At 42.6% G+C, this 72,089-nt stretch overlaps 2 protein-coding genes and 1 long non-coding RNA gene across 5 annotated transcripts in view; 2 read left to right on the forward strand and 1 right to left on the reverse strand.

Annotated features, from left to right (window-relative positions):
* The first annotated feature begins 11,319 nt into the window (after positions 1-11,319).
* On the forward strand, positions 11,320-55,834 carry ZBTB7C (zinc finger and BTB domain containing 7C). 2 transcript variants are annotated; one of them, XM_053448242.1, is made up of 3 exons: positions 11,320-11,340; positions 50,315-51,484; positions 54,890-55,834. In XM_053448242.1, the coding sequence occupies exons 2-3, from the start codon at positions 50,331-50,333 to the stop codon at positions 55,494-55,496; spliced, it is 1,761 nt and encodes a 586-aa protein (XP_053304217.1). In that variant the 5' UTR covers positions 11,320-11,340; positions 50,315-50,330; the 3' UTR covers positions 55,497-55,834. The 2 variants fall into 2 exon arrangements, with proteins under 2 accessions (XP_053304217.1, XP_053304218.1); XM_053448243.1 differs by lacking the exon at positions 11,320-11,340 and adding an exon at positions 45,478-45,583.
* A 1,526-nt stretch (positions 55,835-57,360) lies between these two features.
* Positions 57,361-61,543, reverse strand: LOC128475969 (uncharacterized). Its single transcript, XR_008347012.1, has 2 exons — positions 61,497-61,543; positions 57,361-57,886 (listed from the first exon to the last, which is right to left on the reverse strand). It is a non-coding gene; the product is annotated as an uncharacterized LOC128475969 (long non-coding RNA).
* A 2,279-nt stretch (positions 61,544-63,822) lies between these two features.
* SMAD2 (SMAD family member 2) overlaps positions 63,823-72,089 on the forward strand; it is a 17,647-nt gene continuing 9,380 nt past the window's right edge. For both annotated transcript variants that reach the window (XM_053448244.1, XM_053448245.1), the window contains exons 1-2: positions 63,823-64,242; positions 69,246-69,521. In XM_053448244.1, the coding sequence (XP_053304219.1) occupies positions 69,286-69,521 (236 nt within the window). In that variant the 5' untranslated portion in view covers positions 63,823-64,242; positions 69,246-69,285. The remainder of the gene's footprint in view (positions 64,243-69,245; positions 69,522-72,089) is intronic.

The following is a 72,089-nucleotide window of genomic DNA, read 5'->3' on the forward strand; positions in this document are numbered from 1 at the left end:
GTGAGCCTCAACAGGTCGCTAATTTTGAAATCCCCATATTGGGACCTACCTGGGAACTTCCCAAGGGAGACTACTCTTCTGGGGAGTGGCTTCATGGGGGACTGGCCCTGACAGCCTTTAGTGGGTGGAGAGTGGGCAGGGAGTAGGTAAGGGTGGGCGTGGCCAAACTCTGTTCCCGTGCCCAGAGAAAGAAGAAACTGACCTGGAGACCCAGAGAAGTAGGGCTTCACGCAGAGACTCCAGGTCAAACCCAGAGATCTCCCAGGTATATGCAGGCTTATTAAAAAGAACCAAGTTCTACATCTTCTGAACGTCAACCCCAGGCCTGACGGTTAACATAAAACCTTTAAAATAGGTCAGAATCATCAGAAGTAGTTCTGCTCCGTGGGATGGTAAGCCAAAAACGTGGACTTGTTCTGAATAGTCTCATTTCTATAAATTAACAGAAGCGTGGTTCACGGTTTCTCCTGCACTCCTATTCCTTACAAACCCTAAAATGATACAATCTTTATTGTGTATGATATGATGCCGTCCACATGTGAATTTTAACATATTTTGTATATGAAACTGGTTAGATGATGGCTGGAAAAATGGTGTAGTTAATGCTTACATATTATTTATTCCTAAAACATATGTATCAATAATAATAATAATAATAACAACAACAACAATAATAATAATTAAAATAATAATATCAGTACCCTACATTTAAGGGTGCTGTGGCACATACCATATTGTAACATTAGACGCACCATTCTTAGTACTGTCTAACACTGTACCATTTTCCCAGAAATAATGTTTAATTCATTCAAATTTTTGCTTTATTTCAAATTAACCATGAAATGTTTATTGTCATGTGACATTTGTTAACATTTGCTAACAAGCTAGAAAGTTCTGGCATTAGCTAATTTTGCCCCAAAAAGTTTAATCTGAGTGATTTACCAAGGTGATTCTGCATGGAAATGCTAATTAAGTCCGTTCTTGCATAGAAGGTCTGGGTGGGTGATTTAGACTGAGCCATTCTAGTGTTTACTACAGGTAGTATAATGAGGGTGTTTTGATACGAGACTAGGAATAACAAGATTTGCTGGGTGTTCCACTTTTTAAGAGGCTCATATAACACATGGGACCCTGATAACTGTATATAAAGGTGGGTGATTTATGGGTTGCGTGGGAGAAAAGGACTGGTCAACACAAATGGAGTATCATGTGTGATACCTCAATGTCATAACAAGGTCAATGACAACACCAGCTCAGGTTTCAGGTGATTGATTGTGTTCCAAAATTGGATACCTAATCTGGTAAAACAGGCGTATAATGTGCAATACGGATACAATGATGTGAATTAACAACGCCACAGCAACGGATGAAATATTATATTACAACGCTGTAAAAAAAAATAATAATAATAAAAGTATATGTCTTGTTGCTGATTACAGTTATTAGGCATTTTTCACTTTGCTGTTACTAATAATGGTGAATTTCTTTATCAATATAAAGCTTTTTAAAAAAATTTCCTTGATCACCACTCAACCCACTCAGGCGAATTACTTCAATTAAAAGCAACCCTAGCTTGACTGTGTGACTCGTCATTGAGGACTCGGTCTGTAGCTGTCAGTATATAAGATTTGGTTAAGAGGAGCGTAACCCTTGGCCTTCTCTCCCAACCATAGTCACCACAGACCATATGTGCAAAGGTGGTGGGATGGGGGTGTTTTGTGGATGGGTTGTGGTGTGACTCTGGGATTACGCACCTTGGGTGAAAAGATACGTTATATTGTGTCATAATTAATTAAGGAATAGTCTTGGCTCCAGTGATTATGGGTGCAGCTCTATGTCTGATCCAGGGCAGCACCCCTAGGAACTTATCAAGATGTGCCTTGATCAGCGGGTCCTCTTCCTTGCATCGGAGGGACATGATGTCCAATCACAGTGTTCTGTCTTAGAAGGTTGCGTAGAACTATGGAGAAATATTTCAGAGGCTGTGACGGTGGAAGAAATCTAACTGGAGCCAAGACTATTCCTTATTTTATTATGACACAATGTAACTTATCTTTTCACCCAAGGTGCGTAATGCCAGAGTCACACCACAATCCAGTTACAAGGATGACCCTACTGGGACACTGAGCTTCAGCCCATCGAAAGTCTGATGGGGCTATATGCCCCTTGTGATCCAACAGAGGAGCTGCCCCCTCTAGAACTGCCACACTAAGTGTGAGCAAAAACTTGGCACTGGTTGGACTCACATTAATCAGATTTGCCCCTGCAAAAGGCTGAGATTGCATATAAGAGCTCGGTTCCTCAGTTCCTCGGGTCTTTGTCTCCTGCTCTACACCAACACACCAGGGGCAGACAGCAACAGACTTTGTGGCAAAAACTTCACAAATTTCTCAAGCATCCATGAAGTCCACCTGCCCTCTTACAGACACTGCTATCCTCGTGCAAACACTTGTCTTACCGATTCATTTGTATTGCCCTAGAGAGTCCCTGTGGGGGCATTTAACGGAGAGCCCAGCCCATTGTTCTGAAAGATATGAAATGGTTAAATTAAATGGTATGAAGCCCCGAATAAATGGCTCAGCGCTGTTTTTCCTAAACATTCGATAGACTGTTCAGTCATTTTTGGTCTCTTGCCAACGTGCCCTTAAAAAAGGAAATGAGTTGGTTTGTAAAATGAAGCCGGTTGTCAGGTTTTTTGGGGTTTCCGCTGAAAACCTGCCCTGGTTTTAGGGATGCTTTGGGAATAATTGTTTTTCTTCTCCAATCCGAGAAAGAACTGAAAAAGAGTTCCTAAAGAAGAGGTTTTCGAGCCACGTTGGCGTATTCTGCCTAGGCACGTACATTGCCATGGAATCTGCTGGCGCTATAGATATATATAAATGTAATGTCCAAGGGGGCCAGCTACTCTGACGCACAGAGCCGGCCTTAAGTGTTCTGGCGCCCTGTGCGGACTACTCCTGTGGCGCCCCCCATCCCAAAAAAGGAAAGGAAAAAAATCTTGTCACAAAACTCCCCTTTCTACCACCTCTGCCCCATCTCACTGCCCCCCCGCCCCATCTCACTGCCCCCCCCTGCCCCTTCTAACTGCCTTCCCCTCACCCCCTCTCCCTACTTCTCATTATCCTTACCTTGTTGAGTCCCGCGGTGGGAGCGGAAGGCGTCCATCTTCTTGCTCTGCCGGTCTGGATGTTAAATAAAGTTAAAACAACAAAAAAACCCCGATGTTTTAATTTAAGTCCCAGGCAGGCGTCTCTGTTGCCATGGCGCCGGTCGCACACCCCTAAGGCCGGCCTTGCTGATGCATAACTGGGGAAAATCACCGTATTAGAGTCCCTCTTTGCCACCACTAGCACCCTAGCGTGCTGTATCTGCCCCGGATATGATGTCATACCCCAGCGTTACCCCAGGGCTGTGTCACGGGAAGGTTAAAGCCCAAGGTCAAGCCTACAGCATCCCCCGACCTAAATACGCCCAATGCGTATATAAAATGAGTGATTAGGATCTATAAATTAACAGTTTTTGAGGCAAGAGACATCTCAAATCACTTTTTATTTGGAATAAAAACATTCACAGCTCATTTTGTTAGCGGCGCCGAGCCTTTTGGTTTTGCATACTAATTGCAATTGTGTCAGACATCTTAAATTTATAAACGTTTCAGCGGGGGAACATGTTGCCAAAAGGTATAATTTTCCAAGCGCTAAATCAAGCATAAATATAGCATAAACTCCCTTGATAATTAGCAACTCAATAATCTTCCATAAAGCTTCCGTGATGGGCTATGATCTTAATTAAGATTATTTTACGAAGAACAAAGAAACTACTGGTCCTGTTTTTATTCTTTCCTTAAGCAAAATCAGAAGTTTGTTCCACGGAATAATCCGCGCTGCCCTTTTTATACAATAAAACATTGTGATCATAATGACGAAGCCCTCGTTTATTATTATATGAAATGACCCCGGCCCTCCATTACCATTGAGACAATGACTTTTTGTTCTTAGGATCTGATATGTTATTGGTGAAGGAGCCGGCCGGCCGACCCTCGTCCACGACAGAGCCGCACAGTTAGTTTGTGTAAGTTTTGGGGGGTCCTTGGAGGTCTTTATTGATATATCCTAGTCCAAGGTTATTCCAAAAATAAAATGACCTTGGCTTCGTTCCACCATCACCTCGTCTGATAAAGAAGTACTTAGACTGGGACTGTTGCCTTCAAAGAGTTTCGCATAATAAAATGACATATAACTTGTATTTTGGCGATATATTTTGTTTAAAAATGATTGCATACTATATTGATGAGATATCTGAGCCCAATCTACTAGACAAACACCCCAACTCCTTATCATACTTCCTATGGGGAACAGTAGAATGGCTCAGTCTTAATCACTTAGTCACTTGTTCTGGCTAATTAAAGCATCAGCTCAGTGTGGTGTTTGAGCTTGAAAGTCACCCAAAATATCACATGACTGACAGCAATGGCCGCCTCCAGGTCTCCAGACAAAGGGAGTTTATTGGGACAAAATGAGATAAAACCAGGTTTTTGTATATTTACAATATATTGGATACATGTAAAAAATCTCTATTGGACTTGGAGTATCCTTGGTTAGATTCGCCATACACATTTGTACTTCTGAAAGTAGAAATATCCAATTTCTAACAATAAAAGTCGTTTATTGATTTCATTGGAGAATGGCAATGAAATGTGAATTATGAGTTAAATACACAGCATCGAACGGTAAGCACAGGGCAGCCTGTTTAATTTCTTAAATACTGTTTCTGGATACAAAATTATATGGTACGTTGTTTACGCGTCCCGTCTTAGTTTAGAAGCATGAAATGCCCTCTTTTTGGGGGGGAGGGAGTCCAAAAAATACGTTTAAGCATTCAAATCTTTGTCAATGATCACAACAAATTGTTATGTTTTCTACCACAATTGTATGTGCTCGGCAAGGAATTTCACGCCATGACATCATCAAACTAGATTAGTATTTCTCCAAAAACAGTTTGTTTAAGGTTAAAAGTTTGTGTCATTGGTGGGTGAGATGTTGTTTTGTGTAGGAAATTCTCAGTCGTACCGGAATAGTCATATCTGGAATCTGTGATTGAGCGTGAAGACAGATCCATTTTGGGGAGCTGCAGAAAGCATAGATATCTCTGGTAAGATCACCTTTACACGAATAATACAAAATTAAAATGTCACCTCCTAGTTAATTAGGAAAGGGTTTACTGGTTGGGCTGGGGAAACACTTTCTTTGAAGAATGTATGGATGGACACGTCTAATATCCCAGTTATTGTCATGTGAAGATGTAGACTCATCTCTCAATAATAACAGCTGAAGGTTTTATTCAGTTAATTGTGTGTCAAGGTATTTATCAATATATGTATATGCTTGTTTCTAAATCACCGGGCCAGCTACTCTATTTAGAATTCTATTTGATATCTGATGAAAAAAATAAAATATCTGAATTTATCTTACCATATCAGCCATTCCAACCCCTGTTAGGTTTCTAGATAAATATATTAAAATACGCAAAGGGATAAAAAAGTATATTTTAGGAGTTATTTTATCTTCTATCAGGTTGTATGTACTAGGCAATCACAGAGCACAATTACGTTATATCGGCTAAAAATCTTGTCTAAAAAAGTGCAACTCCGAAAATCTAATAGGTGTACTCCTGTGACTCTGAAATGGCTGTTTATAGAAAGAAAAAAAAAATTATATTGTAATATTTAGTGTTTTTATCTTCTAAATAGCCTAAAGAAATTGATATTATATGCATAGCTAGGGGTGGGGGATTTTGCAAGTTTTGGGCGAGGACATGAGATGCTGTAAAGACCTTGCATGTTCTCGTCTGAAAGCCACAAAAGTGGTAGACTCTCACAAACAACTTGCTTTATAGGAAATTTGCGAATTGTTTTGTGAGTGTTAGCATAGGAGGGTATACGATGATTCTGGTCAATGGAGTTAATGCTTAAGAGTGGTGGAGCTAATAGCCAGATAAATATGGGTGTCCCTCAATCGCAAAAGAGGGGTACAGAGGGTTCACTAAAAAATATACTAAGAGAAAAAACTAAGAGGAAACAAAGCCATTTAAATCTGCACTTTGAGCTGAAAAGCACCCAATTGACTAAATTAGGTATTAATAAATACTGATTGACAGCACACAAAACACAAATAATCTAAATAATTATATACAGAATACTCAGCGTATAAATTAATTATTTAAATATTATTTATTATATTTATTTTATAGAGCTGTCCATCTTTAACCATACACAGTGCCTTTTGTGTCTTTGTTCATTTGCTCCTTCATGGACACAAAGCCTCCGTACGCACCCTCTCCCCGGTCGGCGGAACAGAGGCCAAAATAATGCAGATAGATTTGTGGAGGAAGAGAGTTGTAGAAACATTTCTTTCTCGGCGAATCTGTCTTCGTTATTCTGGCCTCCCGAGGAACTTCTGCAAAAGGATGGAGCCTCGGTGCGCTCCCTCTCCCCGTTACTCCAATCGGGGGGGTAGAGAGGGTGTCCGGAAGCTCCACCATTTTGCAGAGGTTCATCGGGAAGGCAGAGAGAGAGTGTGAGTGAAAGTGAAAGAACCAACGAAATTCCAGTGAAAATTCAGAGCTCTTTGCTTCGTTTTCGCTTGTGTCGTTGGGGGTCCGTCCTTGTTTTCAGAGATTCATACGAATTGACGCTCTAGTCTACCAGCAACCATTCTAGAGTCTCTCTCTTTATAACAAAATGGCCTTCGATCATGAATATCTAAACAGAGACATCTGCTTCATCCGGTCCGTTGTGGAGGCACAGTGAACATTAACCTGATTTAAACGGCATTGCAGTAAGCCAGCTTCTATTTAAATACACGCTGCGCTAGGGCAAAACCGCCAAGCTCCTAGTTTCTAATTATAACCATGCTGAATATGAAATATAAATGATAGACACAATTAATTTCCTCTCCGACGATGCCATAGAATATTATGTGACTTACATAAGGTCACCCACAAAACACAGAAATGGGAAAAAGACTACGTTTGTGTGTTTGTTGGTGTGTGTCTGTGTCTGGTGTGGTAGTGTGTGTCTGTTGTGGTAGTGTGTGTCTGGGTATGTTAGTGTGTGTTTCTGGCTGTGAATGGCTGGTAGTGTTAGTATGAGTCTCTGGATGAGTGTATTAGCATGAGTTTCTGTGTGTGTTAGTGTGTGTCACATAATGGATGTGGCCGTGGTGTCCAGGGGCAGCATGAGCCTCTAGAACTTGAAATAGTTTACAGAGGATTTAAGAGGTTATAAATAATTATAATTACAGTGCTGCCAAAGGAAACCACACATGCACTTGTTATGCTGTGCACAGGATGACTTTTCTCCAGATTAGAATGCTGGCGGGATCAGCTGGACGTACCAATGGGCAGGCTACGCAGAGCTCTCCCTCTGCTCCGGGAGTGCTGCCTGTGGAGGTGGGGTTATCTACACGTAGGGGGTGGGGCTATCTCCTGGCAGAGACTCCGGGTGAACACATATGATCATATTCCTCTTGCCCCACGCTTTCAATATATCACAGTTAGATATACCCCGTGTACACTACTCCCTTATTACTTGGCATATTTAAATAACTATTTAATAATAATAATTTTATTAATAATAATAATAATAATAATAAACATGTTGGTGGAGTTAGTTCATAAAGAAATGACAGAATCACTGTTGAAGCCAGAGCCAGGCGCACTCCTCATTACGCACTATGGCTTTGTGGAAAGTTTACAGTCGTGCGCAGGTTTTTATTCAACCTTAGGGCCACCCCGGGCTCTTGTTAGTAATTGGAATTTGATTTGTGTTTGCAAGGTTCAGCAGCTGCAACTGAGCAATCACAAGGCATGTCAGCCTCAAGGCAAAGTATAAATGAAGGTGGTCACATCTAATTGGCTGACATTACAAGAAAAATAAAAGAAGAGATATATTCTGAATGCGCAATAAGGCTCCGAGACGGCTGGGTTGCCAGGGAACACTGTAGTGATTTGGGGGCACAATGCTAAATTTGGAGCAAAACAGACATATAGTCATCTAGCTTCAGGAGCGTAGGGGACTATTTGGCGTTCGCTGATTCTAGACGGACGCACCGGTTTAATTTTTGCTGGGTAACTTTATATGTTATGCTATAAAGGTGCTGTTCCGCCTACTTTGCTGAATCTAATATTTTTATAGCTAAACGCAGCATTAGAAACATTTTTTTTGCTGCCCTCACATTCTCTCTCTCTCTCTATGACGGTAGTAGGAGGGGAGGAAGAAGAAGCCAGTACAGGTCAGTAACAAACGGGCGACATCAAAATCAACTTGTGGCGTTAAATCGGAATAGTAGACAAGCTGGGTCATCAAACAGAATCGGGAACCAATAGCAGAGTCGAATGGGAAGCCCGGTCAATAGCAAAGTATAATATAGTAAGGCATTCAGGCATACGTCAACTATGGGTAATGATTTAGCAGAATGCTCAGTGCTTTATAGGCTTCTTCCATGTTCATTCGTGGCCAACCAGGAGGTGGCATCGCATAATGGGCCTTAATTACCTCATACACGCGCATACCTCTTGCGTGCACACAAGATCCTAGGATCACATGGACATGCGCACTATTGGTAAAAGGAACGTCAAATGCAGCGGTGCACCGCAGAACCTCGTGGTTATGGAGATAAGTCCTGACGCTCTCAATCTCTCTCAGAGAGAAGCGTTTCTGCACCTCTAGTTTCTCGGCGAATCCAGCTGCAGTATTCTGGACTCTTGGAGTACTTCCGCTAAAGGGCGGAGCCACGGAGCATCTCACAGGGACAGCCTCTCCCCTTTCCTCCAATCAGACGAGAGGGTGTGTTCAGAGGCAGGGACACAAAGTGCTTGGTGGAGAAGGTAGGGAGACATTGAGAGAGACCGCGAGAGAGCGTGAATGAGAGTGCCAGAGAGAATAAGAGAGTGTAAGAGAGGGCAAGTAAAGGTGAGAGAGCATTAAAGAGTTAGTGAGAGTGAGTGACACTGGCAAAATCCATCAGACCATGGAGAAGGACAGTGACTGCAGCTGCAGGGCTACAGTTTCATCAGGGAGTGTTTTATTTATTATTATATTTTCTCTTTTGGAAGAGCGTATGTTGAAGTACTCACAGAATAATATGCATTCTTCTTTAGAAGGGTGTCAGACATTAGGCTGTCCAAGTTATTCAGTGCTGTGTTCGCCGGCTATCGCGTAATCGTCTGGAACTTCCTTCAAATCAGTTTTATGTTGTTTTTGTGTATCTAAATACTTTTCTTCCTAGAAAATCTAAAGTTGTTTTGACGATTGCGTACGGGCGGTTTTGTACCATTAGGTCTGAACAGAAACGTAACCTTAAAACACCCTTGCCTTCAGTTCTATTTCTGTGCGGATTGCGATAGCCTTGTGGTTTAGCCACTAACCTCTAAAGTGGAGAGATGTTTGTATCAAACCAAGAAAAAGTTTGGAATAACCTTGAAATGGTTTGACTGTCCAGGACAGCACTGCTAAGAAAAATACTTAGAGGTTTTTATACTATACATACTAGGCAGGTCCAGGGGCCGAAAAACAGGGAGCCAATCACACTCTTGGGCTGCCAGGCTACATATAGCACCAATGGGCCAGTTAAAAGGGAGATCACTGATTTTCTAACAGCCCCATTAGCATAATGGAGGACATTGATGGTGAAAGAGGTCACGTTGTTCTTAACATCCACAAGAATACCAAGATCCTCTAGATAGACTCCATTGGCAATGACCCAGTCACACTGAATGGAAGCCCCCTGGAAGAAGTGCCATCCTTTACCCACCTGGGCAGCATCATCGACCAGCAGGGAGGCAATGATGTAGACATTAAGGCAAGGAATGGCAAAGCAAGAGCGGCCTTCTTACAGCTCAAGAACATCTGGAGCTCCAGAGAGCTGTTTTTGGCAGCAAAGACTCAACTGTTCAACTCCAAGGTGAAGTCAGTCCTACTGTATGGAGCTGAAAGCAGGAGTCCAGACCTTTATCAACATCTGCCTCTGAAGAATACTCCAGATCCACTGGCCAGACACTATCAGCAACACCAATCTTTGGGAGGGAGCTTGCCAACTCCCAGCATAGGAAAAATCAGAAAGAGAAGATGTGGGTGGACAGGGCAAATTCTACACAAGCAGCCGGCCAACTACACCAGACAGGCGCTGAGGTGGAACCTCCAAGGGAAGCGGGAAAGAGGCTGTGCAAGAAAAACCTGGCAACGCGACCTCAAGGCTACACCTGAAACCAGAGAGAGAGATTATGGCCCAGGACAGAGGACTGAGAGCTGTAGTTGGTGGCCCATATCCTGTCAGGGGTGACTTGCATAAGTAAATAAGTAGCGACGCGTCCTTAAAAGGTGGAGAATCGAGATATGAAGTCATATCCACAGCAGTAAGGACAGCGACGCAGAGAAGATGACTGGTGGTGCTGCCCTGGGTTAGGCCTAGGGCTGCGACAGAGGTATATATACACACATGCATGTATAAAGCTATATAGAGTATATATATATATATATATATATATATATTTACTTGTACGAGTGTCTAAATAACCCTTTATTTTTTCTAATCTTATATGATGTTTTCTTTATAAATCATAAAAGATGCACATCTAAAGACAAGTCACGGCTTTAATTGTATAAAGGGGTGTTTTTAGTTATTAAGCAAGATTTGCTGCGTTCATCCCAAACAGGAAAATATTATCAGCGCTGACAATAGCCACTTAAGAATGTATCAAGAATAAGAATAAGCATTTGCCCATAGAACTGACATACTCCCTGTCACAGGAAGCACTCCCTGCTCACACTTCCCAGACAGGAAGTGTCTGTGGAACCAACCTCCTGATAAAAGGTGAAGTTTTGCCTTTTTGAAGGATATTTGTCTATTCAGGGGTTAACCAATTAGTGGGTAAAGGAGCATTGGCCCTGTTTGGGCCCCGGCCAGCTGAACAATCAGTAGCTTGGCTAGCACATGATATGGATGAAATGTTAGCCTCTACAAAGTGCTATCATTATGTGTGTTTAAGATACTTTTAACGTTCTGGGCAAACCTTTTTGAAAATTACAATTAAAGATAATGTTGGTTATGATCATGTGACACATGGAAGGGCATTGGATAGACTTGGTGTAGAATTTTTGGAAGTAGGTGGGGGGATATTGCCCAATTTCAATAGTGCGTTATGAGAAATCCAGTACTATTTTACATGTATTTATTGATATGTTTCTACATTTTTAAGGGTAATCTTTAAGGAAAACTAGAGTCGAAGCTGAGGATTTCCAGGGTGGGAGGAACTCGTCAGCTTCTGCGTTCCTGGGATAAGGTAAGGAGAATATTTATCCCGTAAAAAAACCCAAGTGGAATAGTAAAATGTTTCGCATAACAATATTCACTTAATAAAACTACCTATAACTTTTTTTGTAATCATTTTTGTCAAGCAGCGTAATGAATGTGGAAATTTTACTTAAGTTTGCGTTTTTAATATGTAAATTATTACATAGAATTATTTCCTGTATGGAACCTTAAAATGTAAATGTATTCACTGCTGCAGACATTCTTTACTCGTTGGAGTTAGAAAATGAGACTTCTGTCTAAAGAAGCTCCTCCTCTGGCTACCTAAACTACAACCAGGAAGTGGAAGCAGGAAGCATACTTCTGTACATACTCAGTACATTACATTATATTACATTTATTTATAAAGCCCCGGCAGATTCTCAGAAGCCCGGGTGGTTTGCCTCAGTACAGTTTAGCATTCCACCCAGAATTATCCCGTACTGACAGGTCGCCAGGCCCTTCAACCGGCAGGCAGGCTGCCACCAGCCAGCACTTTGGTCCCAGGCGACAAACACTCACCAGAAGGAGAGAGGCGCACTCTCGGCGGCCAACTCCATCCACAGCGACCCCCACCTTTACCTGCCTACACCTGAGCCTCCACACTGTTGGGATCTTCTGAGTCCCTGTCCACTCAGCTTGGGGCTCAACCTCTCGTTAGGTGGTTCACGGCTGAAGGACGTCTGCAGTGAGTGCTCGTCTCCAGCACTCTGGCACTGCGTCAGAAGATATATAGACACTGAATTTAAAGAAAAATCAAGATTTAGCAATAATCTGAGCTCCCAAAGACCACTGGGGTGAATGCCATCAGGACCTCGTGGCTTATCTTAAGTCTCTTCGCTCGGTTTTTGAGTTAGTCACTTACCTAGTACCATGTCATTTTTTTTGTGAAGGCGTCATTGTCGGCCCTTCATTTACACCACGATAGTCAATTCAGGTCCTCATACGCAGACTGACTCCCGAGTCCTCGACCACAGTTTATAGACAATCATTATATATATAAATCAAAAAAAGCATTACAATTTTAGGGCGAAATGCTCCGTTTTTCATGCTTGCATTATTCCCATGTCTAGTATCTCTGTTTTGAAGTTCCCATTTAATATTGTGACTAATGTGCGTTTAATGCGTGTCTTTTCCGGAGAGAAGTCAGTCTGTTTTATCTTGTTTATAGCTTGTTTAAGGATATTCCCCCGTTTTCTCATGGCTTGACCTGCGCGCCGCGATGTGTTGGAGTATTTTTCTCATAGCCTTTATATTTTCCAGTCCTACGCGTTACGCCCGGTGCACGCGATGTGTTTGGAACTCGTATGTGTGGTAAAATTGGATTACTTCCATTTGTGGCTATGTATTCTCTTTCACGCTATACATGATCAGGCGATAGATTATCGGATTAAGGATAATTGTCGCAGAAAAGAATCCTGCAGACCCTGGTAATTAAACAAAAGGACCCCAGGAGTCTGGGTAGAATCTTCCGCACCAGTGAATGAATTCCTCTTAGGATAAGACTACTTAAACATTGGCTGTTGACAGAGGAGAGATCGAGCTCAAATATGGGATATGTCTATCTGCTCCCCGATCTACTAAACTCCTCAACTCCTTATCATACTGCCTGTGGGAAACAAAGGAATGGCTCTGTCTCCATTACCCAGCCAGACTCTCTGACTAATGAAAGTCTATGGAGGAACAGACTTCATTAGCATTGCCATAAAGCATCAGCTCAGTGTGGTGTTTGAGCCGGGAAAGTCACCCAAAATATCACATGACTGACAGCAACGGCGCCTCCAGGTCTGCAGATAAAGGGAGTTTATTTTAACTAAATGAAATATTTATTTTTTCTCAGGCCCACTGACATTTCTGTTTACAGCGCTGGGGTTATATTTCTGTATACAGCGCTGGGGGTTATATTACTGTATACAGCGCTGGGGGTTATATTTCTGTATACAGCGCTGGGGGTTATTACTGTATACAGCGCTGGGGGTTATATTTCTGTATACAGCGCTGGGGGTTATATTACTGTATACAGCGCTGGGGGTTATATTACTGTATACAGCGCTGGGGGTTATATTACTGTATACAGGGCTGGGGGTTATTACTGTATACAGCACTGGGGGGTTATTACTGTATACAGCACGGGGGGTTATATTACTGTATACAGCGCTGGGGGTTATATTACTGTATACAGCGCTGGGGGTTATATTTCTGTATACAGCGCTAGGGGTTATATTACTGTATACAGCACTGGGGTTATATTACTGTATACAGCGCTGGGGGTTATATTACTGTATACAGGGCTGGGGGTTATTACTGTATACAGCACTGGGGGTTATTACTGTATACAGCACGGGGGGTTATATTACTGTATACAGCGCTGGGGGTTATATTACTGTATACAGCGCTGGGGGTTATATTTCTGTATACAGCGCGGGGGGTTATATTACTGTATACAGCGCGGGGGGTTATATTACTGTATACAGCGCTGGGGGTTATATTACTGTATACAGCGCTGGGGGTTATATTACTGTATACAGCACTGGGGGGTTATATTACTGTATACAGCGCTGGGGGTTATATTACTGTATACAGCGCTGGGGGGTTCTTTTACTGTATACAGCACTGGGGGGGTTATATTACTGTATACAGCGCTGGGGGTTATTACTGTATACAGCACTGGGGTATATTTTTTCTATGTCATCATCCCTAATACTGTATAATAATTCGGCCTGGTATATGAATATCGGTGAAACGGGTTTGTCAACGGAATGAAATAATGCGGTTTACTCTGCCTTGGGGGTTTTACGCGTCACAAGTTCTGTTTTTGGGGAATAAGAAAACGAGCTGCTCCTGACTCTCGTTACGGCAGCAGGGTCATAAATAATGTAACAGAGGTGCCTCGGACAGAAAGGAGTCTTAAGGAACACATCGCAGGACTCAGGACTTCGGATCTTCATTGAAATGTACACACAAGGTCACAGGCTGCTCCAGTCAATTCCACCTGTCACCCAGAATAGGGATTTATCCCTTGAGCTAAAATAGAGAGATTTATATACCTTATAGTCCTCGGGGAATTTTTTTGCTGACAAAGTCAGCATTTTTTGAAACATTGCTTAAAGTGTCTTTGAGAACTTTTTTATTTTTGAAATGATAAAAATAACCTTTTCTCCAGCATATCTTTTTACATAAATTCTAAAAAGAAATATAGAACACAAATATTCCATCATCCAGAACTGGATTAAAATTAATATGGGCTCATAGCAGAAGATGTTGGGTGATTAAGACTGAGCCATTCTATTTTTTCCCCCACAGGCAGTATGATAAGGAGTCTGGGTGTTTGTCTAGTAGATTGGGACTCATACAAATGGCTGATATGCAGCAGCCTGAAAACAGTATAGTATTGGGCAAAAACTGGAACTAGTTTAAAAAAAAAAGCTCAATATTTTTAAAAATATATTTTTATTCTGAAGCTAGTAAAAAAAAAATTATTCTGAGCTCACCTTTTAAACCACAAAACATAGATGAACACTATTGAACAGACTGGGCATGGCACGTTAAGGCGGTGGCTGCAGCGCATGACTTTCTTTCTGCTCACGAAGACAGAATGGCCGATTGGGTGAGTATGTAATGATGTTGGTCAGCGGCCCACCAGGGATTACGCCTCCATCTTTAAAATCCCCTTACTGTATAAGCCTCTACCACTTCTGATGGGAGGCTGTTCTACTTATCAACCAACATCTTGGAGACGTTAGACCTTCTTACATACTTTTCATGTTTTATCAGCATCTTAGCAACAATTTAACAAGCCTAGTTTTTAAAAAGGGTCTCTAACTTCACATTTTATGAGATCTACTTTTGATTAATGAACAATTTCAAGAGCCACTATAAAGTCTGCATTTTTTAGATTAAGGATACATTTTATTCATTTTTATTTTTTGTTTTATTAGTTATGCTTTTAAATTGAGTTGGTTATATTTCCTAGTGAAGGTTAGTCGTGCAAGAACAGACACACATATGCATGTAATGTGCACTTTTCAGACCGGCCACTAGGAGCGCTGTAGTCACATCTATTTCACCAATAGACAAAAGTTATTATTTGTGATGAGATGGAACATTATGTATTATATGAGAAAATCATGTTTCCTATTTGAAACCAGCCCTGCCTCTACTGGGCCCCAGAGCTGAATAACAACCCCATGGCCCCCTATATAGGACATCAGACTAAGGGGGGCGCCGTCCCTGCACGCATGCAGTAAAAGGAAGCTCCTGTGGGCATTTGTGGCTCTTCTGCCAAAGACAAAACAGTCTTTAGATCAGAATCACGAGAAACAATTCATAAAAGTATCACATTAATGTTTCAAATGTATCATCTTTTTAAGGGTTTGAGTCGGATCATAATTGCAAATTATAATTATAATTGCAAAATATTTTAGCAAAAATTGCGCCTTTTTTTAATAGTTAAAAATATTTTTTTTTAAACGAACTGGCTGAGGTTGAGAATATATCCTGAAAAGGCAGAGAAAATGCATATTTTATGTTATGTTGATAAATGTTCGAGTCCCTTTAGGCAAAGCACCTCCCTTTTCTAGGTAAACCAATGTTATACTGCACAGGGGGGGGGGAAGACATAAATTAGATGATTTCAGACCCTTTTATTTTATAGGGAGCCTGCATTTCTTAATCCAAACATTTGATTACAGGGGGTGGTTAGCATCTTCAGATCCGGGAGTAAGTAAAAAGCTAACATACACATTGTGATACATACTTAAACGCAAGCTAACACACACACACACACGCACATCCTAACACATTCTCTCACACACATTCATTCTAACACCCTCACCTTGGCCAGGCTGCCTCTGTTAGCCTTAACAGCTGATTGGCAGGCTTCTAGCCAATGCTCTGAACCCAGTCATTCTACTTCCCACCCCTTATAAAGGGTATTCTCTGTCTTGTTTCCATTGTGTTATTGTCTATTCCATTAAATTATCATTGTCATGAATACAAGACAGGTAAAAAGGGCAGGCTAAATGGGCTGAATGGTTGGCTAGGGAAGGGTCATATCAGATGATGATTTAGTTCCTTTTAAATTTGTAGAAGTAAATGAAGGACATCACCCTCTTTCCATAATTCCACGCTTCGGCAGGCCCCGGACACCGTTTTTTTTGTTGTGTAATAGGAAACAGGTCTACACAACATTGCTACACTAAAGCGATCTTCTTCTTTAGAAACGTGGTTTGACAGCTCCATCGGCGCTATAAACCCTTAACTGGGGTTTTCATACGTAACTAAATAAAACGCGCTCAAAACTTATTTCAGATCATCTCTTTAGTGTTGTAGGTTGGTTTTTGTTGTTGTTTTTTTTTTTTTAAACATAAAAGGCTATACGTGAATGTTTTGCGCCATACCTGACTTTTGTACCAAATTCAAGTCATTTATGCACCTGGTGTTGTGAAAATGAAGATAATGTTCTCATAAATCAGAAACAGCTGACAAAAAAGAGTCCTAAACACAGGACTCAATGCCAACGAGATACGCCCAACGGCAAATTAATGCCCTATCGATCACAGCTAATTACGAAGTTTGTTATCTTACAGAAGCAGTAAAGTCAAAGTTTTGTGACTTTGTGACCTACTAATCAATTTATAAAGCCGTTCCCTGCTGTTTTATTATACATTATTGGGGCTTTTAGGGCTGTAGAACCCTGCGATCCCCTCATACCCAGCAAACATTCTGAGCGCCTAGAAAAGAGGGGCTCCAGGGGAGGAAAAAGGGGCATCAGGGATTTGGACTCAAATAGGGCCGGACCGGCGATGGCATGAGTGCGGCTGACGCCTGGATATGCGCAGTTGCGTGCTATGTTTTTATGCTTATCGGTATATCACTTTGTGAGCTTGTGGCGCTGTTGCCTAGTGGCCCACCAGTTGGCCAGTCCGGGCCTGGACCTAAAGTCGGACTGGCCCTCCAAATTAAAGCCCGGGGGCCCTGTAGCCTTAAGGGCCCTCTTTCTCCATGCGCTCTATCTTTGTAGCTAGCAGCTGCTTCAAAGGGCCACCTTGTGCCCGAGAAGCCTTGAGGCCCCCTTTAAAACCCAGTAGCCCCGCACAGACCTACTTGCTAAAACTTGATTTTGAATTCCTTTTTACCTACATCGCGTCCGTCCTCCTTTTTCGTGCAAATTGAATTTTTTTTTCTTTTTCTTAAAAAATTTGTAAATATGCAAATTAAATGCCCGCCGCGGTAAAATATGATATAATTGGACGGGGTCTGATTCCTGAAGTGACTGCTGAATAAAATCCAAGAGGTGCAGCTGGCCCTATCACCCCAACCCCCCCCACCCTCGATATCCTGGGTGGGTTACGATGTCAAAGATCTTACTGTGTGAAAATGTGTAGGAGAGGTTCAGATAAACATTCCAGCCTGGGGAGAAAGATTGGGACGGAGGAAGAGCGAGGGGGAGGAAGGACATGGAGTTTTTATATATATATATATTATTTTTTTTCCTAAAATAAGGGTGGTCGTGGTTACCAAACGTTCCAAATTCCGTCCGCCTTTGACGTTGGGTACGATTTAACAAAAAGTTGATACCATCCAGAAAAAAGTTGCCGGCACTTAAAGGGTGTTTTCTTAGTAAGCCATGATCGTAATACTATTTATATAAAAGTATTAATAATACCTACAGCTTTTTTTCTTCTTTATGTACTTACTAAGCTTGGTGCACCTACCGAAGGAGGAGGTGTCTTGTATGTTTTGGTGTTGATTCTATGAATTTTGGGTTTATGAGAACTTTGAGTAAGGATTAATACTTTTGTAGTATTGTTGAGCGTCTAAACCCTTTTCCAGAAATATATTTTTGTAATCAAGTAAAATTTTGGCCCACTCGTATTTTTTAATTATTTTATCTTAATTGTCATGTGACACAAAAATAGACAGGTCGTTGTCATGGAAACCAAAACACATCTTAAAGCGGTTCCGTGTTTAAACCTTCAGACGAAGCAATAAAATAGCTGACCTGCTTCAGGCTTATTAGCTGAAGATATTATAGAGTTGGTATTTTGTCTAATTGAGACAGCATCCTTATTTTGTTGGTATGGTGACAAAGCCTTTAAGCCTATCAGTGCCATTCCTTATTGTCACGTGACTAGGATAGAAATCTGCATTCCCTGAGAAAGTAGGATTGGGGCAGATTTGGGGATAATTAAAGGATTATTTCTGGGCCAGGACAGGACAATACACCTACTTTATCCCCTGCGATGAAGTCAAATGCTGTTATATGACATCAAACTGATGTGCTTCATTACATCACAAACCAATACATTATTCTGGAAATCCATTAAAACGTTGTAAACCCATTGGTAATGAACACAGCTCTCTAAGACCACCAGACATAAATGATTTCGGAGCAAAGGGTGAAAGGTGGTCTAATCGCCATAACAACCAGTCAGGAGGATTGCTGTTTGGACAATTCCATTGGTTCCTATGGTGATAAGACCACCTTTCCAGGCCCTATTGAGTGTTACTTAGTGGCTACCTAGGCAGGCACATGGAAACCACAAGGTTTTAAACTGAAGGTGAATATTTAGAGGTCTAGGCTTAACACTGGTATTAATATTATTAGTGGATATTTTCAAGAAAAATTTAATATTTTAGCCATTATCTTATTAATTTAGGTTTGTAAATGTAGTTGTCATGGTAATTGCTAGTAAACACTATTGCAAGTCTTTTAGCCACAAAGTGAGTATCATCGGCAAACCTAGGGACTTTCTGGCATCGGCTGCCCGGTGCCCCTCCTTGTGGGATGCGAGTAGGAGGTCCCAATGATGTCGTTGGGTGACCCCCGTTGATGTCGTTGGGTGGCCCCGTTGATGTCGTTGGGTGACCCCGTTGACTTTGTTGGGTGGCCCCATTGACATCGTTGGGTGGCCCCGTTGACTTCGTTGGGTGACCCCGTTGACTTTGTTGGGTGGCCCCATTGACATCGTTGGGTGGCCCCGTTGACTTCGTTGGGTGGCCCCGTTGACTTTATTGGGTGGCTCTGTTGACTTTGTTGGGTGGCCCCATTGACGTCGCTGGACACTATTGATGGGGAAGTGGATGGGGAGGGTGCGGAGTTTCCCAGTAGTGATCCAGAGACCCGGAGAAGCCGGAAAGAGTTCCCAGGTATGAGCGTGTGTGCACTGCTTCAATGGCCTAAAATAATTACGGCTCACAAACGTAATACTTAACCTGATGTTGGAAGGTTCTGTAACTCATTGATCTTCCAGAGCAGAGCAAGTTATTATTTCTCAGAATGACGGCACAACTTCACAGCTGGCTGCTCATTATTACTCAGTTAACAGTGGGCTGCAATGACAACATTTTATCATTTAGGAAATAAACACAACAGCCGAGTGGGATACTTTAATGTCGCTTTATTAGTACGTTAGATCGGTGTCCAAGGTCACGTCGGTCTTTATTTTTTTTTTATAGCTGCTTCGGATAAAAGTTGGGATTCCATAAATACAAATAAAGATGGGAGTGGAACACAATGTTATAAATTAACCCAAAGCAAACATTACGATTTTAGTGACTTCATAGCCAAGTATCTCCCTTTTATCCGACGGTAAAAATGCCCATTCTTCCCCGGTTCCTAGTCCTTAAGAAGCCTCTTTTTGTCTCATTTAAAAATTAAAGGTCCCAACACTTACTTTGGAAGTCATTTTAAAAAACAACTCTTTTTTAGAGTAACCCTGGGCCAATTTGAAGGCGTTCCCTATAATTGAATTTTTCTACTTAATTTGCTTTGTTATAGCACTTTATACTCTTTCCAATTCCATGATGCAGTATTTTTGTGAACTTGTGCCCAGAAAGCGACTCTCCGTTCCAGGTGAGGTCTAACTAAAGATTTATATAACTGGCAGCGGACATCACCTCCTGCTGGAACAATATCGACATTTTAACAAACTGTTACATTCAACTCCATCAATAATATCTGTAAACTTGGGCCATGACTTTAATTCTTGGCATGTTCCTGCCTGCCATTTTTACAACTAAATCAGTCTCTGGGAACAAAACACAAAACTCTGCAGTTTTTTTTATTCCTAGTATCGGATTAAAAATAGGTTTTCAAAAATATTCCTCTGTTTTCTTTTTTTTTTTAAAGTTGTAGTTTTTGCATAATATGTTTTCAGGCAGCTCCATATCAGCCATTTGTATGAGATCTCACTCTGTAATCTGAGCCGAATCCACTAGACAAACACCCCGACTCCTTATCATACTTCCTGTGGGAAATAATAGAATGGCTCAGTCCTAATCACATGGCTGGACACTCAGACTAATAAAAGTCTATGTGGGAGCGGACTTCATTAGCATTGCCATAAAGCTCAGTGTGGTGTCTGACCCGGGAAAGTCACCCAAAATATCACATGACTGACTGGGGGGTTATATTACTGTATACAGCGCTGGGGGGGTTGTATTACTGTATACAGCGCTGGGGGGTTATATTACTGTATACAGCGCTGGGGGGGTTATATTGCTATATACAGAGCTGGGGGTTATATTACCGTATACAGCGCTGGGGAGTTATATTACTGTATAAAGCGCTGGGGGTTATATTACTGTATACAGTGCTGGGGGTTATATTACTGTATACAGCGCTGGGGGTTATATTACTGTATACAGCGCTGGGGGTTATATTACTGTATACAGTGCTGGGGGTTATATTACTGTATACAGCGCTGGGGGGGTTATATTACTGTATACAGCGCTGGAGGTTATATTACTGTATACAGCGCTGGGGGGTTATATTACTGTATACAGCGCTGGGGGGTTATATTACTGTATACAGCGCTGGGGGTTATATTACTGTATACAGCGCTGGGGGGGTTATATTACTGTATACAGTGCTGGGGAGTTATATTACTGTATACAGTGCTGGGGGTTATATTACTGTATACAGTGCTGGGGTTATATTACTGTATACAGCGCTGGGGGGTTATCTTACTGTATACAGCGCTGGAGGTTATATTACTGTATACAGCGCTGGGGGTTATATTACTGTATACAGTGCTGGGGGTTATATTACTGTATACAGCGCTGGGGGTTATATTACTGTATACAGCGCTGGGGTTATATTACTGTATACAGTGCTGGGGGTTATATTACTGTATACAGTGCTGGGGGTTATATTACTGTATACAGCGATGGGGGTTATATTACTGTATACAGTGCTGGGGGTTATATTACTGTATACAGTGCTGGGGGTTATATTACTGTATACAGCGCTGGGGGTGTTATATTGCTGTATACAGTGCTGGGGGCTTATATTACTGTATACAGCGCTGGGGGTTATATTACTGTATACAGTGCTGGGGGTTATATTACTGTATACAGAGCTGGGGGTTATATTACTGTATACAGCGCTGGGGGTTATATTACTGTATACAGCACTGGGGGGTTATATTACTGTATACAGCGCTGGGGGTTATATTACTGTATACAGCACTGGGGGGTTATATTACTGTATACAGCGCTGGGGGTTATATTACTGTATACAGCACTGGGGGGTTATATTACTGTATACAGCGCCGGGGGTTATATTACTGTATACAGCACTGGGGGGTTATATTACTGTATACAGCGCTGGGGGTTATATTACTGTATACAGCGCTGGGGGGTTATATTACTGTATACAGCGCTGGGGGGTTATATTACTGTATACAGCGCTGGGGGTTATATAACTGTATACAGCCCTGGGGGTTATATTATTGTATACAGCGCTGGGGGTTATATTATTGTATACAGCGCTGGGGGTTATATTACTGTATACAGTGCTGGGGGTTATATTACTGTATACAGCGCTGGGGGTTATATTACTGTATACAGTGCTGGGGGTTATATTACTGTATACAGCGCTGGGGGGTTATATTACCGTATACAGCCCTGGGGGTTATATTATTGTATACAGCGCTGGGGGTTATATTATTGTATACAGCGCTGGGGTTTGCTGTATTGTGAAGAAAATGAATGTTTTTAGCCCATCTCCTTGTTCTTTACCGAGGAAGTAACTGAGGTTTGTTAATTGAAATGCAGAGATAGATGCTTCTCAGAATGATTAGAGTTGGGCTGGGAGAGCGAGAGGTGAACAATTTGCTGATAGCAGTGATTCCGGTCGCCCGCTGATCCCCGGGGTTTAATTGTACAGGTGGACTAGCGAGGCCTCGTGCCAAATATTTTTGGTTTAGCGAGGGAGTGGAAGGAGTGAATTCTTCTAACCACTCCCAGGAAAGATCTGCTTCACTCACACAAATCAATGACGGTTTCCAGTCGGCTTCACACACCCTACAGCCGCTTCACTGCTATTTTTTCCCACTTTTAGTAAAAAAAAAATAAAAAAAAAAAATAGCAGCTTCAGAAAGTCGATTCGCTGGAAGCAGAGCAGCCGGACTCTTAAAGGTCAGTCTTCACCTCCACTGAGTCTGTAATTTAGAATATTGATGAATATTAATGGGTAAATTAGATTAATAGAGATTTATTGATCATGCTTAGAATAATGGATACTCTGGTTTGGGAACTTGAAATGAGATTCATCAACAAGTAGGATCTGCTTAGTCTTATTGTCGATTCTGTGTTTGTGTGTGTCTGTGTAGGTGTGTCTGCTGGTGTGTGTATGTGTATGTGTATGTTGGTGTGTGTGTGTGTGTTCATGTGTGTGTTGGTGTGTCTCTGTAGGTGTATTGGTGTGTGTATGTTTGTGTGTTCATGTGTGTGTGTTGGTGTGTCTGTAGGTGTAATGGTGTGTGTATGTGTGTGTGTGTTCATGTGTGTTGGTGTGTCTGTAGGTGTATTGGTGTGTGTATGTCTGTGTGTTCATGTGTGTGTTGGTGTGTCTCTGTAGGTGTATTGGTGTGTGTATGTTTGTGTGTTCATGTGTGTGTGTTGGTGTGTCTCTGTAGGTGTATTGGTGTGTGTATGTGTGTGTGTTCATGCGTGTGTTGGTGTGCATTTGTATACGGATCCCTAAGTGGCAAACACACAGCTGAACAAAGCACTCAATTACAACTTATTTATTCCTACTTTTGCACCATTTGTGTTTGCTATATAGAGGATGGATTGGAAATTCTACCCCAATTCCGCATTTCATCACATTCTGACACTTGGATACATCTGAATTTTGCAATAAGACATTCCACGCCGTGATTGAGATGCACTTAAGTGGCTGATCTGTAGCACTTTTACCTCTTTTGTAATCTAACCCCTAGATTGTAAGCTCTATGAGCACGGCTTTCCTTACTTTTTGCCGGCTGTTGTGTGATGCGCTACTTGTTGAGTGTTTTTTATCCATTGTACAGCGCTGCAGAATAGGAGGGCGCTATATACATTATTAGATAATAATAATGAGCTGCATTGGTTGGGATCAGCGTGCCTTATCATCAGTCAGCGGCTGGAGGAGCGAGATGAAGGTTTGGATGGGAGTTCTGGGTAGATCGTTGATACATTGTAACTGATGATGGTGATAACAGTAATGATGATGACTGCAGCAGGGGGACTAATGCTTTGGGTTTGCCCCCGAGTGTCAGGAGTATTAACCTCACAGTTGGGGTGAAGGGGTAGATTCTTGGGTAGATTCATGCGTTCTGTAGCCACCTTCTTCTTATTCTGCTGTTATTTAATGTATCACAGCTGAAACCCCTACTTGAATACAGGTGACGTAATTCACTGTTCACCTCCTGACAATCAAGAAGTTATGGTTTTCATAAGGACATTTCACCAACAGTGAGGCTCCACAATGTAGAACCCTGCGATACCTTCATACCTAACAATCATTCTGAGCTCCTAGAAAAAGAGGGGCATCAGGGGAGGAAAAAAAGCATCAGGGAAGGGGCACCGAGATTTGGGGCTTATGAGAGACTGGCCCTCTTCTCTTGGGAATTATGGGATCTTCATACCTCCCAGCTGGAGGGTTGGGAATTAGAAGTGAAGAATGTTTCCTAAAGGAATATCAATGATTAAAGATAGATGAAAGATATTACCCCGGAGAACGGGCAATAAGTTGATAAATCTGTGACCCCTGTGGCTATATGTTAATAATAATTATAGTCCGGTGTATCCTATTTACATAAGTCAACAAAAGTAACATTTATTTAGTGGAATATATAACATTTTATATTTATTGTTTCAAAACTCCCTGTTTTTGCACTTTGGGTGTGTACCTCCCTGATGGCAACCTTTTTTTGGGCCCTAAATCCTCTTTCCTCCCCTGACCTTTATAGGAAAGTCAGTGAGCTCGGCAGGAATAATGCTCGGGGTCAGGATAAACCAGAGCTTTGGGGGCTGGTTTGGTTTGGAGCCTTATATCTGGCTTGGTATGGATTATCAGGGAGGGAGGAGAGCAGGTTGGAGGTGAGCTGTCAGATGGAAGCGGAGAGGACGTTGCTTCGCCCTACGTCTGTTGATATTACGGTTGACCCAAGTTGACCCAATTTGAATCCTCATTGGGAACTAAACTGATGAGCTGAACCTGATCTGACAAAGCTCCAGATGTGGTTTCAATGAGCTTCACCTATGGCTGTGAGTGACCCAACACCAGACTGGGACATTTTGAGGCTGGTGGCCCTTGGGTGCAGCTACTTGTATCCAGAAGACAGACATAGAAGCGTGTATCGAGCAGGAGCGCGTCCTGCATTATAATGAGTGGCAGTAATGGCGGGTGGCAGAGCTCATTGGCACCGACCCATTTGAGATTCTCGGTATGGATCTGCTCCACGGGGCTTCTGGTTTAGACCCTTTAGTTTTCCCGATGATCCCGTTGTGCGGATGACCGTATTTACGATTGAGTCCAGCACGCCGTTTCCTTGTGTTGAGTTTGGAGGAGGTTCAGGCAGCTGCTTTTGGGTTCAGTAATGTCAAACCACAAAAAATACAAGCTGTGCCTCCCCTTGGCTCTGGGGGGAGCGGACAGCTCCAGAGACAGCGTAGCAGTCTTTTTAACCTCTGAATTGCCAGTGGCACACTGCCGGCGGTAGGCAGACAAAGGCAAAAAGCAAGCTTTGTACTAGAAAGTTGTCTGAATACGCTAATATCGACCTTGTGTTTCCGGTAAACCCCTATCATACTCATCCAGCTTTATGTCTTTCCCAGCCTTTTAGCATAGAGTCTGCAACATAACGCCCTGGGGCGAGGAATCTCTAGTACGTGTTGTGCCCTCATTTGCTCTGGCGTCAGGTATGGCGCTTTTGGTGACAGCTCAGGCTACTGCTATCCCTTTTTTGTCCAAAATCTGGCTAGGAAAGGTGACGCTTACCTGTAGTGAACACCGGATTGCAGGTAAATCACACGCGAAAACGGGGCAGCCTGCAAAACTTTATGGAAGATTCTTGGTTCTTCTGCTTCAAGTAACACAAACCTGCTTGGCGCACATTGCTAAGTGCCCACTGACCATATGAATATAACATGGGGGGGGGACATCATTAAAGATACCCGGCTCTTCCGCTTCAAGTAACAAAAACTTGCTTGGCGCGCATTGCCTAGTGCCTACTGACACTAGGCAGATCGGGGGAAGGGAGGGTGTTGGAAAACTTTATGGATGATTCCCTGTTCTTCTGCTTGAAGTAACACAAACCTGCTTGGTGCACATTGCTGAGTGCCTACTGACCATATACTGTAAAAATAACATAAGTATCATCCTTACTGCAAACTATGGGGGCACTGGGTCAAAAAGATAAATAAGATTATTTTAGATTTCGGAGCCATATACCTATCCCTTACTGTATTCATTTTTACCACTTCTACTGGGAGGCCGTTCTGCTTATCTACCACCCTCTTGGCGTCGTAAAGTTAAAAAAAAAAGGTCTATTTCTTTTTCTACTTTTTTATGATGTGGGACAGGGACAGACATTGTTCCAACTTGCATCATCAATGTGACCGTAAAGCATCCTCACAGGGGTTAAAGGTAATTGAAGCTGCAGCTTCTTATAATTCAACAGAAACTGATCGTCAACTTAGATAAATATTAAGTTGAATATTAGGTAGAAAATCCCAATTTGCATATTAAGTACAATAATATACAAACCAGGCATTTATTAGAACTCATTAATTATTCTTTTAGTGAATTAACCCTTAAACTTGCACATTAATTAAATTTGCATAAACATTGACTTGCCGTTTGTAGTTTTTCATTGGTATTCACTTACATACACATATAAGACTATATTTACAACTAGTATGATCACATTGGTTTAATTTTCATTTCTGATGAAGAGACTTCTGAGGTTTTAAAAAGTTATGTGATTCTTTATCTTGTCCAATGATAATGTCTGCTTACAAAGATCCACAGAGCTTCTGTTCTCTCTTCTCACATCGCAGTTTGTTCTGTACACCTAATGCCGCAGTAGACTTACAGAGAGCTAAGGATTTGGAAAGTGGAGCCCGTTCCTCACGTGGATTCAGTATTCGAGGAGCCTCCTAAAATGTTTTTAGAGCTCATCTCAAGTGGGCAGTAAATGCATTGATGTCATCAGACTTAAGACTAGCGCCTAATTGGGGCCTTATTAAGTCTTAATGAATGTGCACGGGGGCAGGAGTGTTTCTAAAATCATTAACGGGGAAAGTCCAAGATGTTTAAAAAATAATAATATTTTGAAATCATTTATTAAATATTTCTTTTTTAACCCCTTAATGACAAACCCCGTACATGTACGGGCTCAAAATGCATTGTTTTCAATGGGTTTAGGGACCGCCCATTGTCCTTAATTGCATATCAGCCATTTGTATGATTCTCGCTCTGTTATCTGATCCCCGATCTACTAAACCCCCCGACTCCTCATCATACTGCCTGCGGGAAACAATAGAATGGCTCGGTCTTAATTACCCAGCCGGACACTTTGACTAATAAAAGTCTATGGAGAACGGACTTCATTAGCATTGCCATAAAGCATCAGCTCAGTGCGGTGTTTCAGCAGGAAAGTCACCAAAAATATCACATGACCGACAACAATGGCGGCTCCAGGTCTGCAGATAAAGGGAGATTAAGGCTCAACGAAACATATGTATTTGTCTATTGGGCTTTCCTTTTAAGATCCATATAAGCCTCAACTTCAACACAACTATTATACAACTATATCTATACCTTTCATACTATATCTGCAGAATCCCCACAAGCATCTTCAAAAGGGACACCGCATTCATTTAAAGGGACCGCATAGCTGTCATATGCAATAAAGTGCATAACACGGCGGGATTGTCCCTTTAACTAACAGTGGACCAGTCCTACGTTAGACTAGAAAAGACTGGCAATCCCTGGTAAGTGCAGGATGACCTAAGTACCCCTGGGCAATACTAAAAGGTAATTGTCATTCGGGGGTTAATATGTGTCACCCTTCTTTGTCACAGTATTTACAATTTATACTCCTCTTATGGGTCATCTGTAGTATTTGGACCTAGCAGTGTCTGGGATCAGCCTGATACTGGATGATGATGGAGATTCCTATTCTCTAAGGGCAGAAAAGAGCCAGACCTCGAGATGCTCCCAACTTGGGAGTCCCGAGCGAGGACGCACCGTAGGACACGCTATGAAGCAGCCTACGGCCCCGATGGATGCCGTTTGTAGTCCCCGTATTTACACAACGGCGTTAGGTGCTACTTGGGCGCAATAATTGTCTTCATTCCGAGCTTCATGAGGCTTCCAGGTCAGGAGCAGAAGACAGAAGACTTCTAGATGTTCAGGGGTAGGAGAGTTACTCAAATAATATTGGGTATAGCGGTGGCCGGTGGGGGTTCCCCTTTCAATAGTTAAAAGTTTATGTGGGATGATCGCAATTATTCTGCTTTACTATTTAGCAGAAACTTTACCAGTTTTGATCAGATTTCCCCCAATAAGCAGATATGCAGTGAGTGTCTCGTGAGGCACGGCAAAAAATTCCCCTGCGTTTCTGGCTAAATAATTAAATTCTGCTCCCATAGAAACATTTTTTTATTTTTTATTAATTAAATAATGCATTTCAAGCTATTCCAACTTATATTACAAACAATATTGGGGTGGGGGGGGTCACAGAATTAAACCAATCCCAATAAAACTCCAGGAACAAATAACTGGGCAAACAGTGAGGGTATTAAACATGCATGGGATAGACATACGGCTCCTGAATCTAAGACGAGACCAACGACTGATTAAGGTTTGAGTCGTTACAGCAGGAGAAACAGCGACTAGACGGGGGCCGGATGGGGCCGATCTGCTGGCAGATTCTATGTTTCCACTAGCTGATTGGCCCACACTATCTCTTTAAATCCCCCCCCCTTTCTCCTCTCTCCCCTCATCCCTGGGCAGGTAGGGATAGAAGCCACAAATAATCCTCCTTCCTAAATTCCTATCCAGGTGATTTTGTCTTAAATCGACACTTTTTCGCCGAGTCTGCAAATATGGAGAAACCTTACAGAGAAACAGCACCATGTTGTTTTTTATTTATTTTTTAAAATGCCAATTATTGGATTATTTTGGCATCAATTATTGGCAAGAATGATTTCTTTAATATGACCGATCTCACAGTAGTTTTAGTACTTTGGGAAAAAAATCATAGATTTTTTGTAGGACCCGGGACGCCGGACAGATTTGCGCGTTGTTTATGGTGCGGCTCGCGCAGGTGTCTCCGTATTCTGTTTCTTGGGGATTTGTTCGGCTAGCCGTGCCACCGCGCAGGTTCGCTCAGAGGTAGAGCTGCGGATTATTATCCTCGGGCTGGGAGCTGTAAATATGAATAGAGGGAGAGGTCGCCGGGGAGGGCTGGATGTGCCAAGTGCCAAACTCCTCCAGATAAGTCAAAGGGATTTTCTGGGTTTTTTACAAGCAGCTGAACAGAACGACAAGAAAAAAGTCGCTTGGTTTCTGGAAGAAGAGAAAAAAAAAATATACATATATTTTTTATTAATTTCTGGGCTCCCGAAATTCTTTTACTCTGCAAATAAGGCATGAAATGTAATTTAAAATATTCTATCGTGGAGCCGGCCCTTTAAAATGCCCAACCTAGAAAAAGTAAAAGAGGGCGGAAGATTCACATTTTTTTACATTATCGATATTTGATTGTTTTGCGGTGAAACGAGTGGCTGACTTTGGTAGCCAAAGGGGCCGAGCGCTGATCTAGAAGCTTCCGCTTGTCAGGTTATGTAATATACTAAGAGGGATCTCTCAACATCTTTTATTATTTCTGGTATCAGATTAAAAATATGTTTTGAAAAATATTAAGCTGTTTTTCCTTTTTTTTTTAATCGGTTGTAGTTTTTGCCCCCATAATATGATGTTTTCAGGCAGCTGCATATCAGCCATTTCTATGATTCTCGCTCTGTTATCTGACCCCCGATCTACTAAACCCCCCCAACTCCTTATCATACTGCCTGTGGGGGACAATAGAACGGCTCAGTCTTAATCACCCAGCTTGACTCTCTAACTAATGAAATTCTATAGAGGAACGGACTTCATTAGCATCGCCATAAAGCATCAGCTCAGTGTGGTGTTTGAGCCGGGAAAGTCACCCAAAATATCACATGACTGACAGCAACGGCGGCTCCAGGTCTGCAGATAAAGGGAGTTTATTCGGGGAAAATGAGATAAAAGCAGGTTTTTGCCACATTACGTTATACAGCACTGGGGGTAAATGACTATATAACAGAGCCGGGGGGGGTTGTTAGTGATGCCCACTGGGACTGGGATGCTGAGTTGGGCCAGGCCTGACGGCATTTTTTTGAGTTTTGGGAGGTTATTTAAGGGCAGGTGTCATTCGGATAGGGGGTATTTTGTGTGTCACCCTACCACAGTCGGGGCGGAAGTTTACCAGGCATATAGGGGGTGAACGGTCTGGGGGAGAGCATTTGGTGGCATTTCGGTGCAGAGGTTCCTGGCTGGTGGAGCTCGGAGCCTCGGGTCGGGGGTTGGGTATCCGGGTTTGCCCTGCGTTGGAGGTATCTGGTGAGCTTAGGGCTATTTTAGTTTTTTTGTTATTTATTAATTTTAATTATTTATGTTTATAATTTATTATTTAGCTATTCTCTTCAGTTTGGTAGCCGTTGCCCTGGTAACGCGCCTAGTTTTGATTGAGGCCGCGTGGCAATGGCTCGGTTGAATAAATATATCGGCTGTGGTCTTTTCAACCCCACTTTTGGACATCGAGGGTACATCGTAAATACACAACACTGGGGTTTATGCTCAAGGAGAAAAATATGTTTTTCCCTTCTAAATAGATCACCTGTACTCAAGCAGGAATATTAAAAACACCACTATGAATGGTGTTAAGGCACAATTATCAAATGAATTTTGTCGGTTCTGGTTTTGTCTTTGAATGTATTTACTGTAAGAAGCGCTGCGTAAATATAATAATATATATACGGTATACATTAAGAGCATTGTCATGTAAATATACGGAATATTTTAATGTTTTTTAAAAATCTTTTTAATACGAACAATTTAATTGACCTACAATTATGAAAATTGAATTATTATTCATGTTTTTTTAATAATATTTTTTATTCTAATTATTAATTATTATAGTTTTTATAACCGCATTTTGTTTATCTTGTACCGACCCATCTGCTGAGAATGGGAAAGAGTTGGTTTACCCTAAAAACCGCACAATGGTCCAAATCACCGTGGCGATGATTCTAGGGGTAGGATCTTGGTATTTCGTTACAACAGGAAAATGGGAAGAGTCCTACAGCCCTAAAAGCCCGATAATGTGTATAGAAACAGCAGGAAATGGTTTAATAAAGTAAATTGTTCAAATAAAACACATTATTCTACTTTATGGAAAGCCAGAAATTGGTCCCAATGGGATCTAAAAAGGCTTGTAAATATGATGTCATAAGTGATGTCATTGAAACACAGATTATGCCAGCGGATTGACCTCGTCCGGCCCATCTAGTTTTACTGCTGTAAAGACTCAAACCCTAATCACTGTATTAGTCTCTACCACCTTTGCTGGGAAGCTGTTCCACTTAACTACCACTAAAAACTTCCTTCTGTTACAAGAAATACAAAGTCCTTTATCGTTTAAAAAAACGAAGTGGCATGCAGCCACCATTTCCATTTCCCTGCGTTTGGCTGAGTGTAATGAGAGCTGTGATCCAATCTCCGCCGTGAAACCAATTATCCCATCCTCTGGCTCCCCACCCGATAAATCCACGGCGGGTTTCCGGGCGGCCCCCGCCTGCACGCGGCTCTGTGCTGTCTCGCTCCTCGTACAGGTGTGTTTTGAGTACAGAAGGGCCGTGTTGATTGTTTTGATGCGGTTCTGCTCACCACCGGAGGGAAGGGCCGCCGATAAATCACCCGCAGAGCCTCACATGAACTCAGCAGCCGGCGATGAACGCGCAGGACCTGCCTTATTGTTCACTTCGGAAGACGGTTAACAAACGAGACATTGTGGGGTCCGATTCCATCGTGAAATCTTAGAAGAGAGGCGGACGGGGAAAGGGTTCCGGGGCCGCGGCTTTAATGTGCCACGCCGGGCGGATACGGAGAGTCAGCTCCTGGATCTAAAGCTATCGTGCACTCCAACTCCCATCAAGCTTCGTCACAAAGGCTGATTCCATAAACTGAAATCCTGAAGTCTTACAGGAGAAGCCGATATCTCCAGCAAGCTTTACACTGCAATGCCCTCAAACGTCGGCCCCATTCGGCCCCCGTCTAGTCGCCTGTTTCTCCTGCTGTAAAGACTCAAACCTTAACCAGTCGTTGGTCTTGTTTACGTGTTAACGCCAGTAAAATAATGGCAAATACCCCCTAAACCTGCTTGTTTTGGCACGACCTACTGAACTGCAATTACTTTGCATTAAATACTCTACGGATTCCTCCCAAGTGTCCTGTTTTTCACGGGGCAGTCATGATTTTTGGGCCCTATCTTACTGCCCCAGTTTAGCAGTCATTGGGGATCATGGGGTGGTTGGGGGGGTCCTCTGCTGCCATTGCAGCCCCCACCTTCTTTGCGACGCTCTGTAGATGAGCACCATTTGGCTCTTTGAGTAAGGTGGGCGGGTGATCTTGCCCTGACTCCGCCCTGCCTGGCCCTGGCCCCGCCCCTCATATAACATAAAATACAAATATTTTTGCCTGATTTATAGCACGTATTTATCATTGGATAGAATCAGTACAATCCTGATGGTTTTCGGGATGCCTCGGGGTATCCTTTAGGTTCTGCCGCCCATGAGCCGGAATTAGGGTTAATAAGACACGTCGCGCATGCCTTATCCGCAAGGAAGAGATAAACTATAACCCTTCCTGCTTCACGACTTATCTCAAATCTTAAATAAAGTCTTATTATCACACCTTAGGGTGGACCTGCCATCCATAAAAGGCGCTTTAACCATAGCTTGACTTCTAATCCTAAAACTTCCAGCCCTCTTTCCATACCCTGAGTCCTGCACCAGTTGTAAAAGAACTCTTTTATAAAGAAAAATGCAACTGGGCAGCCAATCAGGGACGGGAAATATATTATATACATATTATATTATATATGAGAGAAAGAGAGGGAAAAATAGAGATACAGAGAGAGAGAGGGGGAAAAGAGAGATAGAGAAAGAGAGGAGAGAAAAAAGAGAGATAATTAGAGAGGAGAAAAGAGATATAGAGAGAGAGGAGAAAAAAGAGATAAAGAGAGAGGAGAGAAAAGAGAGATAGAGAGGAGAGGAAAGATAGAGAGGGAGATGCAGAAGACTCGTAAGGACATGCGCAAGCAGTGCAGCCATTCCTGATCTCCACCAAGCCGATGGGAAAAGCAAACAAAAGATCCCGAAAACAAATCCAACTTTTCTTAGGAGGAAAATAATAATTCACACATACATCGCAGTGTGTTTTAAAGTAATTATTTAAATCTTAAAACCTTCGGTTCGTTTAAATCCGTTGGTTACCTGTTAAACGATAATGTAAGGAACGCTGATGTAAGTCTGAGTCTGCAGCGATGTAACTTGAGATCGGGTCAAACTTTTTGGAGTGACGTGAGATTGAATTTGTGAATCAAGGCCTAAAGAGACCAAAGCGGATATTCCTAATAATTCTTGTGGGTCACACTTTTTTGGGGGGTTCCAATAAACATTTTATTGAATTATGATTGTTTATAGCCGTCCCTAAAGTGGGACATCTGGCGAGACGCAGACGCGGTTACCTGCGCAGGTGCTGGGGATTAACGCAATTTGTTAAACGGGTTTGGAATGAAATCCGTGTTTAGGATCGCGTGTCACTCCCCGGGCTCGGGATGAAGCGGGGGCCGTTCGTTCTATCAGAGGCTTATCTGGCCCGGATTAGACACCCTGGCCCACCCTGGGCTGGCTCCTCGCAGCTGGGAGAGGCGACTTCGGCCAGGGAAATGAATCACGGCGCAGCAAACATAATCCTGCTACTTATCTGGCCCTTTTAACCCTTTGGGTTCCAGAGAGGAGACTAACGCAGATTAAAAAAAAAACAACCAGACTCTGGATTCAGACTTTTGTTCCCTTAAATGTCAGAAAATATTTGAATTGAATTAATACCTTTACCCTGATAACCCCTTTAAATTATATATCAGCGATACAGAATGACATCAGACTGAAATGTATATGTAACTATAAAGACCTTATTAGCCCCAGATCGGCCCCCGTCTAGTCGCCGTTTCTCCTGCTGTAAAGACTCAAACCTTAATCAGTCGTTGGTCTCGTCTTAGATTCAGGAGCCGTATGTCTATCCCATGCATGTTTAATCCCCTCACTGTATTACCCTCTACCACTTCTGCTAGAAAGCTGTTCTACTTATCTACCACCCTCTCAGTAAGCAAAACTACTTTACATTACATCTAGTTTTAGATTATGACCTGTTCTTGTAACATTTCTCCTCCTTTGCTGTAATTGGATGAATCCCCTTTATGTATTTAAATGTCTCTCTCCCATCCCCCTCTCTCCTCTCCCCCAAGCTGGACATATTGAAATCCTTAAATCTTCCTTGACAATTTTTTGCTTTGTATGGTGTCTTTTTACGTCTTTTCATTCTTCCTCCCCATGGTTTAATTCATGCACAAAATGTCACATACATGCATTCTATATCTACAGAACATGTATCGGGGAAGGGGGGGTAAATAAATAATAATAATGATAATGATAATAATAAATAATGAATAATAATGAAAGCCATCAGACTGGATTCAGCGCTACATAAATACCTTAAGAATATTTTTGGTATCAGCGGTGCAATCACTATAGCAACCGACAGAATGTTAATGCTAATTCCTCCATGAACATTCCGTTTGTTGCCGAGTCGCTCTCCGTACATAACATCCAGTGTTTTGAGTTGTTTTTTGTGTCTGTTGCTTTTAATGTATCTAGCATGTGAAAGGTTTTGGTTTATAATACAGTTTAACCCATGAAATATTCCCCTGGCAGCGTCATGCTTTATAACACCGAATTAAAGCGCGGGGGGGGTGGGGGTTATTGGTGGTTAGTTCTCTTTTCTTCCTCTTTAGAAACGCGGATTATTTATTCGGCTTGGGTTATCTTGGCTGTCGCATCAAAGGTGGCGTCCGGGGGCTTGGCTAGCCTGGTACATTTCACGGGATGCCCACTTATCTTGGTTGCGATTGAACATGTTTTGCACCGAGACGTCCACACGTAGCGTACGCATCCAACGGTGAAAAACATCTCATACATCTATACTTCATAAAATCACGTGTGTATTTTTTCTCTTAAGTCAATATTAATAATCACACGTTTTTTCTTCCAATACATTTTAACCACTAAAGTGAGATCTATGTTTTGGATTATTTTTTATTATTAATTATTATTATTTTTATTCTATTTATGAATAATAATGATAATAATAATAATAATAATTATTATTATTATTATATAAGTAAATCCAGATGTAAAGTTCCAATGCTGGCTCATATCAGTCGTTGGTCTCGTCAGGAGCCATATGCCGATCCCCCTCACTGTATTACCCTCTACCACTTCTGCTGAGAGTCTGTTCCACTTATCCACCACCCACTGACCAGAAGCTTTGAATACCCGCTCAAAGACATTGCCAAGGCACTTGAGAAATGTATTGAGGCTTCCTGAGATGTTGCATGCCTCGCTTGAAGTAAAGTGATATGATGAAAGTGACGCGAGTGGCTGCCGACACCTCGAGTGGAAAAGTTTCAGCGCGGAGAACAATAGAAATTTCCACCGTTTAGAAAACATGGGCAAAGCTTTTCACCCCCGCTCTACATTTTAATAACTAAACTGATCAGACAGCGTTGATGTTAATGTTAAGCGGTACGTTGGGTTGGGGATCGCATGGTTCCTATTCCTAGCACCCTGGGCAGACTACGCCTCTGGGACCCTCGTCTGCGTGCATTCACTTAAATGTGGCCCCCCTTTTATTTTTCTATATGGGGAGGTCTTCCACTCTTATGATGTTTTCATCGTATACTACATTCTAGAAATACCTTGGCATGTTCCAACCAGAACAGAAGCCTTCGTATTCCCCCCACTGTGATCATATATAAGACTCCAGTTCTTGCTTTTGCTCCCAGTATGTTATGGCCGATATCCCTGCTTGAATACAGGTGACTCAAGTGTATCTTTAAATAATGACAAGTCAAGGTTTCCCTGAGGACCGGTATTAGAGCCATTTGGGTAACATATTCGCCTCTTAAAGGTTACATTTTATGTTATTTCAAGAGTTTTATGATCAGCTCATTTAGAAAGTTCCCAGGTCTTAAATTAGAAAACAAAACCCGCATTTCCTTATAGATTTTCGGGATGCCTGTTTGGAACAAACATGTTCTGCCTGACTCCATGCAGCGTCTCATAGAGGTTATTGGTTCTGTTCGTTTCCCTTGAGACGTCTGCAGAGGGTTCCGCTCGGAACGTTGAGAAATCTCTGTTCTTTAATTGTTCTTTACATTCACAGAACGCTGTTATTTCTAGCTTTCAAACCAAGTCCGCCGGCCAGCCCAGCTCTGCCGTGTCTTTGGGAAGCTTGCCAACACAGATCTCCAGCGAGCATACATCGTCCCCCCGGACGCTTGCCAAGAGCGCCCAATCCGCACACCCATCCCGAAAATCCTCCTCCCCGCTTTTGCGCTGGATTCTGAGCCCAGCCTGTCTGTACCTGCTACGCGCTCACCCTGATCAAACATTATGACAGTTTGTGTTTGCTCTGTTGTGTACACCCTTCTCCCCCACACCCAACGCTAAGAATAAACCTATCTTTTGCCCGGCCGTCCGCACCCATTCTGCGAGTGACTCAGTAGCAGAGACTGCCCAGGATTTCCAAGAGCATCTGGTTCTCGTTTTATTTGCAAAGTACCAGGCTCTTCTTTTTAACTCCTGGGTTCGTGTTTTCGTTTGGCACGGATGACCCGTAGATTGGAAACATTTTTTTTTTAGCACAGCTGCTGTTGTGGACAGCAACTCTCAAGACGCTCAGCCAATGCCAGGTTAGACGCGTCTCCACCAGGCTCTTTGAAGCAGTTCTAGAAGTAGAATACTTTTTTTGGGGGTATAAAATGTGTTTTAAATGTAACACGCTTGGCATTTATCTATTTTCCTGCCCGGCTTTAGATCCCGCAGATCTGTAGCAGATCAGATGTTTGGCTGGGCGAATATCTCCACTTATTTCTGATTTCAGACAGGAAACGTTCCACCCAACGTAGGCCGAGCCCCGTAACTCTATCCATTCATTCTATTTTACTTTCCTCTGGTTTATTTTAAGGGGTAGGAGGGATGCTTCCTGGATCCACCTGAACAGAAAGTTCGAAAGGAATAAAAATATTGCATTTTATTTTTTCACTTACATTTCCTGGAGAACGTTATTCGCGTTTGGTGCCCTGTTTCATGGCAGAGACGTCACAACGATATCCTAAATTCTGGTTCAAAACCATCCCATCCCCCAAAGCTTAAAGACGTTGCATCGGAGACGTTGGAGATCCTGTGGTTTGGGGGGGATTTAAATGCAGGAGGAACCCAATGAGGTTCTGGTGGAAAGAGGTGAAAGTAGCGGGGGCCGTAGGGTCATTCCGTCGGTGGTCCACAAGGCGCCGGTGTTCGGTATGAACTTGCGCTTGGGGGTTGAGGAGCCTCTGCCTCCAGCGATCTTACCTCAAACATTTAAATTACGAGAGGAGCAGAGTGCGGTGGTGTCACCGCAAGAGTGATGGTAATCATAGGGACAGTGTTCCCGGTAGGAGATATTCGCCAACAATGACTGCCAGCTGATGGTTAAGCCCCAAGCTGGACTTGTGATGTATGGAAGTTCTACTTTACTAAGAGAGTGCTAGATAAGTGGAACAGCCTCCCAGCAGGAGTGGTAGAGGGTAATACAGTGAGTGAATTTAATTGTCTCAATCTAAGACAAGACAAAAGATTGATTTGAGTCTTTAGAGCAGGCGACTAGATGGGGGCCGAATGGGGCCGATCTGCCAATAAATTCTATGTTTCTACGATTGAGGAATAAACGTGTACCTGAAGGCCGGTAACTGTATAAAAATATCATGGCGCAGAAGTTTCGAAAGTTGTTTGTAGTGAGGGGGCTCTCAAAACAGTTACATTGGTATAAATTACAGAGAAGTCCAGAAACCCCCCCTCTCTCTCCATTATATTGTTAAAAGTAATAAATGAGTATTAATGTTTTGGTATTAATCATTAAATTCAACTGTCTTTAAACTACAAATGATTTATTCTGCACTGCAGCTGTTCACCTGCAGATGGCGCCACATGGTAACGTGCATTGCCCACCCATTAATAGCAAACCGATTTTCCCTTTATTTTCCTTAAAATAGACCTCCCAAATTCTACATTTTACTTAATAAACTTATTTAACTGTAACATAAGACGGATAAATGTATTAGAACCCCACCTTTTGAATATAGCACTGGCAGGATTTGTATATCACGGGTTCATTAAAGTTGATAATCAATTCTCTGCAGAATCCAATGATGCCAAAAGCTTTAAATAAAGTGCTTTTTCACTTATATAAAACGTAATAAAAATTAATTGCACGCCCGTGTTAAGCAAATGTACCAGAAACACCTAACATTTTATTCCTTCCTCCGAAGCTTTAATCACATAAATATAACTCAGATATAACTTTTATGAAACTACCTACAAACTACTTTTGTGTCACATGGCGTTCCTCTCGAAAGCTGCGAATAAGACACAATGTTTCAGGATTAAAGATTAATTTCTGAGAAGTTTTTAGGTTTTTAACAGTACCCAGAATGCTGTTTTTTTTTTTAATTCTGCATTTAGTTACAAAAGTGTTAAATTCTGCAGAGTAAGTGGAACTGCATCTAAAATCCCAGCACAGAATCCAGAAAAGATTTATTAATACATGTTAATAATGTTACGATGACATTTCCATAATGAAAGGGCCCTTGAAGAAGAGCTCTTGTAAGCTAATGGCGATGTAATCATTAATTAAAGCCATTTGATAACATTAGTCAGGTCTGGCGGCATTTTCCGGAAACAATTTCAGAAGCTTTTTTGATGTTTTTTTTTTTACATTTCTACAAATGTTACACAATAAGTGTTACAGTGTGACCCTACACATTTTTTAACAATGTCTTCCCATAGGATTCCACATTTCTGAAATTTTGTTTCTTTTCAGTTATTTTATTTAGTTATTTAATTAATTATTTTTTTTTAATTGCGATTCTCTTCTCTAGAATAGATTTGATATTTTAAGTCAAAACACTTTTTTTATTTTTACATAAAATATGTAAATTTTGGTCTAAATTGGTCCGGAAGAAGACAAATTTTAAGGGACTATCATGACGCATGCTCCTTCTATCATTTTCTGTGTATTTCCATGGGAAACACTCTGCAGGGCACTTAAAGCCCCTCGTCTTTTCTATAACGGCACATTAATCTGTCTAGCGTGTCAATGACATGGAGAGGTTGTGACGAGATTCCATCCTACACCTCTCAGCTTGGGCAGAATGCATTGATGCACCCAACGCTGCGCATGCATATGTACAATACCCAGTGGAACTGAAACACGACTTATTTAGCAGCACACATCATCCCTGTCCCTTTACCATCTTTATCAAGATGTAAAATCTCATAAACCTCCCAAGACTCAGAGTTCAGACTACATCTGTAGAAGAGACCACTGAGGTCTTGAGTCTACTTTCTGTTCTATAAACAAATGCTAAAACCTTGACTCTTATTTTAATAAGGAATGTTATATTTTAATGTGCCCAATTTTTACATGCATGCGAGTATTTTTTAGTACAACGTTCTTTTAACTGTATGAGTACCAGAGTTACATTCTACACTATTGGCTTTTTTTATAGTAAGACTTTATAGTATACGATAATGGAAGGGCTACGGTATGTGCTGGCGCTATACAGTATAAATAAACATAATGTAATATATAATGGAAGGGCTACGGTATGTGCTGGCGCTATACAGTATAAATAAACATAATGTAATATATAATGGAAGGGCTACGGTATGTGCTGGCGCTATACGGTATAAATAAACATAATGTAATATATAATGGAAGGGCTACGGTATGTGCTGGCGCTATACAGTATAAATAAACATAATGTAATATATAATGGAAGGGCTACGGTATGTGCTGGCGCTATACAGTATAAATAAACATAATGTAATATATAATGGAAGGGCTACGGTATGTGCTGGCGCTATACAGTATAAATAAACATAATGTAATATATAATGGAAGGGCTACGGTATGTGCTGGCGCTATACGGTATAAATAAACATAATGTAATATATAATGGAAGGGCTACGGTATATGCAGGCGCTATACAGTATAAATAAACGTAATGTAATATATAATGGAAGGGCTACGGTATCTGCTGGCGCTATACAGTATAAATAAACATAATGTAATATATAATGGAAGGGCTACGGTATATGCTGGCGCTATACAGTATAAATAAACATAATGTAATATATAATGGAAGGGCTACAGTATATGCTGGCGCTATACAGTATGAATAAACATAATGTAATATATAATGGAAGGGCTACGGTATGTGCTGGCGCTATACAGTATAAATAAACATAATGTAATATATAATGGAAGGGCTACGGTATGTGCTGGCGCTATACAGAATAAATAATCATAATGTAATATATAATGGAAGGGCTACGGTATGTGCTGGCGCTATACAGTATAAATAAACATAATGGAATATATAATGGAAGGGTGCAGATAAGTATAAATTATTATTCTATTAGAATTTTTTTTTTTTTCCTGGTCACAAATATAACTTTTTCGCTGACGTTTTCATTGTCGGTGTCTGAATTTGTTGTTGAAATATTTCTGGTGCCTTTCTTAACGCTTTGTGGCACAGATGGTCTTAAGTTTTGGACAGTGGATGAATGAAAGGCTGAATGAATGAATGATGGATGAATGCAAGGTCATGTGATTAGGCGCCCATGTAAAATGTTATTCTCTAGATCCTGTAACATGACTATAAACAGTTCTGGAGGAATTTATCAACGTTTGGGTTGGGTTTCCCTTACTGTCAGTGTTAGCGTGTGATGTCAGGGTATGCGGAGCTGGGACTGTGTTCACATTCACACCCATTCACACACAACTCCCAAAATAAACGACACATTCAGTATGACATCCTGGGCAGAGTGAGTTATCACAGTTACCAGCTGTCTCTGTTTTTAGAGAACAGTCCCCTGCCCTGATTTGCGACTTATGTCACCGGAGACGATCCCTAAAAACCCTCTAAAGGTAAATTAGATTTTTTTTTTGTTACTGCCATAGAATATATTTGCCATATTTAATGTAGATAAAAAAAACCCCAAATATTTTAATTATTAAGGATGATCCCTAAACAATATTTTAGGGTTTGAGAAAATGGGGGCAAAACCTCTTTTTTGGGCTGCTGCATCATCTGCCACTTAAAGAGTTAAATTTGTTCTGACAGTAAATTAAAAATTTTCTGAATAATACATTATGTGTCACATACTTTACATATATATTTTTTTCTCTTCAAAGCATTTCTTGAAAGGGCGAGACGTTGCTGACCTTAAAGGAACCTTAACAGCCAATAACTCGGTACCGGTGCCGCTTATCTTCCAACTTTATCTTTGCCTGTGTATATTCGGTACAGATAGGTCTTATAATAAAATAATATAGTAATATAGTATATATATATAATATACTCAACTATACAAAGGAGGAGAAAAAAATCAGGGAGTCCATAAAGCTCTGGCGTGGATTTGTATTTATTTTTTACATTTATTTTTATTTTTTATTTTTTTAAGTCTTTAGTAATTTAAGATGCATTCTTCTTTGGGATGTCACGGACATCAGACTGTCCCTTTAAATTCGCAGCTATTTTTCAGCTGCATGAAGCATGTAGCGATATAGCGCTGTACAAACGATTACCCGTGTATCTGATGTCAGGTGCCTGATTTGTATGTAATATGTTTCTGCTTGTCGTGATTTGGGTGTATATGAGGTTTGAAGCAGCGGATCTCCGTTATATTCTAATCTGCGTCTCCCCTGTAATCTTCTCTGATAAAGAACACATGTTATGTAGCAACAACTGGGAAACCGCCGTTGGGTGACCGCATTCAGCCATTCTTCCGGGACACATGTACATTTCACATGGTTGCTGACCAGAACATGTAAAGTTCTGCCGCTTGCAGTATGTGGGATGTATAATATAAACTTATAGAATGGCTTAAATTAATGTCAGCCCTATACATGTGTGGGTTTGCAACATGTGAAATGCATACATGTCCTAAAAAAAATGGCTGATGATGGTCACCTGGTTTTGGGAGACACTGGCATACCTGGGATCCTCGAGGGTGGGCTATAAGGTGCTTTCCTGCTTCTGTGGGGGTGGGTACTTAATGCGGAGGGCTAGCTACATACAGCCATTATTGGGCTGGGAGGGAAGTGGGTGGAGAGCAAGTAGAGAGTGGGTGTGGCCAAATACTGCTTACCTGACCAAGGAAAGAATAAACTGACCCGGAGACTGGAGGAAGCAGGGCTTCACCCAGAGACCCCATGTCCAGCCCAGGGTGTTCCCCACGTGTGGATACTGGCCTAATATATCGCAAGGTCTTCAGAGTGGCGTAGAATTAGATTGTAAGCTCTGTTTAATCATTTTAGTTTTCCTTAAGAAACCTGTTATAAGAGTGTAGACCCTGCAGGTAACATTCCTAGAAAAGAAGGGCATCAGGGGAGGAAAAAGGGAAAGGGGGATTTGGTATTCAAAAGGCGGCTGTCCCTCTTAAAAATAGACGCTTGGGAGGTATGTTACTTGACTACAGTTCCCATAATGGATCATGGAGGAAAACAATATCAATTATAGAGCGTTAGCTTTAATATTTCTGTGGCCCTGTCCCTTGGATAAGCTACATAGACAGATGCACAAGGGCCCTCAAACTATGATGTCATAACCCAGTGCCCAGGCTTCATTTGGGGGCTGGAGAAGACGGGAAGCTATAAGCTTCCCTGCTACTCAGTAGACCACCGGGATTGTGGTCCGTAGCGAATGCGGTGTCTGGTATACCTCTCAACGAAATCCCCCGATGCCCCCTGTGGTTACGCGAGTGTCTAAGGATAAAAGGAGCTACCCAAATATAATGAATGTTAAATTATACAGCACCTCTGTCTGTCCAACAGGTGCCTCCCCAAATATTATTAATCAATAACTCCCACAATGCTCAGCCTTCAAATAGCTAAGCAAGCACCAATGAAGAGGTTCTGCGCATGCCGGAGCGCTACCCGTTGTCATTCCTTGTCTATCATTTCTTTTCTCTGCGATGTATATTCGTGTTTTTATAGGCTTCCAAGACCTACATGGACCTGTCAATATTTGAAGACACAGGTGGCGCGTTTTAAAGAAATATGCCCTAATTAGACATTTCAGAAACGTAATTTGTGCATTTAATGTCAAATGTAACTATCATTGTCTTGACGTTAGACGATTGGTTGGATTGACAATAGTGAATACGGCTGATCTTATGAAAGCTGAGACTTTAATTGCAAATCAACACCCAAGTGAACGGCTCGGTCTGGTTGGGCTCTAAAATCCAGACCTTCTCGTGATTAAGTAAAAAAATGGGACTTATTATTAGTAACGTTATTATTACCATTTCATATATTTTATATATTACATTTAAGAAAAATTCTAAAAATAAATGTAATTATAAATACAATTATTTAATAGAAAGAAGAATGAAAAATAACTTTATTGCTAAAATAATAAAAAATAATATTTTTAAAAGAAAAAAAATATTTTGTTTCTTGATTTTCTATTATTATTATTATTATTTCTATTACTAGACCTACTACTATTATTATTATTTGTATTATTATTCCATTAATTCTATCCTTTGACAGGTGCTTGCGAGGTCCAATCCTAGTAGATCCGATGACACTTTATTGAGCATATTGATGAAATGTTATATCTTCCACCGTTTTGGAAGCATGCGTTTGCAGTGTCTTTAATACTTTATATCATATGGGAATTTTCCCAAGAAAGCTTCTGATGTCTGCAGGACCAGACTGAGACATGAATAAAAAATGAACGCCGGCTTCGTACTGCATCAAACCGGCATAATGAGCAGAAGTCTTTCTGTAAGAGTGCTCTGGCATCGTAAGGAATACATGGCCGGACATGTACGCTCTCTGCGAATATATAATACAGAAAGAACCTTACGTGCCCGCTGGCGGGTTCCGTGTTTCCCATCAATCTGTCAGCCGGCCTGGACTTGTATATTGAGTCCCTCTAAAAAAATATAATTTTTCTCCTAAAACCCAGAGCTGTATACAGGAGGCGGCCATTGCTGTCGGTCATGTGATATTTTGGGTGACTTCCCCTTCTCTAATACCACACTGAGATGATGCTTTACGGCAATGCTAATGAAGTCCGTTCTCCATAGACTTTCATTAGTCAGAGTGTCCGTCTGGGTAACTAAGACTGAGCCATTCTATTGTTCCCCACGGGCAGTATGATAAGGAGTCAGGGTGTTTGTCTAGTAAATTGGGGCTCAGATAATAGAGCGAGGGCCCTGAAAACATTATGTTGTGGGGCAAAAACGATACTATTTTTTTAAAGCAACAATATTTTGGAAACATATTTTTAAAATGTTTCCATGGCCATTATTATTATTTATTGTTTTATTTAGCGCCATCATATTCTGTAGCGCTGCACAATGGGGTATCATAAAAAAAGTTTAAGTGAGTTAACAGGCATTAGTGTTCATGAGAAGCCACAAGCTATTCACTAATCTACCCTGTGTCTGGACAGCTGGTCCACGGGGGCCAAATGGTTCTTATCTACCTTCTAATTCTACGTTTCTGCATCACGTCGGCCAGGTGACCGGCGATGACCATGGTGGCCAATTGGGCATTAGCCCGGGCGTCCGATCCTTGCCCGTGTGTCACGTTTATTACTCATTCCCTACGTAATCCAATGTCAGGCGGGGGCTTGCGAGGGGCTTATCCAATACGACCAGTAAGCACTGTCTATGTTCCAGTAACCTGCAGCGAGGATCCTGTTGACATTCTCGCTGGTTTGAGGGTTTTCTGGACATGGAATGTTGAGTAAATCTGGGTTCTTTCCAAGAACTTCTCTGTTTTAAAGGATCACGTATTTCCAGATATAAAGAGTCGGGGCTGCAGCGCCCATAGGCGAGGAGCCCTTATGGAGCCCAGCAGCCGCTCCTGCTGCAGAACCTCTTTCTTTCCTACAAGGCTCAGCTCCGGCCGTAGGAGAATCGCATTGACCTCGGTTTAAATTCATACCAGGCTGAGTTGGCACCATGCCCCTCACCATTAACCTGTTGAGTACCATGAGAACGTTTCCAATCCCCAGCGTTAACCCTAAAAGTGTCGGCTGATTGTTAAGTGTTTTGAAGGGTTAATAAGTTGAAGGGAAGAGGAATTTTTTGGAGGCGAGGGCCGGGGTTTGGCTGCGGCTCCGTGAATATCGTCTCGGGCGCGGTTATTAGGGCAGGTTTATAATGACAGTCTTGGCCCGCGTTCCGTGTGCTGAATGAAGACACAAGGGTTGGTCTTTACCTTGTGAACCGACGTGCCGATGTTGTATGCCGCGGGGCGAGGGGAGGGGGCGGCCGCGGTAAAATATTACAGTAGGTGGTGCGACGAGACTGCAAGCCAAAAACACTCGGCCGTCTCTGGAACACAAGCTAACCCTCGGGTGTCTTGGCAGCTGTGGTCTAGGTTAGACGTCTCACGCAGAAGACGCGGAAAGCAAGGAGCTCCACAATCCGCTCTGATGGGGCCAGCGACTTCCTAGGCATTTAACGTAAGTCTATTGGGCCTCTTGGCTCAGAGTAGTGTGAGTGGTGAGTAAAAAAAAAACAACCTTACAACAGGGTTAACCCTTAATCACTGCTGCCCTGTATGATGCATTTTCTATAAGCGTAGGCAGGGGACATCTGGTTGCCTTAGTGTATGGGGGCGTTAAATGCTCCTAAATTTTATTTTTATTAACTTATTATTATTATTTTAACTCCCCGAGTGCCAGAGGACTGCGCATCATACTCGTCAGCAGCTTTTTCTGTGTAATTCTAACTGGTTTTATATTATATTTTCTATTAGCTGTGGTGATAATGCATCTACGAAAACGCACGAGGCAAATATTTTTTGTGGGTTTTTTTTTTATATAAAATTATATCTCTAGAGTGTAAGCTTGTGAGCCGAGCCTTCTTTACCTAATGTATCGGCTCATCTCAGTCTGTGCTATTTTTGTCAGACCCTTTTTAATGTAGGGTCTGTAAGAAGCGCTGCGGATATTATTGGCGCTATATAAATAATAATTATAAAATATTATTATTATTATTATTATTAATATTATTATTGTTATTAACATATAATAACATTTTAGTATTTTTATTTAATACTGAAGGGGATCTGTTGGCGAGAAGCCTCATCTTATTAAATCAAGCTTATTAGAGAAGATTTCAGATGAAAATATATTTTTTTTATATATAAATATGATTTTGTGCATCTTTTTAAGAGTAAGAGGCCGTACTATACAAGAATAATATTTTCGCACTTGATCTGTCCATGATGCTTTATATGATATGAAATGTTAGAACAGGAGGCTATAATCTAAAACTAGAGGGTCAGAAGCTTAGATGGAAAGTAAAGTTTTACTTTACCGAGAGGGTGGTAGATAAGTGGAACAGCCTCCCAGCAGAAGTGGTAGAGGGTAATACGGTGAGGGGATTTAAACATGCCTGGGATAGACATACGGCTCCTGAATCTAAGACGAGACCAACTACTGAGTAAGGTTTGAGTCTTTACAGCAAGAAAAACGGGCGACTAGACGGGGGCCGAACGGGGCCAATTTGCTGGCAGCTTCTATGTTTCTATGTTAGATTTTTCTCTACAATAATTTTCCTTTTATAATAAAGCCTTTGCTTTAATATCATACCGAGTGCGATACAGCGACATCCAGAGGCATCCTTATGCACTAAGCTGTTGAATAGATTTTATTTATTTATTTATTTTAATGTTTTTCGGTTAAAGAAGAATTAAGCATTTTTTTTAGCTGGAATGTCTGCTAATGTTATTGTCTCATCCTTTGTGTTCTTCTCAAATTAATTGGTGATGACATTGGGGGTTAAGAAAGGATGGCGTGAACAGTTCCATATTGTAAACAAAGAATGCGAACAATATAATTAATAATAATAAAAGTGATTAATTGATGTGAACAAAAGGAGGCGGCCGCTCCTCCTAACGGCGCTAAGCCCTCCTGAATGTATTGTATTCCATTCTAAACAGATTTGGGGAAATAATGGATGTTGTTGCCCTGTCTATCAGGTGAGGAGTAGCTGCAGCTCTGCCCCCTAGTGTTCGGTTCTGGGTACTGACAATGCGAAGGGATCTCCTGCCGATAGTTTTATTATTACTTTATATTTATCAGATTCAATTACATTTTCTAAATATTGAGCAGTTTTTTTCTTTTTTAGAACAGCTATAGTTTTTGCCCCTTAATATAAAGTTTTCAGGCAGTTGCATATCAGCCATTTGTATCATTCTCGCTCTGACCCCCGATCTACTGAACAAACACTGCGACTCCTTATCATTATTACTGTATACAGCGCTGGGGGGTTATATTACTGTATACAGCGCTGGGGGTGTTATATTACTGTATACAGCGCTGGGGGTTATATTACTGTATACAGCGCTGGGGGGTTATATTACTGTATACAGCGCTGGGGGGTTATATTACTGCATACAGTGCTGGGGGTTATATTACTGTATACAGTGCTGGGGGTTATATTACTGTATACAGTGCTGGGGGTTATATTACTGTATACAGCGCTGGGGGTTATATTACTGTATACAGTGCTGGGGGTTATATTACTGTATACAGCGCTGGGGGTGTTATATTACTGTATACAGTGCTGGGGGGTTATATTACTGTATACAGAGCTGGGGGGTTATATTACTGTATACAGCGCTGGGGGGTTATATTACTGTATACAGCGCTGGGGGTTATATTACTGTATACAGCGCTGGGGGTTATATTACTGTATACAGCGCAGGGGGTTATATTACTGTATACAGCGCTGGGGGTTATATTACTGTATACAGCACTGGGGTTATATTACTGTATACAGTGCTGGGGGTTATATTACTGTATACAGCGCTGGGGGTTATATTACTGTATACAGCGCTGGGGGTTATATTACTGCATACAGTGCTGGGGGTTATATTACTGTATACAGTGCTGGGGGTTATATTGCTGTATACAGCGCTGGGGGGTTATATTACTGTATACAGCGCTGGGGGGGTTATATTACTGTATACAGTGCTGGGGGTTCTTACTGTATACAGCTCTGGGGGTTATATTACTGCATACAGTGCTGGGGGTTATATTACTGTATACAGCGCTGGGGGGTTATATTACTGTATACAGCGCTGGGGGGTTATATTACTGTATACAGCGCTGGGGGTTATATTACTGTATACAGTGCTGGGGGTTATATTACTGTATACAGTGCTGGGGGGTCCTTACTGTATACAGCGCTGGGGGTTATCACTTTATACAGCGTTGGGGGTTATTTCTGTATTTCTGTATACAGCGCTAGGGTTTATGGTCAAACTAATTGAATAAAGTTATTGGTTCTCCTTGCTTTACTGCAGACACGGAATATCTGAAATGATGGAAAGGGAGTAAATAGAAAAGGGTTATTCAGGGTGAAGTGATATTTTTTTCAGGTCCATGCCCTCTTATTTAAACATTACCTCATCACAGATAAAATATTTTAAAATAGCCATATATGTTAATAAAAATAAATATGAATTTCTCTATTCTACATTCTATAGTATTCATACACAAAAGTTTTCATAAAAATTCTCTTTCAAGGGGCAGTCTAATCCTTCTGTTTTATTTATGCATATTGTTTCCATTTTCCCTGGACAGGAAGTGTATTGACAGGAAGTGTACTCATGTACTCTTCCTGCTGTCATCAGAAGCAGCTGGGGGAGGAGTCAAACGAGGCTGAGGCCTCATTTTCTAACTCCAATAACTAAAGAATGCCTGCACCGATCTGCATGCAGTAAAATGCATGCTAAATGGTCTCTAGTATGCGGTTTACTCAAATATACAAAATAAATGTTAATTTAAGCATGGTATCTTCACATAAGTCATTGTAAGTAGCTCTGAGATTGTAGCGGAAAGTAAGGCTTTCTTTTTAAATCATATTCGTCTATATAATCCATCATTTAATATGAAAAAAAATATTAAAAATTTTAAAAATATATTGCTTTACAGTTTTATGTGCAGTTTTACAGCTGGTGCACATTTATTTGAAATATACCCTCCATTATTGTGTTTAAATCCTTTATATATTTTGGTTGTTACAATCCCCCTGTCTCTCCTTGTTCATTTTAGCTCTAAACTATAGACAGTGTTGCTCACTGAATTTTCCCCTTGTCGGCCATTTTCCTTGATTTGGCGCCACCCACTCCTCAGCACAGGAAATTAGCGCTATTTGGAAATAAGTCTGGAAATCAATTGTTGCCACATGGGTAAGCGGTAACACTGAGATACGTTGGTTGGCAGTGGGTTTTGGACCTGCTGGGTACAATATAGGTCCGTCTCAATAAAAGAACGACAATGAAAAATGGAATTATTATATGGTATTTTGGGTCAGTTGGTTTGGTTCTTTAACGTGTGAGTCTACTAAAAAAAGAAGCGTTTTTTTAGTCACATGACAATTAAGTATTCCTGGCAAAAAATGTGAATAAGGCAAAATATTACATCATTAAAGAATTATTCCTCGGAAGGGTTTGGACATTCAGCGGTACGAGGAATTACGTTTCTTATAATGCATTTAGTTTTAGGGTTAAGGATGTGGACCGTCATCTTTAAAAGGTCTGCGCATGATTAGAACCCAAAACAAGCAATGGAACTGAGATGAGGGAAGGTTGACGAGATAACGGGAGAAGCGCTTTAAAGTCCTTGTGATGTAGGTGGTCCCGTGGCAGCTGGAGCGCTGCGGTATGTACAGATGTCTCTTTTCCCATGGCCCTAGACCTTCTCCGCCAACACGCTGATCATTCTAGTATTGCCGTTCTGCTGTGTGGGTGGAAGAGGCGGGCAGCGTCACCGGCTTGGTCTTCCATGGACTGATCTCTTCCTGGTCTAAAGGAAGCCATCTCAGCATGAACTTATTTTTTTTTTACTTGAATGCTTAACCCCTAAACCGCCAGAATATCTGAAGTCTTCTGTGAAAGCTCTCCCAGACAGAGAATAAGCTCTTGTTCTAACCAAGGCAGCGCTACCCCCTTGTGTCTTGTTAAACGCATCGGACGTATAAAATACAAAATTCGGACATTTCTGCCACATTCCGAGATATTAAAAAATAGACTTCAGACTTCCTGCCATAACTTCCGTAATTCATTAAAAAGAACCATGCACAATCTTAATAGTTGTATTGATATTCTTCGATCTATGACAAAAAGCCATCGTTTCCTTTGCTTCATTAATTCATTTTCTTTCCATCGTCTTCGTTTCCAGGTCTATACATGAGAATATGGCCAGTGGAGATGACGATCTGATTGGCATTCCGTTCCCGAACCACAGCAGCGACGTTCTTTGCGGACTCAACGAGCAAAGACACGATGGTCTGCTCTGCGATGTTATCCTCATTGTGCAGGACCAGGAATACAGGACTCACAAATCCGTACTGGCCGCCTGCAGCAAATATTTCAAAAAGCTTTTCACCGCCGGCTCGTTAGTGGAGCAGCCTTACATTTACGAGATTGACTTTGTCAAGCCCGACGCGTTCTCCGCCATACTGGAATTTGCCTACACGTCGACTCTCACCATAACGACGTCCAACGTGAAGCACATCCTGGATGCAGCGGAGATGCTGGAGATCCAGTGTATTATTAATGTATGCCTCGAGATCCTGGAGACACCTCGAGACGGAGAAGACGATGACAAAGAGGAGGAGGAGGAGGACGATGATGATGACGGAGACGATGAAGCAAAAGATTTCATGACCCAGGAAAACCAAATGAACATTCAGGAAAGCAGCTGCCACCAAAGTCCTACTAATTCAGATCATGCAGAAGACTCCTACCACGAAACACGAAAGGACTTTTCAACTCATTGCTCAACCACCTCCCATTCTTCTGGCCACCAAAGCGCCATAAAGGATTTCTCAATAGAGTCGTTACTAAGCGAAAACCTGTATCCCAAAAATAACGTCGCTGACCGGAGGCCGGCCATTTCACATTTTATACCCGGTTATTTTCCCCATCTTTGGAACGGAGACCTGGGGGCTTTCTCCCAACTCAAAGACCAGCAAGCGGACAATGTCCCCCTAGACCTTGTGATAAAGAACAGGAAAATTAAGGTGGAGGAACACGATGACTTAGCAGCCATCCCCTTCCCCAACGACTTTTTCAAGGAAACATTTCTCAACCATTCACCCGATCACTTTGGACCCATTAAGGCAGAGATGGACTACAGCGCTTATCTCAGCTTTCTTAGCGCGGCTCACTTGGGTATGTTTCCTCCATGGCCTTTGGAAGAAGAGCGAAAGATCAAACCAAAGGCTTCTCAACAATGTCCCATCTGCCATAAAGTGATCATGGGGGCCGGGAAACTTCCAAGACACATGAGGACTCATACGGGAGAAAAGCCATACATGTGTAACATCTGCGAGGTCCGATTCACCAGGTCAGTGTCTGAAATTAAATCTTTGTATATTTGCAATGGTTTCTATCAGAAAATATAATAACTAATAATAATATATAATGCTATATAATAATAATAATAATAATAAATATCTTCTTTCCAAGTGACACCAGAAAATAAACTCTAGCTTAACGACTAATGGGCGGTAATCTAATCCTACACTTAGAAGCACTTATCAAACGGGGCAATTATTATAACTCACATGAAACAATTGTTATAGAATGTTGCATACTCTCTTTAGAGAGAAAGGGCTAAAGTAGTGGCAGCTCTTGGGCCCCTTTCGGACCCCAAATCCCTGCACCTCTGTTTCTGGCCCTGCTCAGAATGTTTTGTGTGTATGAATGCATCACAGCGTTCTACAGCCTTAAACAAATCGCAAAAATGTCAGATAAGACAATGTGTTTATAAACAAAATTTGGTAAACACACAATAATTATTTATAAACATAATGCTAATCTAGCATCTAAAATGGGGGGAAAACCCCATGGAGGGAAGGGCTCGAAACAATATTCTTGCCGCGGGTGCCATTTGGTCTAGGGCTGGCCCTGCTCCACCGGGTACTCGGAATATCCTGTTTTAAGTGGGACATTCCTTATTTTAGGGCACTGTCCAGCTGAACTGCCTCAACAGCTTCAAAATTCAGCAACACCGAGCATTTTACATATATCTGTGAAATGAAACGCGTCGCATCGAGTACAGGGTCCTGTCATCGACATATTATATATAATAACACTCCATTTTCATATATAACCGTATATAATATATATATATTATATAAATATGAAAATGGAGTGTTATTGTGTATTCCTGGTAAACGCATTATTCACTATTAATTCAAAAATGTGAAAAAATACCATCTGATGAGTACTTAGACATCTCAGAACCAAGTAAAATATTTATATTTACAATCATTTATACTTCAAAATATTATATTTACTAACACTGCAAGCAAGCGGAAAAAAATAAACTTGCTGCCATCTGGTGGCTAAAATAGGCAGTGCTCCCTAATAAAAAGTAAAAGGTAATGCCTCATTTGTATCAGATTTGGTGAAGATGATACCATTACCAGTGAAGCAATCTATTATATTTCAGTTACCCAATAAAAGTATTGTCTTTACCAAATTTGCTTACTTTCATTTCAAGGCTGCAATTTTATATTAATACTGTATGCTTTTTTTTTTTTTTTCAATAGAAATACTTCTTCACATTAATGCAAATTCGGGTCATTTCTGTAAATCTCTTTAAAGGGGAGCCGCTACAAAAAAAACAAAACTATTTGGATATAGTTTTACCAAAACATTCTAACATCTCTGCTAATAACTCATCCCCTTCTCATATCATACCCCATATGTTAAAGACGTTATATTATAATAATGGAGCTTTCTGGAGTCAGGCAGCTGGTAATCGGGGGCGACATTGCTTGGGGACACCAAGGATTTAAGATATTAGAAAGACGAACGGACAAAAGAAAGGCCAACGTGACAACTGAGAAGATGTTGGGGGGGGGACTTATTACATCATTTTGTCACTCGGCACTCAGGATCTCCCAGCGAACAGCAGGCTGTAAAGTGAGACCTGCTATTGGAATTGTGAAAATGCAGCATCATGGGAAACAACCCTACGACACAATTAGAGGGAATAAATATATATATATTAAATAAATTTAAATTTTAAACAACAGTAAATTAATTCAGTCTTTATTTAGCTTGTAGTAATTATCCCTTAATTAGTGAATGGGATGTGTTATGTTCTAAGAGACAAAAAAAAAGTATTTTTTTCAAACACATTTTAAGGCATAAATCTGAAATTAAAAAAATACCCTATTCAAGAACGTTTAAGAAATATGAAATATATATATATATACTTCTTTAAAAAAAAGTTAAAAAAAATATCAAATACACATTTTATAAATTGAAAAAAAAATAAGGATTAAAAATTATGAAAGAAATATACACTATGTAAAAAAGCTTAACATTTCTGGAGCCTCAGTAACTTTTTTATCTTTAAAAACAAAATCTAATTACGATATTATAAACAAACAGTAATGCCAAACGCTACCATCTACTAGATTTGTTTAACTTTTGCTCTGCGTCCCTGCCCAATATTTAAAGTAATAAATAAATAAATAGTGCACACCACTGCTTAGTAGTTATGGTCCCAAAAATGTAAAGTGTAAAGAATAGACTCTTATATGATAAGCAACTTATATGAAAAACGACAATGATCACTTTCCGAAGTGAGAACGGTCCCAGGAGACTATAATATATATATATATACACATTTACATACTGTATATATACTGTGTACATTAGATATATATATAGATAGATAGATAGATAGATAGATAGATAGATAGATAGATAGTAAGCTTGTGAGCCGAGTCTCTCCACCTACATGTTTTGTAAGAAGCGCTGCGTAAATTGTTGGCGCTATAAACCGTATTGGCTCGGATATAGGCCGCCCCCGTATATAGGCCGCCCCCTAAAAGTTTGGTGCTTTTTTAAAGAAAAAGTTTTTTTCTTTAAAAAAGCACCAGAAAACATGCTGCCACTCTGTCCTCCCCCCCCCCGAGATATGCTGCCACTCTGTCCCCCCCCGAGATATGCTGCCACTCTGTTCTCCCCCTCCGAGATATGCTGCCACTCTGTCCTCCCCCCCGAGATACGCTGCCACTCTGTCCTCCCCCCCAAGATCCGCTGCCACTCTGTCCCCCCCCCCAGATACGCTGCCACTCTGTCCTCCCCCCCCTCGAGATACGCTGCCACTCTGTCCTCCCCCCCCCTCGAGATACGCTGCCACTCTGCCCCCCCCCTCGAGATACGCTGCCACTCTGTCCTCCCCCCCCCCCGACTTACCAGAGCAGACTCCCGGGTGTCTTACGGGGCCGGAGGGGGACATCTATGCACATCTTGTATACAACTCCCGGTGCCGACACTCAGCGGAAGTGCCGGCACCGGAAGTTGTATACGCGTATTGCGTAGATGTCTTCCGCCGGCCCTGCAAGACACCCGGGAGTCTGCCTTGGTAAGTCGGGGGGGGGGTTGTTAGAATGCATCGTACGCACGTTCACCGGCAACGGCGCATCGCCGCTGCCGGTGAACCTCCGTGCGATGCGCTTAGACAACCTCCCGTGCCGGTACTCCCAATACGGTAAATAAAAGATAATATTTATAATATATGTATATATATTGGATACAAATGTATCTAATCGAAGCTGTTGTGAGACAATCGATGAAGATTCCACCTAAGTGTAAACATGTAAGCAACTCGCCATAATCACAAAGGATGTACGGAGTCGAGTGATTATTGCGATCAACCAATATATGACATCATTCCCCAAAAAATCACAAATGCTTAAATTAACCATTTTTGTACATTTTTTTTTAGGCAGGACAAGCTGAAGATTCACATGCGGAAGCACACCGGAGAGAGGCCCTATCTCTGCATCCACTGCAACGCCAAATTCGTGCACAACTACGATCTGAAGAACCACATGCGCATCCACACGGGGGTCCGGCCGTACCAGTGCGAGTTCTGTTACAAGAGCTTCACGCGGAGCGATCACCTCCACCGCCATATCAAGAGACAGAGCTGCCGGGTTTCTCGGCCCAGGAGAGGCAGAAAGCCGGCGGCTTGGAGGACGGCCAGCCTGCTCTTTGCCCACAACGGCCGCCAAGAAGAGGACAATTTCTCCATGATGGCGGACAGAGGCGGCCATCATTCCGGCGGAGCCGTGTACCTCCCGGGTCCCGGCCGTAACCATTTTATCGACGAGCCCCGAAACATCATTAACCTGCAAGACTTGGAAAAGCGTTTTGAGGGGTCCCAGATCAAGCTGCTGGCCGGGGGGGACCTGGAGCCAGCGAGGAGCAGGGGCCACTTTAATTTTGGCTTGGCCCAGACCGACGCCGTCGCCCCAAGTCCGTTCTACACTGGATCAGACTCGTGGAGCGTTACTTTAAATCAGACGTCGATTGCAGAGGCGGCCGATTAAACGACTCGTTTCATGAGAATTTTCTTTTTTTTTGTGGATTTGCTTTTTTATGTAAAATCTAAACAAAAACCAATATATATATACATTGTAACTTCCGGTTGCAGATTCATTCCAAAGAAATTATTGTCATGTCTGTAGTTAAACCCAAATAAGCATGTATGACTTCGGTGATAATTTATGCTCTAATTGGGGAGGACCTGGGGTTGTAGTTTAGACGCTCCGGAACACGGCGTTTATTTTGGACAATAGGCTTTTGTTAAGCTTCTGCGCATGTATGTTACGAACCACACGCTGTACCACATGGATCCCCTTCCGTGTTCATGCGCAGGCAACACACGGATACACAGGCAAACAATGCACATTTCGGGGGTGGTGGGCGGCAAAAAACGCAGCCCCCAAACACCCATTGAATGCCAAGTGTTCCAGCCAATGGCGCCATTTCTTGTGGGCGGCGCCGCAGGATCCGATTGAAAGTCACTGCGTTTGGTGCCGGATTGTCTCCCGCATGCAGGTGGAGTTTACAGAGGAAGCGGCGGGTCTTAATCAGGAAGGGGTGTGGTCTTGAAAGGAAGGGGTGGGACAGTTTTTGATTAGGGGGGTGCCTGAGTTTAGGCTTGCCTAGGGCAGCACAAAACCAAAATACACCCCGAAATCTCAGAGGAAGGTCCTTCTTTAGGGTCCCGCGGGACGCGTCGGAGTGGAGATATAATAATGACCCCTCCCCCGTTCACAATGCCCCCTTCTTCTGCATATTGGGGGTTATTTGTTTCCAAACTTTACATCAGAATAAGTTAATGGTGAGGTCCTTATCTTTCTGTACGGGGTGGAGGGCGATTAGGGGTTTATTCACTAAGCCGCCTATGCATAGAAGACGTTACGTTATCCTATCCTACCGTTTTAGGAGTTTATTCACTAAACTATTATAAACATTGTAACTCATCAACGTCTCTTTGTTGGACCAACTCCAAAGAGCTCCTCCTGCGTAACATACAGCTAAACCAGGGACGTGGCTTTAAAGAGTGGGCCCCGCTTAAAGTATACATGATACAGGGCCGGCTCAGCCCTGCTTGCAGGAGAGAGCGCGAGAGCTCAGAGGTCTGTTCTTTGAATGTAATCTGAATGTATTTCATTCCTAATCAACTAAGCCAGTGGGAATCATTAACTGGATCAATGTGGAGTCGCCCGTTTGCTCATTTTATGATTCATTTTTTACTGTTATTGTCAGGATTTTGGGGTGCAGCCGGGGGGGGTTAGTGAGGGTAGAATGGATTATCCAGCTCCTTCATTGGGGTATATAACTGGAAATTGGAATAACGGGTAAGAGTTCCCCGACTCAAACCCCTTGGTCAGGTCCCATAGAGATGATAGCTTTACGTCTATCCCGTGCATGTTGAAATGCCCTCTGCCGCTTCTGCTGGGAAGCTGTTCCATTTATCAACCACTTTCACAATAACATTACATCATGGCGTGATTTCAAGTTCAGAAATAATAATAAGTCCCTGGAGCAGAACTTGAATAAGAGGCGGACAAAAATGGTGTTTTATACACTTTACGTGAGATTTAAGAGGGTTCTCTCCAGTGGCAGATCCGCCCCATCTAGAAACCTTAATCAGTCGTTGGTCTCATCTTAGATTCAGGAGCCGCATGTCTATCCCATGCATGTTTAAATGCCCTCACTGTATTACCCTCTACCACTTCTGCTGGGAGGCTGCTCAACTCATCTACTACCACTTGAAGACATTCCATAATAATATATTTTCACCTAATGGGCAGTTTGGGGGCGTGGTTGGAGGCAGGGTTGGGTGTGGTTAGAGGTGTGGCCAGGGCAGGTCCATTAAAAAACATGCATTCTATAGCCAGAGCGTTGAATCACGTGACTTTACCAATCTTACCAACGCGTTTTCCTTTTTTACGGCTCGAAACTACACGGACAGCTTTCTATAAGATGACTGGATCCTTTATGTGATGACTGGATCCTTCTATGAGCTTTATCGTCACTCCTGTTTTAGACGGGACTGGAAGGGCCGCTTTCAGCAAGTCGGCAGCCAAACAAGCTTTCTGATTTTTTTTTTTGTATGTTATTGGGCCACTAAGATGGACTTGCCCCCCTTAAAAAAAAAGGGTCTTCAATGACCCAGAATCCCCCGGCTCGTGAAACGGGAGACATAAGCGGGACCGCCGGGCCCCCCGGACGGTTATTTTTATGCGCTTTAGGATATTTGTTGTACTTGTTTGTGGTTTTTCTGTGTTTTCTGAGTACTTTTAATAGATCCAAAGATGGAAAGTACTGTATGATGTCATAGAACTTGAACCGATGTTGGAATCGCTGACATGACGGAAACCGTTCCAAATTATTTTTCTATTTATGATCGTTTTTACATGTTTTCGCTCTGTAAATAAAAATATATATAAATAAAGAAGTTTGCCTTAAAGGTTGAAAGGGTTAATTACGGTAATTTCATGAACTCCAGTTGGAGACAGCTTTGGGGTAACGTTTTCCATGTCATTATGTGGCAATATGACATCATAGGCATACCTGGGAAAATGTGGGCTATCCCTGCGGGACGCAGCCAAGACTGCCCTGGCTGATTTGGGATTGTCAGCTGCTATGGTAGAGCTATACAGCCCAGTAATACACAAGGAAGGTATTTTTTGGCCTGGGGTCACACATAGTTGAGATGACATCACTGATTTGCATGCCTCCCAACGGTCCTGTTTTGCTAGGGTTGCCAACTTTCTTGCAAAAAAATACCAGCCATGCTAATTTGCATAATTAATTATATATGCATGACATAACAGAAACATAATGTGCACCTACCCCCCCCAATATTTCCTGTTACAGAAACATTTTTTGGGGGGGTAGGTGCCCATTATGTTTCTGTGACAGGAAATATTTTTTTTGGGGGGGGGCAGGTGCACATTATATTTCCAGAAACATAATGTGCACCCCCCCAATATTTCCTGTCACAGAAACATAATGTGCACCTACCTCCCCCCCATATTTCCTGTCACAGAAACATAATGTGCACCTACCTCCCCCCCCATATTTCCTGTCACAGAAACATAATGTGCACCTACCTCCCCCCATATTTCCTGTCACAGAAACATAATGTGCACCCCCCCATATTTCCTGTCACAGAAACATAATGTGCACCTACCTCCCCCCCATATTTCCTGTCACAGAAACATAATGTGCACCTACCTCCCCCCCATATTTCCTGTCACAGAAACATAATGTGCACCCCCCAATATTTCCTGTCACAGAAACATAACGTGCACCCCCCCAATATTTCCTGTCACAGAAACATAATGGGCACCTACCCCCCCAATATTTCCTGTCACAGAAACATAATGTGCACCCCCCCAATATTTCCTGTCACAGAAACATAATGTGCACCTACCTCCCCCCCCATATTTCCTGTCACAGAAACATAATGTGCACCTACCTCCCCCCATATTTCCTGTCACAGAAACATAATGTGCACCCCCCCATATTTCCTGTCACAGAAACATAATGTGCACCTACCTCCCCCCCATATTTCCTGTCACAGAAACATAATGTGCACCTACCTCCCCCCCATATTTCCTGTCACAGAAACATAATGTGCACCCCCCAATATTTCCTGTCACAGAAACATAACGTGCACCCCCCCAATATTTCCTGTCACAGAAACATAATGGGCACCTACCCCCCCAATATTTCCTGTCACAGAAACATAATGTGCACCCCCCCAATATTTCCTGTCACAGAAACATAATGTGCACCTACCTCCCCCCCCATATTTCCTGTCACAGAAACATAATGTGCACCTACCTCCCCCCCATATTTCCTGTCACAGAAACATAATGTGCACCCCCCCAATATTTCCTGTCACAGAAACATAACGTGCACCCCCCCAATATTTCCTGTCACAGAAACATAATGTGCACCTACCTCCCCCCATATTTCCTGTCACAGAAACATAATGTGCACCCCCCCATATTTCCTGTCACAGAAACATAATGTGCACCTACCTCCCCCCCATATTTCCTGTCACAGAAACATAATGTGCACCTACCTCCCCCCCATATTTCCTGTCACAGAAACATAATGTGCACCCCCCAATATTTCCTGTCACAGAAACATAACGTGCACCCCCCAATATTTCCTGTCACAGAAACATAATGTGCACCTACCTCCCCCCATATTTCCTGTCACAGAAACATAATGTGCACCTACCTCCCCCAATATTTCCTGTCACAGAAACATAATGTGCACCCCCCCATATTTCCTGTCACAGAAACATAATGTGCACCTACCTCCCCCCCATGTTCCTGTCACAGAAACATAATGTGCACCTACCCCCCCATATTTCCTGTCACAGAAACATAATGTGCACCTACCTCCCCCCATATTTCCTGTCACAGAAACATAATGTGCACCTACCTCCCCCCCCATATTTCCTGTCACAGAAACATGGGGGGGAGGTAGGTGCACATTATGTTTCTGTGACAGGAAATATGGGGGGGTGCACATTATGTTTCTGTGACAGGAAATATGGGGGGAGGTAGGTGCACATTATGTTTCTGTGACAGGAAATATTGGGGGGGTGCACGTTATGTTTCTGTGACAGGAAATATGGGGGGGAGGTAGGTGCACATTATATTTCCTGTCACAGAAACATAACGTGCACCCCCCCAATATTTCCTGTCACAGAAACATAATGTGCACCTACCTCCCCCCATATTTCCTGTCACAGAAACATAATGTGCACCCCCCCATATTTCCTGTCACAGAAACATAATGTGCACCTACCTCCCCCCCATATTTCCTGTCACAGAAACATAATGTGCACCTACCTCCCCCCCATATTTCCTGTCACAGAAACATAATGTGCACCCCCCAATATTTCCTGTCACAGAAACATAACGTGCACCCCCCCAATATTTCCTGTCACAGAAACATAATGTGCACCTACCTCCCCCCATATTTCCTGTCACAGAAACATAATGTGCACCTACCTCCCCCAATATTTCCTGTCACAGAAACATAATGTGCACCCCCCCATATTTCCTGTCACAGAAACATAATGTGCACCTACCTCCCCCCCATGTTCCTGTCACAGAAACATAATGTGCACCTACCCCCCCATATTTCCTGTCACAGAAACATAATGTGCACCTACCTCCCCCCATATTTCCTGTCACAGAAACATAATGTGCACCTACCTCCCCCCCCATATTTCCTGTCACAGAAACATAATGTGCACCTACCTCCCCCCCCATATTTCCTGTCACAGAAACATAACGTGCACCCCCCCAATATTTCCTGTCACAGAAACATAATGTGCACCTACCTCCCCCCATATTTCCTTTCACAGAAACATAATGTGCACCCCCCATATTTCCTGTCACAGAAACATAATGTGCACCTACCTCCCCCCCATATTTCCTGTCACAGAAACATAATGTGCACCTACCTCCCCCCCATATTTCCTGTCACAGAAACATAATGTGCACCCCCCAATATTTCCTGTCACAGAAACATAACGTGCACCCCCCCAATATTTCCTGTCACAGAAACATAATGTGCACCTACCTCCCCCCATATTTCCTGTCACAGAAACATAATGTGCACCTACCTCCCCCAATATTTCCTGTCACACAAACATAATGTGCACCCCCCATATTTCCTGTCACAGAAACATAATGTGCACCCCCCCAGATTTCCTGTCACAGAAACATAATGTGCACCTACCTCCCCCCCCATATTTCCTGTCACAGAAACATAATGTGCACCTACCTCCCCCCCCATATTTCCTGTCACAGAAACATAATGTGCACCTACCTCCCCCCCATGTTTCCTGTCACAGAAACATAATGTGCACCTACCTCCCCCCCATGTTCCTGTCACAGAAACATAATGTGCACCTACCCCCCCCATATTTCCTGTCACAGAAACATAATGTGCACCTACCTCCCCCCCATATTTCCTGTCACAGAAACATAATGTGCACCTACCGCAGTTCAGTTTTATCAGTGCAGGCAGGAGTAGGGACGTAAGGCTTGCCACAGGCCGGCCGGTCTGAGGATGCTGCCAGACTCCAGAGCGCTGGGGGAAGTGACGTCATGAAATGAAACATCACTTCCCACCAGCGCTCAGCCTCCGCCAATCACGCCGTTGCGGCGCTAAAGACACAGCGGCGGGAGGGGGAGCGCTCTAATGGGTGCTCCCCCTCCTGCCAATCACTCTGCCGGTCTGCCCATTGCATTGCCGGTATTTTTAATGTACCGATACCGGCAGGGTGCTCTAAATTGCCCTTCTACCGCCTTTCAGAACAGAGGTATTTGGGGGGTAGAAGTTGGGTGATCAGGAACTCCCCGGGGGGCGGCTGCTCCTTTTCATGAAGGATTCACTGGGCAGTGAGCAGTACGACCCAACACACCCGACATCCACTGGCGGCTACAAAGCGTTTCTGAGAGTATTTTTCCTCCTCTGGTCACAAAATGGAATTTATTTGAAATCATTTTCCGAAACTTCCCCTGACGGTACCCCCTCCCCCCCAACCTGTGCCCTAAAGGTGTATAGATTTAACCCCTCCATACGTATACACCGCGAGAGCAGCCATTTTCACTTCCCGTTCCCGGCGTCTACGTGATTATTCCTCCCCATTACGTTATCGCCATACCTTTCTAAATGAGCGGCCCATGAGACTCTTTAACTATTAACCCTGTCATACAGATCCTACGCTGAATGCAGTAACCGAATGGCTCTAATGCTGGCCCTCGAGAACCTTGACTTATCATTATTCAGAGATACATGAAATTGAGTCACCTGAATTCAAGCAGGGATATCAGCCATAACATACTGGGGGCAAAAGCACCAATCGGGAATCTTATATATGATTACAGCGGGGGGAGCATATGAAGAAGTCAGCTGCAGACTGTGTGACCCTGGAGAATCTGCCCCTTCACCTTGAGACTGGGGCAACAAACCTGAGACTGGGGCAACAAACCTGAGACTGGGGCAAACCCTCCCCTGAAAGTTCTCTGGTATGGTGATCCCGCCACCTGTGGTTAAGGTGGCGAGTGGACCCGGCAGCATTTATAAGTTGATGAGACGAACGGTTCCCCTTTAAATATCTTCGCCGTCTTCAGGTAAAAGAGTAACTTTTGTTTATAAAAAGAGAGGATTCATCATTTTCTCTGTTTTCTCCCGAAATGCGATGCACGTTTTCTGTAACTCGGATTACGGTGTTTCCAGAAGCCGCCATCGATCTTCCTTTCCTTCCTGCAGATCGAAAGCCTTTAATCCCTCATCACATCCTCAGCAGACGGCGAGGGCGTAATACACATTTATGCAGGTCGTGTCATTCGCAGCTTTTCTCTCCTTTCTGCGCCATGTACCCTTTCAGTGCCCACCAGGCCAAAATGAGAGAGTGGCAGATCAATGGAACAGCCACCCAGCAGAAGTGGTAGAGGGTAATACATTGAGGGGATTTAAACATGCATTGGATAGACATACGGCTCCTGAATCTAAGACGAGACCAACGACTGATTAAGGTTTGAGTCTTTACTGCAGGAGAAGCGGGCAGACTAGACGGGGGCCAAACGGGGCCGATCTGCTGGAGAATTCTATTTTTCTAGGGTAAGGGCATTTTAGGGAAATGCAAACTGGGAAGCTCAGAATTTTCCAGAACTTTATTGACTAAAGATGCATGAACTCCATTCATCTATTTCCCTCTTATTCCTCCCCAGGGCTTAATGTGGTCTAACCCGAGTACAGCCAACATATTCCTCAGCGTCGTACAATGGAGTTAATGCAGTCATTAGTTCATGTCAGCTGGGGAGCTAGGAAAAGGGAGCCTCAATTATTATAAAAATAATGAAAATAAATAATAATAAAAAAATGTTGAGTTGACTTTCCCTTTAAATGACTATACCTGTAGAACCCCCACTACAAAGCTCTACGCATGCGCACAGAACTTTTTTTTTCCCCTCCGTCTTCCTTAACTGTCAATCAAGCGCATCCCATTCCAAGAACGCGCGAGCCACGAACGTCTTTTGCGTCAGAAGGGGGCGAGGCCTGTGAAAATGATTGACATCCTCGTTGTAAAACCAGGGTCGAGACGCCCTGCTCATTGTCTCTCTGAGACCAGGCCACGCCTCCATCAGCAGCCACTGATGTGGGAGGAGCGTCCGCCAAACCCTCTCCTCCTTCCAAACCGACAAAAAAATGGCTTGACGTAAAAGGCGAAGACATGGGCGGTGCCTAAAGATTTGACTGACAAGCATATCGACCTATCCGCTCCCGTCCTGGTTTCACCTCTGCCAATGGAGCCAAAAGCTTCCCTCAGAGGGGCGGGGCCAGGAGCTCTGGCGAGGCTGAGGTTGGCCGCTTGCGTGCGCGGCGGGGGTCTGCGAGGAGCTTTCGGCGACAGGAAAATAAAAACAACACAAATAATAATTGAAATATTTTCCGTAATAAGAGCGTTATAGCTGCAGCGTCTCCGCCTGGCTTTCCTGTATGAGCGGGGTCTTCCCCCATCCTCCATTTTGAATCGGGGTCGTTGTTGCATCCCCAGCCGTAGGCCTCACCGGACCGACTATCCCGCCTGCAACGCGGCCTAGACAGGGGGGTTAAAGCAGTAGGTCCCTCCATCGGCCGCAGTCCCCGGGCCGGCTCCTCACCATCGGCCTCTCACCCCGGGGTGGACAGGAGAGGCCCCCAGCTAGCGGACCTTCTCACCTCAGCCCCCCCATCCAGGTAACGACTACCCCGGCCTGGGGCCTAGCACTCTCCACTCACCCTGCAATACTTATAACACCCCACTAACTTCTCCGTGCATGGCTGCAGACGCCCTCTTCCTAATCATCTCATCACTCTCATCCCAACCACTACATACAGAGACACTTCTATTAGAGTGCAAGCTCTGTTGCCCAGCACTCACGTTTAGCAAAAAACACTTTACACCCCAAATGATTTTCTTGCTGAAGAATAGCTTCTGTGAAGCAACAGTATGATTCCCCCATATACTCCTTCCCAACATAATCCCAACAATCCAAAAAGTTATGAAACTTTACTAAAGCCTTATGTTATCTTCACAGCTCATACATGCATACATATACACACTATACAACCTCTACTCTACTATATATAAACGTATATTCACACTATATATGTAACATATACACACACACACACACACACACACTATATATATATATATATATCTCTCTATATATACTCTTTCTATGGGATAAACGATAATTTGAAATATAATTTTAATATAAAGTGTGTATATATATATATATATATATATTCGGTCATAATATATATACATACACACACGCGCGCACACACACACACACACACACACACACACAAATAAATATACATACATATGTATATACACACATTATATATATATATATATATATTTGTGTGTGTATATATACGTATGTATGTATATTTATTTGTGTGTGTGTATGTATATATTATGATTGAATATGTGTTTATATATACTGCTGTGTAAGGTGTTGATGGCTGACCATATAGTGAAAGCTATATGGGCACGGTTTTAAGCCCCCATCCTTCCTGATTATAACTTGTATCTCCCCTCCCCCAGCAGTGTTTACATTCTTAGTCCCCCCTCCCCCCCTGGTTTGTGGCCCTTACTGCCAGTAAATGTAAAGACGCCGAGCTTTTCTTTGTTTTCCTCGTTGAGATGTTTTTACGAACTCCGATCATCAGTCTGTAAAGCTCTTTATTTATTTTGTTGCTTGTCTTTGTGCAGCTGGCTAGTTTCTGTAGCCGGCGCGGGAAGGGTTAAATCAATGCTGGTGCTGGCATGCTGAAAGTTTGGTGTGATAAGCTTGTTGCCGGTTAACCCGTTGCTCCCCGCCTTGGCTCTATATGGGGTGTTGTGACATGTATTTGGCGGTGCTGACGTTACATATTTAACAATATATTGTTACCAGACGGAGAGTTTTCTGGGAGCGCTGAGGGCTGTTCATGCGTTATTTCCCCCGAGTAATACAGTCAAAGATTTTTTTAATATTGTATCAAATGTTTGGGGTCACTCAGCTGGTTTCATGGAAAACAAGGAAATTTCTGGCTGTAACATAATTACAAAAGGGTTTCTAACCATCAATTAGCCTTTTAAGCTTAAACTTGGATCAGGGAACACAACATGCCATTGGAACACAGGAGTGATGGGAGGGATAAAGGGCCATTGGAACACAGGAGTGATGGGAGTGATAAAGGGCCATTGGAACACAGGAGTGATGGGAGTGATAAAGGGCCATTGGAACACAGGAGTGATGGGAGTGATAAAGGGCCGTTGGAACACAGGAGTGATGGGAGTGATAAAGGGCCATTGGAACACAGGAGTGATGGGAGTGATAAAGGGCCATTGGAACACAGGAGTGATGGGAGTGATAAAGGGCCGTTGGAACACAGGAGTGATGGGAGTGATAAAGGGCCGTTGGAACACAGGAGTGATGGGAGTGATAAAGGGCCGTTGGAACACAGGAGTGATGGGAGCGATAAAGGGCCGTGGGAACACAGGAGTGATGGGAGCGATAAAGGGCCGGTGAAACACAGGAGTGATGGGAGTGATAAAGGGCCATTGGAAGTCAGGCGTGATGGGAGTGATAAAGGGCCATTGGAACACAGGAGTGATGGGAGTGATAAAGGGCCATTGGAACACAGGAGTGATGGGAGGGATAAAGGGCCATTGGAACACAGGAGTGATGGGAGTGATAAAGGGCCATTGGAACACAGGAGTGATGGGAGGGATAAAGGGCCATTGGAACACAGGAGTGATGGGAGTGATAAAGGGCTATTGGAACACGGGAGTGATGGGAGTGATAAAGGGTCTCTGTACACCTATGAAGAGGTTCCATTAAAAATCAGACGTTTCCAGCTACAATAGTTATTTACAACATTAACCCCGTCTACGCTGGATTTCTGATCCATTTCATGTTGTAATGGGCAGAAATCACTCTGATCAAAAACAAGGAAATTGTGACCCCAAATTTTTGGGCAGTATGGTGTTACATAATATGACTGGGTATTTATTCTGTTTGTGTGCGCTCCGTGTAAAAACATATATTGTACGCGAGTCGGACCCGCTGTAATGTATGAGTTGGTGTCAGTGTGTTGGTTCTGGTTGTCAGAGCGGCTGAGTGTAGGGACTGTAAGAAGAATTACAGGAATTATTAGCACTATATAAATATACGATAATTCTGATAAAATGCTTTTCAATGGCTTTTCCTAGAAGCAGTGGCGTTAGAGATGCCGTTCCACGTAGAAAGTAAACCCTTGGTTACGCTCGCTGGTTATTGTTAAGGAAACCTTAGCAGATCTGTCATTCTCTGCCTTTATCTGATAAAAACTTAAAGGAATTTTGGGGCAATTAAGCTTTTCCAAGCAAAATAAATAGAACTAAAGGAAAGTTTTAGTGGGCTAAAGAATGGCTCCTGGGGGAGGGTTTGGGCATTTGCTGCGTTCTGAAGAGTAGGTGGAACGGCAGCTTGAAGAGCTGCTCGCGTATACCTTTTAGCGTGTTTCCGCCGTGTGTATATCTCTTCAGATGTTTCTGAAGCCGTGGTGTTATCTCCAGGAGTTTTTGGAGCTGTGTTGTTCGCTGTTAATTGATCGCAGCGTTGGAGGCCGCGTTCGGCCCGTCCAGGCTGCCTATTCACCTCAACCTGTATTTGGTCCTCATCTATGGTGTGTTGCCTGCTCGTTACCGGGTCCCCCCTGACTAAGGGATATGTGTTTGCGTGTGTGTATGTATGTATATATATATGTATGTATATATGTATATATATATATATATATATATATATATATGTATATATGTATATATATGTATATATATGTATGTGGTGTGTTGCCCTCTGACTGTATACACGTGGAAGCCGGGGTGTCTCCTCCGCGTAGCTTTGGTACCGGGAGAAACTCTTCCTAAACCTGCACCTCCGGCCACCCGCTGATGTCCAAGATAAAAGATCTCAAAAATGCTCGCTAAATATCACTAAGATCACTAAAAAGGCCGGCTTCTTGTTCATCGACAGGGAAGTTTTTTACTCCTTTTGGGCGCCCGTCCGGGATAGCGTTCTGTGTTTGCCGCAGTCTGATTTCTGCGCAGGCTCAGAGCGGCTGGCGGTGAAGGAATGGGGCAGTAATTTCTTCCATTAATACCTAAGAGAGAAAATGTGAAAATAAAGGATTTCACCATAACCTGTAAACCAGTGTGCCAGGTTATTATGAAGGGCCAACGCTGGCGGGCCTCTCCGGTAAGGCTCAGCCGGCCTCTCAACAGGTGAGAAGACTATACTATACATTATACAGGGCCAGCCAAGCTCTCCCTGCCGCTCGACCTTCGTAATGTATAGCGAAGACTAGGAGCTAGCACTCGAAACGGCGCAATCCCGCGCTCTGATCTATAACGCCGTTCAGTATTCCCAGCCCTAATGCCTTCATTCTTTAACCCCAATCCTATTACCGCAGCCCTCGTCTACTGGGCCCTTTCTTCCCTACCCGAGCCTGGAAGCTGCTGCTGTGTGCCGTATAATGTTGTGTGCCGGCAATATGGCGGCCGTAGGTAGCTGTGGCATCCAACAACTATACAGGTAGCTGCCAGCCAGAAAAAAATCAAAATGTCTCCCTAGATCATTTCTTTTGTGTTGGATGTTCTCACCAAACCGTGCGAGCAATAAAGTAACACCAGGATTTTGTCACTAAAGACTGAGTTCCTAGGCTTCGCTATACATTATGGAGGGAGAGCTCCAGGGAGAGCTTGGCTGGCCCTGTATAATGTATAGTATAGTCCACTCACCTGTCGAATGGCCTTACTGGATGTTTCAGTTAACTTACTTTTTCTAAAGCTCTTATGCAAATACCCCCTTTAATGATAGATCTTAGACATTATTTTATTTTTAAGTGTTTTATATAGCGCCATCATATTCCGCAGTGATGTACAATGATCTATACCTTACCCTTCAAGTTTGGGCTCACTTACAAATTTCCTTGTTTTTGATAGAAAAGCTAATTTTGTCCATGTTAAATGGATCAGAAACCCAGCGCAGACGGGGTTAATGTTGTAAATGACTATTGTAGCTGAACATTTTTTAATGGAATCTCTAGATGTACAGAGGCCCTTTATGACTCCCATCACTCCTGTGTTCCAACGGCCCTTTATCACTCCCATCACTCCTGTGCTCCAACGGCCCTTTATCACTCCCATCACTCCTGTGTTCCAACGGCCCTTTATCACTCCCATCACTCCTGTGTTCCAATGGCCCTCCATCACTCCTGTACTCCAATGGCCCTTCATCACTCCCATCACTCCTGTACTCCAATGGCCCTTTATCACTCCCATCACTCCTGTGTTCCAATGGCCCTTTATCACTCCCATCACTCCTGTGCTCCAATGGCCCTTTATCACTCCCATCACTCCTGTGTTCCAACGGCCCTTTATCACTCCCATCACTCCTGTGTTCCAGTGGCTCATTGATGGTTAGAAAACCCATGTGCAATTATGTTAGAGAGAAATTTCCTTGTTTTCCATAAAAACAGCTCATTGACCCCAAACTTTTTTTGGAATGGTAGTGTGTGTGTATATATATATATTTTTTTTTTTACCAAAGTAGTTGTTAATTTACTGTATTTACTACACCCTGCGTTACTTTATGGAACCTGGGAAATAAATGCAGTGACAATAATTCATTATTCTCGACACTTTTTTCTTTCAAATTCAGATAAGGTGTGGAGCGGGTTCTTTCAGCGAGCGCTGCCAGCATGTCCTCCATCCTACCCTTCACCCCGCCTGTTGTGAAGCGCCTTTTGGGGTGGAAGAAGTCGGCCAGCGGTACCGGCGGAGCGGGCGGCGGCGAGCAGAACGGTCAGGAGGAAAAATGGTGCGAGAAAGCCGTGAAAAGCTTGGTGAAGAAGCTGAAGAAAACGGGCCAGTTAGACGAGCTCGAGAAAGCCATCACTACGCAGAACTGCAACACGAAGTGCGTGACCATCCCGAGGTACGTGTCCGGGCTTTAATAGCTGCTGATGGTGTCGCCCAAAACATAATTAAAGCCTTTTTTTTTTTTTTTTCTTTAATCACTCAACAAAATTAACCCCAGTGTTCCAAGTGACGCCTGCCATCTGTGAAGCACGTAGACAACTCTGACATCATAGCCACGAAATGCGTTCTGCTTTATTCCGCACCTGTAATGTGTGTGAAATGTATTCTTTAAATGTTGACTTTTTTGGGGGGGGTTTAGGGGTCCTAATTAACAATCATTTTACTTTATAATTTCCTTGGTCAACACGTCAGTGTTAACTGTGAACTCGTGGTCTGGTTGCCGTGTGGGTATCCGGCTGTTGTTCATCGGTGCGGTTTGGACCAGGTTTTCGCTCGCAGTCTCTGCGTTTTGTTGGCGTGATCCCGTGTGGCTTACGTGTGTTCCGAAGACCAGCGGTTGTGTCTCGCGCACACGAGAGGAGCGCGTGTAGGCGACACGCCTCGATTTCTCCTTCCTCGTGTAACCGGCGTTAATACGGAGTGCTAATACTTTAAAATTACTGTTACTTTCGCACAGAGATAAACGCCGAATTGTAATATTTATGCTTAGTAAGAGAACATACGAAGGACAGGATAATGTCTGGTTCTGGCCCTTTTAACGACCCGCTGTCCCTGACGGTGCGTCTGGACGATGGAGTTTCAGAGGATGAACCCCTTTCCTGTGCAGGAAACTCCCATCCCTGAGGTATGTGTTACTCGCCTCGGTGCCAAACGCTCTGAATCACGCGTGTGTATGCAGGTATACACCTTATTATTATTATTATTATCCTTTATTTATATAGCGCCAACAATTTACGCAGCGCTTCATACAGTACATACGCCTCACTCGCCTCTTGGTGTTAGGGGGGTTAGATGCAGAGAACACAAAGAAATAGAAGAATTGACTCAATGGCTTAACGTTACCCAAAAGTCCTGACGTAGAGGGAAGTTAATGAAGTTGATGGCCCCGGTCGCACAGGCGTTGTTAATGATATCGGAGCCGTTTTACCCGGGCCCTCTTTACGTTGTTATTATTATTATTATTATTATTATTATTATGTATGCATTGGTTCATCGCTTGTAGTTTTGTCAGGGCCTTTGAATGTAGGGACTGTAAGGAGCGCGGTGGGAATTGCCAGCACTGTATAAATAAGAGAATTATAATTATGTTAAGATCCACATCCGAGGTTAGGACTGCGCCCCGTCGGTGATTAATACCCCGTGGTGGTGTTTTTTGTCAGAGGGAGAAAGTCTCTAAACCTCCTAACCGAACTATAAACCTTAATCTCGTTTTAGATTCAGGAGCCGTATGCCTATCCCATGCATGTGTTTAATCCCCTCGCTGTATTACCCTCTACCACTTCTGCTGGGAGGCTGTTCCACTTATCTGCCCCCCACAGTGAAACGTCCTTGCATCCTGACCCTCTAGTGTTAGATTATGTCCTCGTTCCCTACAAGTACAACTTCTGAAAGGCAGAGCAAAAACATTTTGATTATTACAAGCAGCAGCACAACATCATACAAGTCGGAGAAGAAAAAACATAATAAAATAAATATATATATAATACTAGTGTCTGGTATGGAAACGTTCTATATGTAATCCATAGGTTCTAACCAATACAGCCTATTGAAGGGCGAAGCTTGTGTTTGACCCTCGAACATTTGGGGAAAATCCCCTTTTAAAGGGAAATACACGAAGTGATGGTTTTGGTGTTTTCGGCGTCTGTTTCCCCGGCCGTGACGTCGGTCCTTTCGGTCTCGGTTTCCTGATTTATAGGTAATCCAGAATAATGGCGGTTAATGCGTTAAATGAATATAATGGGCAAGAAATACAACTAAGGCAGCGCGAGTGCGGCAGTCACTCTCATTCGGGATCTGGCCTGTAAATGAAGTCTTATTTACCGTCTCCACTTGTACTGCGGGGCGGGTAATCACGTCTATTAAATGATCTTTTGTGGCTGCGCAAATATTTGAAAATAAATAACAAGCAATTTAAAATATAAAACCAGATGATTTTCACAAAATTTCAGTGCTCTATGCGCCGTTTTGTATCGTGATGTCAGAGGCATAAAAATAAACCAGCAATTGTTTTTTTGCTAACAGCGGCTAGAAATCAAAGGGAAGCGTGCGTGCGCGTGTGTAACGATACCGTTTTAATGCACCAACGTTCAGTTTTAGGACTAGGGTTTCCGGTTTTTGACCCATACACTGCAACAAATCCAGCTTTTGGCATTTGTTCTGCTTATTGCTTTCGACTTAATGAAGGGAGACGGATACATACATATGTATGTATGTATGTGTGTGTGTGTGTCTATGTATGTATGTATGTGTGTCTGTGTGCTGTAAAATGCATGGAAGAATGTAATGGTTAAAATGTAGTGGATCTTCTTTAAATACTGGAACATTGGAACATGGGAGTGATGGGAGTGATAAAGGACCATTGGAACACGGGAGTGATGGGAGTGATAAAGGGCCATTGGAACACAGGAGTGATGAGAGTGATAAAGGGCCATTGGAACACAGGAGTGATGAGAGTGATAAAGGG

Source organism: Spea bombifrons, chromosome 1 (assembly GCF_027358695.1).
Source record: "Spea bombifrons isolate aSpeBom1 chromosome 1, aSpeBom1.2.pri, whole genome shotgun sequence".
NCBI classification, from domain to species: Eukaryota; Metazoa; Chordata; class Amphibia; order Anura; family Pelobatidae; genus Spea; species Spea bombifrons.

Coding starts and splice junctions, on each gene's coding strand:
- ZBTB7C (XM_053448242.1), top strand. CDS start 50,331: ATGGCCAGTGGAGATGACGATCTGATTGGCATTCCGTTCCCGAACCAC. Junction 51,485..54,889: donor TGCGAGGTCCGATTCACCAG/GTCAGTGTCTGA, acceptor ATTTTTTTTTAG/GCAGGACAAGCTGAAGATTC.